Genomic DNA, 72,089 nt, shown 5'->3' with positions numbered 1-72,089 from the left:
ACACGTTTGATGAGATATTAGGGAGACAGTGAAATTACATTAAATGGTTGTGAGTCTTGGTGGGTATGGTGGCGTTTCTATAAAGGCGATAGGTTACTATAATGTGTGCCTGGACTTAGGTAACAAATTAATGGTGGGCAAAGTGTATGTGCCACTGAATGGGGATTATTTGGTTGGATGGCCTCATCAGAGTCTATAATGGGTCACATGAAATCCCAGCGCAAATCCACAATTTCAAATTTAGGAGGTTGAAGGGGATGTCTCTGACTTTCAACATGAATTCATAAATGTATTATGACTTGAACTGGGATGACGTTCGGGTTACAAACATTGAATAAGATAGAGAAAGGATGCAAAACATGTAGTGGCCAAAGTAAGAAGAATATCTTTAAGTAGATAAGTAAATGTACAGAAAGAATGAAAACAACTTAATGATATAGGTGTGATTGAACCTGTGGAAGCCATAGAGTGATAGTTCCCAGAGTCATGGCAAAGAAGATCAGTGGTGAAACACAACTATGTGTTGATTTCAGGGTGCTTAACAAAGAAGTTATAGTGGACAGGTTTTCTGTATCTAATACTGATGCCATTGTGACAGGTTTAACTGGTGCAAATTGTTTTACTACTCTTGATTTAGCATCTGCTTATCATCAAGTTTAATTAGGAAAGTTATTAGAGGATTTGACTGTTTTTATCGTACCAATGGGAGCTTATACAATTCTCAGAAGGATCTTGGTCTGATTTCAGAAGTCTCTGTTTTTCAAAGAATTATGTAATCAATTCTGGAGGCTTTGGCTGGTGTACAGTGTTATCAAGATTAATAACTTATTTCTGGACAAATAAAAAGCATGATACAAGAGTGTGTGTGGTTGTAGATAAACTGGTGAAAACAAATCTTGCCTTGTAAATTAATAAATGTGAATTTTGTGTACATGATGGGAATTACTTAGGGCATCTAATTTCTGGATTAGGCGTTGCACCAAAGAAAGAGTTAATAGATGCCACTGTAGGAATATAGGAGCCATGCAACATGGAGGAACTTGTGCCTTTTCTACGGATGGTAAAGTATTATAATACGTTTATCAAGGGCTATATCTGTAAATCTGTTCACTAAAGGAGTTTACTAGGTAAAAATTTTGAATTGGTGGATCAGTGACTGTCAGAGCAAATTTGATGCACTCCATGAGAATCTCAAAAGTGCTCCCAGTTCATAAGCATTTGTCCCTTGAGAGAAAATATAAATAACAGATACCAGTTCAAAATGGTTAGGGGTGGTTATTGTTAATAAAAGACATAGAGATGAACAACTGATTGCACATGTGTCACGTTATCTCTAAGTGGTGGGTTGAATTACTCAGTTATTGAAATTGCACTAGTGATTCATTGGGCTTTAGGTACATTTAGAAATCTGGTGTGGGGTACCACTTTTAAGGTGAGATCGGATCATACACCTTTGAGAGAGGTTCTTCTAAAGAAGTGGCTTGATTGTATCACTGCAAGATAACTGGAAAGTTGGAATTGTCAAGGATCCAGTGTTGTCTAGAGTGGTAACAATTGTTCTTTCAGATAATGAAATAGAATTGGATAAGCCATGGTCCAAGAGGAGTATTCAGTGTATAATAGGATTTTACTAAAAGGCACAAGGCTTGTATCTCATGAAGGTTTGTGAAGCAGGTTGCTAACGTTTGCTCATGAAGGCCACAGGTAAAGCCAAAACTAAGGAGAGATTATGTTTACATTTCTGGTGGCCAGATATTGATATTGAAGTGGAGTGTATGGTGAGAGATTGCAATAGCAGTGACATAGAATTACAGACAAGGCATATTCCCATGGTTTGTGGAGAACTTTGGACAAGATAGCCATACCCATTACATAGAGAACATCTTTCTTCTTTATCTCATAGTCTTGATAGGCTTATATTATTGATGGGTAGAGGCAGCATGTATACAATACATTTCTATGGTAGGTGTTATTAGGTTTCTAGAAGCAAAGTTTTGAAGGGAGAGTTATCGTAATTCAATTTTGTCAGATAATGGTCCTCACTTCTTTTCTAATGACATGGAAAATGATTTAAAAAAGTGTGGAATTCACCACAAAATGAGTTTTGTCTATCACCCAGAGACCAATGGTGCACTGGAAATGATGAATATGACCTTACAGGAAAGTATACAATTGGCTAGAGTGAACAAAATTGACTAGAAAATAGTTTTACAAGAAAGAGTCAAACAATTTGGATGTCTCCCCATATTTCAACTGGGAAAACTCCATTTGAACTTCTCAAAGATAGATCTGCTACAAGAAAATTATGACCAAGGTGGATGGTGTGGAATAAAATATAAAGTTCAATGGAGGAAAAGAGAACTGAGACTTCAGCCTATGGGAAAGAAATATTTTGACATCAGAAACTGTGTGAGAGGACAGTAAGATATTTGTTGGTGATTGTGTGAAAGTTAGGGCGCCTATTGGGGTGTCAACAATGGTCAAAGTATTTTAGGGAAAGAAAGTGAAGTTGTATTAAAATGCCATTGAACCAGATTATGATAATATCTGGAATAAGAACTGTGTGGTGATCTCTTTCACTCACATAGCATCCGTAATAGATTACTATTATTAACTAACAACGCCAGCTAAACCATGATTAGGTGTTACTGCCTTAAAAGTGCACTTGCTTTGTTAAGTTATATATACAGCTTCTAACCTATACTGCTAACTACATACAAAATAATAAAATTATTAAGGCAGGCTCACCGTCAGACACATAACAAGCCATTCATATATTCATGTACATTCAGAGACAGTAAGTATATATGCCGGAGGAAGAGATCAGTTTAGGAACTAATGAGGGATTGCAATATGTAGTTTTCTACACTGATAGTAGAGATTCTTATTTAGATAAAGTATCATTTAAATATGCTTTAGGCTAGTAATGATGACCCTAGCTATTCAGTTTTATTTTTAACTTGAGTATTAGAAAATATTTTTAAGGAGCATTATATACCCCATTCACCACAGGTAACTCAATCTTTAAGTAAGATACATGTAGGCTATAGAAGAAGTCTTTTCTTAATAAAATATGAAATGTGATTCTCAGTTTCACTGACTAAGATGTTAGCTTCCAGACTCCTATATCTACATATATGTGCACTCTAGTAGAGATATAGGCCCTCATTACAACCCTGGCAGAAATCCCGCTTTCCGCCGTGCTGAAGACCGCCAACATGCCGTTGCGGCGGCGGAATTCTGCTACAGGTATTACGACCCACATCTCGTAATCCGCCACAATAAAGACACTCACACAAGTCCGCCACACCAAAGGTCAGTGATAAACTGGCAATACCAAAACCGCCACCGTCACGCCAACAAGAATACTCCCACACTATCACGACCCACGAATCAACGCAGCGGTCTTTCAACTGCGGTAATCCATTGGCGGTGCACACCGCCGCGCTCAAAATACACACACACTTACAAAACACAACCACATTGGACAATTCAAAATACACACACCGGATACACATACACACACCACACCCACACACTCACAACACTATAAAACACACACCCACATTACCCATAAACCCTTACAACGTAAAATTTTGAAGAAGGCCAGAGAGAGAGAGATTAGCAAACACAACACCGGCATCCACAGACACACAAAACCATCACTTATACAAAATCCACGTACCTCAAACAACACACACCAACACATCCCCCCACACATCACAACAGACAGCACCTCACACATCACCCACACCACAATATGGCACCTCAAAGACACCCCAGGTTTTCAGAAGAGGAGCTCAGGGTCATGGTGGAGGAAATCATCCGGGTAGAACCACAGCTTTTCGGTTCACAGGTGCAGCACACCTCCATTGCGAGGAAGATGGAGCTATGGCGGAGAATCGTCGACAGGGTCAATGCCAGTGGGACAGCATCCAAGAACACGGGATGACATCAAAAAGAGGTGGAACAACCTACGGGGGAAGGTGCGTTCAGTGGTTTCAAGACACCAGATTGCTGTACAGAGGACAGGCGGTGGACCCCCACCTCCTCCCCCACAACTAACAACATGGGAGGAGCAAGTCTTGGCAATACTGCATCCTGAGGGCCTTGCAGGAGTAGCAGGAGGACTGGACTCTGGTAAGTCAACTCTTTACTACTTTCACTCCCCTACCTGCATGGCATCACATACCCCCACCCTTACCCTCACTCCCATCACTCCATCATCTCACTTATGTCTCACTATCACAACCCACACATCCCAATACCAAGGACCTGCATGCAACACCTATGCATGGACCACCGTCACCAAAGCATGTCCTGTACAGATACCCACACAGACCCCAAATCAACTACCACAAAAGGGCATACACAATGATGCAAGCACAGGAGTAGAGGGTACCTCACCCAATGCACAAGATGGCACACAGATACTAAAACTATGCATTTGCACCCCAACAGGACCCTTACCCAACGTCACCAGACTAGAGGTGCCAGACATGTCCAGTCCCCCCCCAGAAGAGGCCCACAGTGATGGCAGCAGCTCTGCACACCTGGATCAAGATGACCAGCCCGGCCCATCAGGGACCTCCGGACAGTCGGTTCCCCTGCCAATGTCACTAGCCACCATAGACCCTCCCCCCTCAGGATACACCAGCACAGCATCCACCCAGCGGGCCCATCCCTCTGTCCCCAGGACACATCAATTAGCAGTGTGTCCACCACTACAGGGAACCCAGGCAAACCCATCAACCCAAGACAATCAGGGACCTGAGGTCAGTGGCAGTGGGCACACGGTTCAGGGGACAGAGGCACAGGATAACAGGGAAGCTGGGAGGACTGCTGTACGACAGGGGGAGGACAGGCCCAGGGAACCGACACTCCACGAGGCACTCTCAAACATCATGGGAGCGTACCACCATTCCCAGGAGATCATGGGCACTGTACTGGCCAAGTTTTAGGAGACCCATCGGCTGTAGGAGGAACACTACCTGGGGATCAAGGAGGACTTGAAGTTCATTAACACCACCCTGGTCACCATTGCAGGGGTGCTGGCAGACCTTGTCAACACCATGAGGGACACAGTGGGACACAAACGGGCCCCTGACACTAGCCTGGACAATGAACAGCCGTCCACCTCCGCCGGTGCTAGTGGACAGGAGGCACCGCCACAGGACCAACAGGCCACCAGCACCCCACCCCCTGCAGAAGGAGAACCACCCCGCAAACGGTCCCTGAGATCCAGGAACAAGACAGAGAACATTGTCAAGAGCCCCGCCAGGAAATATGACCCTCCTGAATGTCACCCTTCTGTCCCACTTTGTCACCCTGTCCACCTAAAACTGCCATTGCTCCCCTTCCTATGCCCCATTGGACAATACACCTGTGAGACCAAGAGACCGGACTCTGCCATGGACATTCCTCCACCATCACCCCAGCTCATTTCACACCCCCATCCACTTATTAGCACAGAAATAAACACCCTTGAATCACCAACAAATCTGGAGTGAATCTATGCTTTCACAAATGTGTAATTGCAAAATCTCTGAAATATAGCAATGTCAATGTACTTGTTCACATACCAATGTTACACAGCTGTAGGCCAGGAGTAAACATAGCAGAGGGCACAAATTGGGACCCAGATCTGTGAAATGGAAAGTCTAAGTGACAAGTCAGGGTCCATACACAGAGGTAAAAAGGCAGACTTATGCTAGGTCCTACAATAGTATGTGATGTGGGAAGCAGTTCCATCTTCTTACCTGTGTCTCACTGGAAGTATTGCATAATGATGTTGTTTTGGTTGTCTACATCTTCTTCTTCTGCCTCCTCTTCTTCACTGTCCACAGGCTCCACAGCTGCCACAAGACCAGCATCAGGCCCATCCTCCTGCAGAAAAGGCACTTGCCGTCGCAAAGCCAGGTTGTGCATCATACAGCAGGCCACGATGATCTGGCACACCTCCTTCGGTGAGTAGTATGGGAATCTCCTGTCAAACGGAGGCACCGGAATCTGGCCTTCAGGAGGCCGATGGTGCGCTCGATTATCCTCCTAGTTCACCCCTGTGCCTCATTGTAGCGTTCCTCTGCCCTTGTCCTGGGATTCCTCACTGGGGTCAGTAACCATGACAGGTTGGGGTAACCAGAGTCACCTGCAAATATCGAGGGACAACTGTTAGACATCCTCCAAACATTAGGGAATGTCCCATACACAGACAGCAAATTAAACTGTGCGGGGACTTTAGGTTCACCTATTAGCCACACACGGTGCCTCTGGAGTTGCCCCATCACATAAGGGATGCTGCTATTCCTCAAAATGTAAGTGTCATGCACTGAGCCAGGATACTTGGCATTCACATGGGAGATGTACTGGTCTGCCAAACACACCTTCTGCACATTCATAGAATGATAGCTCTTCCGGTTTCTGTACACCTGTTCATTCCTGTGGGGAGGGGGGACAAATGGCACATGTGTACCATCAATGGCACCAATGATGTTGGGGATATGTCCCAGGGCATAGAAGTCACCTTTCACTGTGGGCAAATCCTCCACTTGAGGGAAAACAATGTAGCTGCACATGTGTTTCAGCAGGGCAGACGACACTCTGAACAAGACGTTAGAGAACATTGGCTGTGACATCCCTGATGCCATGGCTACTGTTGTTTGAAAACACCCACTGGCCAGGAAATGGATTACAGACATGACCTGCACTAGAGGGGGTATTCCTGTGGGATGGCGGATAGCTGACATCAGGTCAGGCTCCAACTGGGCACACAGTTCCTGGATTGTTGCACGATCAAGTCTGTAAGTGATAATGATGTGTCTGTCTTCCATTGTTGACAGGTCCACCAGGGGTCTGTACATCAGAGGATGCCGCCATCTCTTCACCTGCCCCAGCGGATGTGCCCTATGGAGGAGAACGGTGAGCAGAGGGTCATCCAACACTTAGGTATCACAAGGCTGTTTAGCAAAACCATTAAATTTTCTCTTTGTGCCTTTGTCTGTCTATTCCTGGCCTAAATAGGTGTGACGCAGTTATTTGGCCCTTCATGTGGCCCCCTGAAATGGCGGCTGTCTGACCTGTAAGGTGGGACAAGGGGAAATGAGGTAACTGCGCTGGCGTTGTACACCGTCGTGGTAGGAGGTCGAAGACCGCGGTGCAATTCAGCATTGGTTGACTTTGGGCCCTATCGGTTTCAGGAGCCAATGACAATGTACGCCGGTAGTGACAGTACGCACTGCCGCGGACGTGACCGCCATTTTCTGTCTGTTCCCTCACTTGATACCTGACCTTCAACAGGAGAGGACCTACACTGCAAGTGCTGCTGTGACCTGTGTCTGGAAGCGACAATGGCTACAGTGTATGGGGAAAGGGCCCCTGCCTTCACTTCGGAGGAGTTGGAGAAATGAGTGGATGGGTTCCTCCCCCAGTACACGCAACTGTACGGTCCTCCAGACAAACAGGTGAGTACACTGTGAGCATGGTGGATGGCACATGATTGTATGGAGTGTTGTGGATGGAAGAGGGGGGACAGGCCAGCATGTGAGGATAGTGTGTGAGTATGTATGTCTGGGCCAGGGTGGGAGGTTTATAGGCAATGTGTGAGAAGAACTGTACGGGAGATTAACATCCATTATAACTTCACTTTTCCTCTAGGTCAGCGCCCACCAGAAGAAGGGTGTTTGGCGTGCCATCGCCAAGGGAGTGCGGACCCTGGGCATCTACCATAGACGGAGCACCCACTGCCAGAAAAGATGGGAGGACCTGCGCCGCAGGAGCAAGAAGACGGCAGAGGCCCAACTGGGGATGGCCTCCCAACGTGGAAGGGGTGCCCGTCGCATCATGACCCCCCTGATGTACCGGATCCTGGCGGTGGCATATCTGGAGTAATGGATGGGCGCTTGAGGGCATCACAGCAGCCACAAGGGGGTGAGTACACTCTCATTCAGCTGACTCTGCACGCTTGACGAGGTGTGTGGGTGGGGGTGGTGGGCTGTGGGTTCCCCTAGGCCAAGGCAGAGGCCCAAAGGTAGATCCATTATTTTGCAAACACAGCGTTTTTCCCCTGCCTGCTCACCCAGGAGGGTGGGCATCTCCTTCGCCCCAGGCACCTCAGCCCCTGCCCCAGTGAGCCCTGCTGCCCTCAGTGAGGAGGCTATTGACCTCCTGAGATCCCTCACTGTTGGGCAATCTACCGTTTTGAAAGTCATCCAGGGTGTTGAGAGGCATTTGCAGCAAACAAATGCATACCTGGAGGGCATTCATTCTGGCCAGGCGGCCCAACAGAGAGCATTTCAGGTTCTGGCCTCAGCACTGATGGCAGCCATTGTCCCTGTGTCCAGCCTCCCCCCTCCAACTTCCTCCACCCAGACACAATCCCCTGTACCTCAGCCTATCCCAAGCACACCATCAGACCAGCATGCACACTCATCAACACACAAGAGTGGACATGGCAAACATAAGCACCACACATCCCACAGGCACTCACACAAGCACCATCCCCATGCAGACACAGCAACATCCACTGCCTCCACTGTGTCCCCCTCCTCCACGTCCTCCTCCCTATCCCTCTCTCATATCCACTCACACCTGCATGCACTACATCATCAGCAACTACCTCCATCACCAGCATGACCATCACCACACACCGCTCACGTGCAATCACCACCCCCACTACCATTCACACATCCCCTGTGTCCTCTCCCAGTGTGTCTGTGAGCCCTCCTCCCAAACTACACAAACGCAGGCACACACCCACTCAATAGCCATCCACCTCACAACAGCCTCCGGCCCATGCACCTTCACCCAAATTCAGCAAACGTACACCTCCTACAACCACTACCTCTTCTTCCACTCCCAAACCCCCTCCATCTTCCCGTCCCAGTGTGTCTAAGAAACTTTTCCTGGCTAACATTGACCTCTTCCCTACACCTCCCCCCCACCGTCCTTCCTCTAGGGCCAGGCTTTCCAGGTCCCAGCCCAGCACCTCAGCCACCAAATCCTCAAGCACAGTGGTCCCAGCAACTCCGTTTTCATCGCGGGCGCCACCCATCAGGGCTGCCAGTGTGCCACCTAGCGAGTCCAAGGAGCAGGCCATTCCGCCACCTGCTAAGGTGAAGAAGGTGCCCACATGCCGGACGGAGAAGCTGCACCTACCAGCAAGCAAGGGCTCCTCCAAACAAAAAGGGGACAGTGTGTCAAAGCCCAGCTCACCTGAGTCCTTGTTCAGTTCTGATGGAGGTTGAAGACAATCCGACCCCACCCTGAAACTGCTTGTTCCAGCACACTAGTTTTTAAAACAGTGCACTAAGAACAGAAGCTCAAGGGAAGGGGGGAAGTGGATAAAATAAAATAAAGAGACAACACCGTTCTTGCCTTTCCACTGTTGAAGTGCTGCACAAATCTGCGGCCCTCTCTGACTTCTGTAGAAACTAGTGCCTAATGAAACATAAACAAAGAACAGATAAGTACAACCTATTCCTAACTGGGTTCCTGACTATCCCTTTATTTATTAAACATTTTCTTCTAAAAGTACCTCTTGGATCCTGGTCTCTAGTTTCCAGGTTTGGAATGTGTTACTGCTCTGGGATGTGCTTTCTATTACTCTAAAGCTTCTAAAACATTAAACAAATACCGTTATCAGAATTACCAATATCAAACATTCATCTTAATATAACTAAAGCCTAAATTCCCAATAGCAGACTCACTTTTCCCATATTTCCAGAATCTTTTATAAAACAAATACTGTACTTTTACGTCAAAATACAGCATGTAATTTGTGCAAGTCCTTGATTTACTGTTTGCCTCACAAAGTTCTGCAAAGTATTCTTGTAACAAAGAGTTTGAATCACAATGTTCGTGGAAGGTATCTTGTTTCAAATTGTCTATACACGAATCCAGAAATTGTTGTCAAAGTTCTTTCAGGTAATAAAAGTTTTGCACTTACTTGTTGCTGGCAAGAGATACTGATCAGTCTAACCTTGTCTTCTTTCTCTTTTGCAGGTTGCTTGTAGGAGAGAGGCTGAGGCAAGGAGGAACCGGAAACCGGAAGAAGGAATAGCCAGCAGCTGCGCCCATTGAAGCCAATGAAAGTCTGTAGAGAGCAGGAGTGCCAGCGCCGAGGGATCTGTCCTCAGGTAAGCGGGAGGTAGACGAGCACAAGCCCTGGGTGAGGCTCGGGGGCTGCCTTTTATAGACAGGGCTGGGTGTGGTCCTCACATGCTGCACATGTTCTTGAAAGGTGTGCAGAGCTGGGTGTGGTTTGAAGAGCTGGGTGTGGTCCTCACATGCTGCACATGTTCTTGAAAGGTGTGCAGAGTTTCAGTTATTATGCAAATGAGTTAAATTAACACATGGCCTAGAGCGGAGTGTTTTAAAGAAGCCTTGGTAAAAGCAAGGCCCAATGTGTAAACAAAACAGCACATTAAACAACATACACAGAAGCCTTGGGGGGGGGGAAGGTGAGATAACAAGAAAGGCTTTCAATAGTAAGTTTAAAAGGGAGCTATTACAGAACCCACTAGTGCAGTGAGAGGGGACATGCTCTTTGCTGTGCACAAACCCTAACACAGTGGCAAGACACCAGCAGCAACATCAAAGGTGGTGAAGGGACACAAGCCGAAGAGCAGGCCAGGACAGGGCATGGTGGCTCCGGCTGAGGGACCAGAGTTGTAGGAGGCTGGCCTGGCTTATAGTGGGTACCCTGTGGTACTTACACCCTGTGCGAGGTCCAGTTATCCCTTATTAGTACAATAGAGGTGTTTGAGACCCGCACGGGTGAGTAGCGCGCTTTATAAATGTTAATGATTTGATTTGATTTGATTTCTAGCAGCTTAGGCTGATAAAAGGTAGCTATGGCAAAACAGCTTAGGCTGAACTAGGAGTCATGCAAAGCTCCTACCATACCACTTATATTACATGCACAATATCATAAGAAAACACAATACTCAGAGTTACTAAAAATAAAGGTACTTTATTTTTATGACAATATGCCACAAGTATCTCAGTGAGTACCCTCAGTAAGAAGGTAAGTAATATACACAAGTTATATGTACACAAACACAAAACAGGTAAGTAAGAGTAAGAAAAGTAATGCAAACAGTGTAGAATTACAATAGGTTGCAATAGGCAAACATAGGTCTAGGGGCAACACAAACCATATACTCCAAAAGTGGAATGCAAGTCACAAATGGACCCCAGACCTATGGGAGCTTGTAGAGGGTCGCTGGGACTGTAAGAAAACAGCCAGGGTGTCCAAGATACCCCACCCCAAGACCCTGAAAAGTATGAGTAAAGTACACCTATACCCCAAAAGGACACAATAGTCATGATAGGGGGATTCTGCAAGAACCACAAACACCAGCAAAGCACCGAAGATGGATTCCTGGACCTGAGGACCTGCAAGGCAAGGGGACCAAGTCCAAGAGTTGCGATAGTGTCCAGGGGGGGCAAGAGCCCAGAAAACCCCGGATGAAGGTGCAAGGAAGCTGCCTCTGAATGGAAGAAGCTTAGGATTCTGCAACAACGAAGAGAGCTAGGAACTTCTCCTTTGGATGGAAGATGTCCCACGGCGTGCTGAAGGTTGCAGAAGTGTTCCCACGCAGAAATACCACAAACAAGCCTTCCTAGCTGCAAGGGTCGCAGTAGAGGTTTTTGGGTGCTGCTGGGGACCAGGAAGGACCAGGATGTCGCCCCTTGGAGGAGGAGACAGAGGGTGCACTTAGCAACTCAGAGAGCCTCCACAGAAGCAGGCAGCACCTGCAGAAGTACCAGAGTAGGCACTTAGAAGATTTGTGAACCGGAGATGGCTCAGAGTCACAAAGGAGGGTCCCACGATGCTGGAGGCCAACTCAGAGGGTTGAGCACTGCAGGACGGAGGCTGTGCATGAAGGAAATCCTGGAAGAGTGCAGCAGCTGCAAATCACACAGTACACAGTTTTGCAGTCTAGCGTGGGGAGGCAAGGACTTACCTCCAGCAAACTTGGACTGAAGGATCACTGGACTGTGGGAGTCACTTGGATAGAGTTCCTGTGTTCCAGGGACCACACTCGTCAGGATGAGAGGGGACCCAGAGGACCAGTGATGCAGTCTTTTGATGCCTGTGTTAGCAGGGGGAAGATTTCGTCGACCCACAGGAGATTTCTTCTTGGCTTCCAGCTCAGGGTGAAGGCAGGTGACTCCCTAGAGCATGCACCACCAGGAAACAGTCGAGAAAGCCGGCAGGATGAGGCGCCACAATGTTGCTGGTAGTTGTCTTGCTACTTTGTAGCGGTTTTGCAGGCGTCCTGGAGCAGTCAGCGGTCGATCCTTGGCAGAAGTCGAAGAGGGAAGTGCAGAGGAACTCTGGTGAACTCTTGCATTCATTATCTGAAGAATTCCCCAAAATAGCCAGAAAAGGAGGTTTGGCTACCAAGAAAGGAGGATTGGCTACCAAGAGAGGTAAGAGCCTATCAGAGGGGGTCTCCAGGAGCAGTCCAGTGTGCCCCCAACACCTCTGTTTCCAAGATGGCAGAGGTCTGGGACACACTGGAGGAGCTCTGGGCACCTCCCCTGGGAGGTACTGGTCAGGGGAGTGATCACTCCCCTTTCCTTTGTCCAGTTTTGCGCCAGAGCAGGGCCGGGTGATCCCCGAACTGGTGTAGACTGGCTTATGCAGAGATGGGCACCATCTGTGCCCATCAAAGCATTTCCAGAGGCTGGGGGAGGCTACTCCTCCCCAGCCCTTCACACCTATTTCTAAAGGGAGAGGGTGTAACATCCTCTCTCAGAGGAAATCCTTTGTTCTGCCTTCCTGGGATGGGCCTGCCCGGACCCCAGGAGGGCAGAATCATGTCTGAGGGGTTGGCAGCAGTGGAAATCCCGTAAAGGCAGTTTGGCAGTACCCGGGTTCTGTGCTAGAGACACGGGGATCATGGAATTGACCCCCCAATACCAGAATGGTATTTGGGTGACAATTCCATGATCTTAGACATGTTACATGGCCATGTTTCTTCTCACTCTAGCACATGACATTCCTTTGGCTGGGCATTTGGGCCAGACGAAAACTTGGGAAAGACTTGTCCCCTTGTTTCACTGGCCTCATATGTCAGAGGACACCTAAGTCTTGTGTGACCTGCCAAGCCAGTGGTAAGACCGGTGGCACTCCAAAGGCCCCTCTAATTCCACTTCCAGTGGTTGGGGTGCCCTTTGAAACGGTAGGGGTTGACATAGTTGGCCCCCTTGACCCTCCTACTGCTTCAGGCAATAGATTTATCTTGGTGGTAGTGGACCATGCCACAATATATCCTGAAGCCATACCTTTAAGGACCACTACAACTCCTGCAGTGGCAAAGGCCCTACTGGGAATCTTTTCCAGGGTGGGCTTTCCTAAAGAGGTGGTATCAGACAGAGGTAGCAACTTCATGTCTGCATATCTGAAAGCAATGTGGCAGGAGTGTCTATATTCTACTAATAAGGGATAACTGAACCTGGCACAGGGTGTAAGTACCACAGGGTACCCACTATAAGCCAGGCCAGCCTCCTACATCCCCGCACTCACAACATTCTGGGAATTTGCCCTGAACGATGGGGAGGCACCTTGGCTAGTGCCAGGGTGCCCACACACTAAGTAACTAGGCACCCAACCTTCACCAGGTGAAGGTTAGACATATAGGTGACTTATAAGTTACTTATGTGCAGTGAAAAATGGCTGTGAAATAACGTGGACGTTATTTCACTCAGGCTGCAGTGGCAGGCCTGTGTAAGAATTGTCTGAGCTCCCTATGGGTGGCAAAAGAAATGCTGCAGCCCATAGGGATCTCCTGGAACCCCAATACCCTGGGTACCTAAGTACCATATACAAGGGAATTATATGGGTGTACCAGTGTGCCAATGAGAATTGGTAAACTTAGTCACTAGCCTGCAGTGACAAATTTAGAAAGCAGAGAGAGCACAAACACAGAGAGAGCATAAACACTGAGGTTCTGGTTAGCAGATCCTCAATGATACAGTTAGGCACCACACAGGGAACACATATAGGGCACATATTATGAGCACTGGGGTCCTGCCTAGCAGGATCCCAGTGACACAGGGGCTAAAATATACATACAGTGAAAATGGGGGTAACATGCCAGGCAAGATGGTACTTTCCTACAAGAGTCACCACTTCTGTCAACCATAACATCAACCTGTACGGCGGTGGACACCGCCACCTGCACCGCCACCACCACCTCCACCTACACGCCTGCTGCCTCAGCAACAGTCCCCAGCATCATCCCCAGTGGGCAGCCGTCCGAGGCTGTAGGAGACGTCCTGGTGTGTCCCTCAACAGGTGCAGACACATGCACCACCGCCAGCACCTCTGCCACAGACACCGCCGCAACCACCATCACCAGCCCAGCAACGTGCTCAGACAGTGCATCCCACAGCTGACATGGCAAACATCCCCAGTGGGCAGCCGTACGAGGCTGCAGAAGACGTCCTGGACCCTGCCCAGCGTCCATGATGCATGACTCCCAGCACTGTTTGTACCTGCAGGATGGCAGGCGAAGTCGCAGCAGGGTGGAGTGTGTCTCTGCCTCCATGGCGTATCATGCTACCTGTTCCCAGGCAATCTCGTGGCACACACACCCAGGTGGGGGAATGGGACCTGCCACACTGCATGTGAAGCACTCTGGGCACAAAGCCCCCTCCAGAGCCAGTGGAAAATGACATCCACTATCTCAGTCCTTGGCAGGATGAAGCACTCTGGGCACAAAAACCACTCGAGAGCCAGTGGAGACTGTTATCCACTACCTCAGTCCTTGGCATGATGAAGCACTCTGGGCACAAAGCCCCCTCCAGAACCAGTGGAGAATGACATCCACTACCTCAGACCTTGGCAGGATGAAGCACTCTGGGCACAAAGCCCCTTCCAGAACCAGTGGAGACTGTTATCCACTACCTCAGTCCTTGGCAGGATGAAGCACTCTGGGCACAAAGCCCCCTCCAGAACCAGTGGAGAATGACATCCACTACCTCAGTCCTTTGAAAGATGAAGCACTCTGGGCACAAAGCCCCCCTCCGGAACGAGTGGAGACGGTTATCCACTACCTCAGTCCTTGGCAGGATGAAGCACCATGGGCACAAAGTCCCCCCCCCATAACCAGTGGAGAATGACATCCACTACCTCAGTCCTTGGCAGGATGAAGCACTCTGGGCACCGGGCCCCCTTCAGAATCAGTGGAGAGATACATCCACTTGAGAGACTGTGGCTTTGCACTCCCCAGGATACAGCAGTGGGCAAACCACCCACTGGAAAGACGTGAGCGACTGTGGCTTTGCACTCCCCAGGATAGAGCAGTGGGCAAACCACCCACTGGAAAGACTTGAGAGACTGTGGCTTTGCACTCCTCAGGATACAGCAGTGGGCAAACCACCCACTGGAAAGACTTGAGAGACTGTGGCTTTGCACTCCCAAGGATACAGCAGTGGGCAAGATTGTACGATGGAACACCGACTTTAAAAACAACTACTGCCTTAACAACGAGGTCGGAACACCGACCTCGTTCTTACTACTAATGATCTTACCACGAATGCCTTAACAACGATATTTCATTGTAAAAGCATTCCTGATAAAATCATTACTAATAGGCACCATTCACCCTACATCCCTCACCCCACCCCCCCAACCCCACCCCAAAACCTAAAACCCCCTGACCTCCCACCCCCTCCCCAAAACCAAAAACGTCCCACCCCCCCAACCCCACCCCAAAACCTAAAACCCCCTAACCCCCACCACCTCCCCAAAACCAAAAACACCCCACCCCCCAACCCCACCCCAAAACCTAAAACACCCTGACCCCCCACCCCCTCCCCAAAACCAAAAACGTCCCACCCCCCAACCCCACCCCAAAACCTAAAACCCCCTGACCCCCACCCCCTCCCCAAAACCAAAAACGCCCCACCCCCCCAACCCCGCCCCAAAACCTAAAACCCCCTGACACCCCACCTCCTCCCCAAAACCAAAAACACCCTACCCCCCCCAACCCCGCCCCAAAACCTAAAACCCCCTAACCCCCCACCCCCTCCCCAAAAACGCCCCACCCCCCAACCCCGCCCAAAACCTAAAACCCCCTAACCCTCCACCCCTCCCCAAAACCAAAAACGCCCCACCCCCCCAACCCCACCCAAAAACCTAAAACCCCCTTACCCCCATCCCCTCCCCAAAACCTAAACCCACCACTTACCTTAGTCGACCCCTTGTCACCTGCGTCGTCCTCCTTTGCCAACTCCCTTCTTTGTACCTTAACTACGCATGTTCGTTGTACAGAACATACGTAGTTAAGGCACAAAATAACGGAGTCGTGGTTAAAAAAAGCGTTGTTGCGCTTTCGTTAACCACGACTTTCGTTAAAAAAAAGTTGTAATAAAGGATGTTTCCCAGTGGGCAAACCACCCACTGGAAAGACTTGAGAGACTGTGGCTTTGCACTCCCCAGGATAGAGCAGTGGGCAAACTACCCACTGGAAAGACTTGAGAGACTGTGGCTTTGCACTCCCCAGGACCAATCAGTGGGCATGGAGCCCCCTCGTGGAGCAGTGGCGCTGTCCGTTCATCCGGCTGAGGTTCCCCCCCTCCGACTCCCCCTGAGGTGCCTGATTATTTTCCCTCTGATGCCCCTGCAGTGTTCTATCCGTTTCAAGTCAGGTATCTTGTGTGGGCTTCGCCCATGCATTTTGGGACACTGATCCACGGACGATGATTTAATTAATATCCGGACTTGTGTACTTGGTGTACATATTTGTATATACTGATTTTTGAATTTGGACTATCTGATTTGTATTGATTACACATGTTACACTCATTTCCTTTTGTCCTTGCATTCTTCCAGGGGCGTACGGGGTCTATATGTAATGTTGCTGCATGTATTTGTGTGTATGGTGTTGTGGGTGAGGGTTGGGGGTGGGCGTGCTGCGTGTGTGTGTCACTCTTTTTTCCCTCCCTCCCTCCCCTGTGTGCTAGATGCAGTACTCACTGTGGTCGTCGCCGGCGTCTTTACTGCTCCTGATACAAGAGGAGGAAGACCAGCATGGGCAGGACCTGTAGTTTGGGCTCCATGGCGTCCTGGTTCCTCGTTGGGTGTCGAGAGGTGAGTGGTTTCCCTTCCAAGTCCTGTTTCCGCTGTGCTTTTGATAGCAATGATACCGCCCCGGAAAAGGTGGTGGATAGGCGTGTTGTAATACAGTGGACGGAATCTTGTTTTCCGCCTGTCTGTTGGCAGTTACTGATGCGGTGTTTGTTTCTACTGCCGTGCGGTCGGAGTGTTAAAGTGGCTGTCTATGTTGGCGGTTTCCGCCATGGTCGTGATTCAATTTTTTTTCCCGCCGGCCTGTTGGCGGGATTACCGCTGCTTTAACACCGACAGCCAGGGTTGTAATGAGGGCCATAGTATTCATACAGCTAACAAAATAATAGTCAGTCACATATCCAGTGAAACACTGAGTGAGTTACTTATGCATTCACCAATGCACACACTAGCACTCCCAGCCATACACCAAGTCTCACACTGATGGATACACTAACACAACCAAGCACACACTGATGCATATACTGACACACCTAGGCACACAATGACCCATACACTGATACACCCAGGCATATAATAATGAATACACCGACATACGCCAGAATACACTGTACCATGTACTTACACACCCAAGTGCACACGGATGCATTGACTGAGGTACCCAGGTGCCCACTAATGTACACACTGCAACACCCAGGTGACAGTGATCCATCAATGACACACCCAGGCACAAACTGAGATATACTCTGACACACTCAGGTACGCACTGATGCGTACACTGATAGACCCAGGCACATGCTGATATATACACTGTCACACCCTGACACACACTCATACATATACTGAGACACACAGGAACGTAATCATGCATGTACTGACACACTGGAGCATGCATTAACACACCCAGCTACACACTGATGCATTCATAGACACATTCTGGTGTACACTGATGCATACACTGAGACACCCAGGCACAGATGCATGCATATACTGACATATCTAGAGCCACACTGATGCATCCACTACCACACCCAGGCACAAGACGGACGATACATACACTAATACACCAAGGCATACACTTATATATACACTGACACACCCAGGCACACACTGATGCATACACTTATAGAGATAGGCACACATTGATGAATACACTGACAGAGCCAGGTACAGATTTATGCATACACTCACAGAGCTAGGTTTACAGTGATGCATACTGTGATACACCTAGGCACACACTCATTCACACAAGGACACACCCAGACACACACTGATGTACACACTATTCCACCCAGGCCCGCATAATCTGACACACCCACATGCACATTCATGGATACACTGAGAGACTAAGGTACACACACATGCATACAGTGACAAATCTGGGAGGACACTCATCCATACACTAGAACTCCACAGAACACACTGACACATACACTGACACACACAAGGTCACAGTCATGGATTTACTGACACAGCCAGAGGCACAGTTTATATAGACTTATACACCCAGGAGAAACTCATGCATTCACTGACACACTGGCATACACACTCATGCATACTTTGACAGACCCAGGCACATACTGATGTAGTGTACATTTGCATATTTATATCAATTGAACTTTGTATTAGAAAATGTTCTACTTAGGTTTTCTTTCTGTATGGCTGAATGCATTCTTTATTTTGTTTTCCAGATGTCTATTTCTAGCTAAATAAAAACATTCACAATGCCTAACAAAAGAGAAATAAGAAAACAACAGAAACAACTCTCCTACCTGTTTAAAACTGATAGTAAAAAAAAAAAAAGCTGGAACATGTCTAGGGAAAAAGACAATCACTGGTAAGAGTGTTAAGGATTAAATAAAATTCTGTAAAATGCAAAATGGGAGAAAGACATAAATAAAAAGTAGAAGTTTAAAATATAGTGATAAAGAGCAACAAATGGATGTTATAAGAATTAAAAAATCTAATAAGGAGCCACAGAGAGCAACACTTTAAGGAATTAAAAGTAAAAATGTTTCGAAATGGAATACTACAGAATTTGTGGAACAAGATGAAGAAGTGTAGTAGGAGAAGTGCTATTATAAAACAAAAGCATCTTATTGAGAATATAATTGACAAAGCATTTGTTACGAAGAGGAAACATTTTTTGTTTTAATAACGAACAGAATTAAGACACTAGGTAAAACAGTCATGTCCATGAGGAAAAGAACAATTAAGAAAGAGAGTTATTAACAAAAGTATTTTTTACAAAATTGTTAAATGTGAATTGGTTCACACTTCTAATACAGAACTGTTTTTGAATGAAGAGAGTTATTGCCAGGAGAATACATTAGTGCAGGCAGTTTACACAACTGGTCATTGTTATAAAGTAAAAGTAGGTAATCCTGTAGAAAAACAAGAGATTGTTGCTAGGAATGTAGAAGAAGTGATAACTGAAGAAGTACAAGGAAGGCGTAGACAGGTTCCTGTGTGCAAGTGGAAGTGTAGTAGTATTTGTAGTATCCGTCAGGAATCATTACTAAATTGGAAACTTTTTAAAGAGAATTTTCATGGAGAAGCCTGAAACAGAAAATTAAAATGCTTCAAGAATTAGATCCATACAGAGTTCGAAAATACACCAAAGTGTGTATAAGCACTTTTCATCACTTTAGAATGCTAGCTATCCATCATTCAAAAATGCTAAATTTGGTAATGAGACTTTATCATGTAAAAATCCCAGCTTTATGTTTAGGAGATTTGAATAGATTTTGTTTACATGGTACTGTGGCAGGGATTGATAAAGTTTCTGAAGACATTCAGTTTAATTTCTTTGGGCCTGAAGAAGAGAACAGGGAGAATGAGCTGGTAGTAACAGAAGATGTAGAGGCAGCAGAAATTAGTATTGAAAAATTTAGCAAATAAATAGACAAGTTCAATTCAGTGCCTTCTGAGAACTCAGATTATATTTGTGTTTCTTGTCGCCGTACTCACTATAAAAACCAAACTCGTAATGTAGTTGTGTTTTCTAAACCTGAAGAAGACAACAATGATGAGTTGCTGGAATTAGTTGCACATCTATTTGTAGAAAAACACTTCAATTTAGCCTCAAAGCAAATAATATCCAAGTATTGTGATGACAAATTGGAACATAATAAAATGCCAGCCAGAGCAATTCATAATAAATTAGAATTGGTACCCATGCCACATGAATTTAATGAATGAAATGTGTATGAATCAATCTTAATACAAACTCTACATCTGTTTCAAGCAATTGTTCGAATGGACCCAAAAACTGGTAAACTGGCACCAATAGAACAGCAAAAAGGACTAGAGGGAAGAGTTGTGTATTTACCTGTAGATTTAAAAACAAATTGATACTGTGGGTGTTGAAAAACATGTGAATGAACCACTGATTATTCTAGTAAATGGAGTTCCCACGAAAATCTGGCAAGAATTAGTAGATGTGACTGAAGTAAATAAAGCTACGATATATTTGAAAGTAAATAATGTTTTTTATAAAAATGTTGACATCATAGGAATTGTAAGCTGTGTTGAAAATGAAGTACTATAATCTAGTGGACACCTTGATAAAGTTGATAAGCAGAAGTCAGAAGAAATATATGAACACTAGGGTATTCATCGACTACATTCAAAAGATGTTGTTGGGAATGCTATTGATATGTTACAAAGAAAACAAGCTAGAAGAACTCCTTTGAGTGTCTAGTAAAAAAAGTTTAGACTCTCCCTGCTTTTCACACCTACTTCTCACAGGGGAAGGTGGTCATTATGTTGACTGACAGGTACAAATACCAGTAGCAGCTGAATACAGGTCAACAAGACTATATTTGGAGGACCCTAAGTTTCACCTGTGTATTCCTTATATATTCCATCTGTTATTCGAGAGTGACTTGTCAGGTTTCTCATATGCTGTTAACCAAATCATTAAAACAGGAGTTAATCTCCCAAATCTTTCTGCAAGAGATTTTGTTGATAAAATACAAGGTAACGATGAACATCTGGAGCACAACTTAATCAACTGGATGGCATGTCAATGTGGGACTAATGAATACTGGTACCGTTGTCATGGAGAACTTAAATGTATGCTCTGCAATTCAGATTCACCTACTTAGTTTGTAACACTTAGTTGTGCAGAGTAAGCATGGAGTGATTTTCTAGAATTTCTAAGAGAAGCGAACTCTAACATAAAGGATATCCATTTGAAGACAGCAGGAGAACTTTCCTGAGTAGATCATGCTAATGTATGTAGATATTTCAGTCACAAGTTTCAAGCTATGCTGGCTTTCATATGTAATAAAAAATCCTCTTCTTGGAGAAGTTACAGATTTTTTTGTAGAAAAGAATACCAGGCAAGAGGTGCTCCTCATATACACATGCTGTTATGGATAAAGGATGCACCGAAATTTGGAATTACATGCACCATCCCGGCTGACAATAACAACAAACCACTAAGACAGCAAGTTATATGTTTCCAAACACATAGATGTGGAAAGTACTGCTGCCGAAGATATAGATGCAAAGGAAATTTCTATACAAGTTATCGTTTTGGGTTTCCAAGGCCTATCTTCTCTAAGGGAAGAGTGAACAGATTTTTTATCTGCAGTGAGGCACACACTGACAAGAAAATCAGCAAAAAATACATAGAATCTCAAAAGATAAGAGGCTTCCAAATATATTAACAATTATAATCCTGTCATCCTGAAATTAAGGAATGCAAATATGGACATACAGTTTGTAATTGTTTGGGTTAGCCTAGGCTTTGCTAACACATGAAACACAGTCTTGAAATATTATCCAGAAATTCAGTACTTAGCAGAATTTGATTCTGAGAGTACAGATATTGTAAAAACAAATATGTTGGATACATATTATCCAAGAGGAAGTCCACACCTTGAAAATATGTGTCTTTACGAAATTCTGCAACACTACAGGTACAAAGGTAATGTCTCAGAAAACATTAATAAAGGCAAATATGGTGTAGCCGGTTGTGATGATTGTTTAGTCTGGAATGCAAAATGTAACTTAATCAACCATAGACAACTTCCTTGTCAAACTGCTGAAAAAAGAGAATTTGTCTACTTGGGACTTCTCCAGCTATTCTCACCTTGGCGATCAGAAACAGATTACTGGGACAGTTTGATTGCTATGAAGACTCTTTCAATGCCGCGACAGACACTATTGAGTGTCCAATATTTCCTAACTATATGAAAATGTTAAATGAGGAAATGATCAAGAAGAAACAATTGCTTCTGAGATTGCAAAGGAAAGTTTACAAAACACCTCTCAGTCAAGATCCTCTTGGACAACCAGTAATAGAAAATTAAGCTGCCATAGTGATGAATGGAGACAGAAATGCACGAAGAGAAGAAAATGTTACCTTCAAAGAGTTAGTAGAGCAACTCAATAATGAGCAGAAAGAAATATACATAGAAGTCAAAGAAAAAATAGAGCACAGATTCCTGCATGAAAACAATCAATGTACCTGTTTCAGTTTTAAGCCAATTCTTTTGTATGTCAGTGGACAAGCGGGCACTGGAAAAAGCTTTCTAGTAGAAGTTATAACTACATATCTGCAGAAGACTACAGACTCCATTTTGCTGTGTGCAGTAACAACCCCTAGTGGATTCGCTGCACACAATATCAAAGGAATTACTTTGCATTGCCCACCCTGTTGAACACAATATTAAACTGGGATACCAAAGGTTATCTGGTGAAGATTGCCATGAAGGTTCCAGAGTTTTGAAGAAATTAAAACTTTTAATTATTGATGACGAAAGCATGATCTCTAACTTAATGCTTGCCTTTGTGCATTTGAGAATGCAAAAAATATTGAAGACTGAGTATGATGTCCTTTTTGGAAGAAAGCATGTAATTGATTTTGGTGATTTACTACAACTTATCCCTGTAAAACGACAACCGATATTTAAGACCCTATTACATGAAGAAACTCACAATTTTTTAGGAAGCATTGGAAATGTAAACATCTGGGTAAATTTCCTGAAGGTTCATGGCCTGGTGTGTGGTGAATACCTATGGTAATATCACCTTATACCAGGTCCAGATATCCCCTTATTAGTGAAGTGTATGCAGTGTCTAGAAGCCAGGCTCCAAGGTTTTACTTGGAGAGATACAAAGATCATGCATTACCGCTGTAGTCACACAGCACTTACACACATGAAAGAACCACACAGTGTTACAAAAATAAAGGTACTTTATTTTAGTGACAAAAGTACTAAAATACTAGATAGGCAATTCTCCAATAGGAGACATAAAAAGTAATTGAAAACAGTAAAAAGCAATAGGCAATACTGAAGGCCTGGGGAGACAAAACTATATACTAAGAAAGTGGAATGCCAAGGTCGAGTCCCCACCCAAGTTGGGGAATCAGTAGAGGGGAGCTGGGGGCACTAGGAAACCCCAAAGGTAAGTACTAGAGTACCCCCCAGTGACCAGGAGGAAAGAGTTAAGTTACTGATCCTACCCAAACCAAACCAACCCACAGGACTTCAGAGAAGGATATTGCAAAACCCAGAAAAGACTGCAAGATACCAAAGGTGGATCCTAGAAGGGGAAGACCTGGAAAAGAAGGGGACCAAGTCCAGTTCCAGTTGGAGTGTCCGGTGGTGGCAGGAGCCACTACCCACCTGTCGGTAAGTGCAGGAGTTGGTCGACGGGGAGACGAAGAAGGTCAGGAATGAAGCACTGGAGTATATGAAAAGTTCCTGGGTGATGCAGTCAACATCCCATGCCGGATAAAGGATTGCAGTCAGTCTGTCGGGTGGAAAAACCACCAACAAGCCTTGGCAAAGGCAAATGTCATGGTTGGAGGAAATGTGGAGTAGCTGGGGACCAGCAAGGCCCAAGGGGGACTCAACCCACAAGGTAAGTCCTAGGTGACCCTTAGCAGCACAAAGAGTCCAACGAAGAGGAGGGAGCACCCACAGAGGACCCACAGGCCAGGAGTCGCTGACAGGCTCAGGTATCACACCTGAGGATAGGTCCCACGTGGCAGGAGAAGCATGCAGAGGGCTGTGCATCACAGGGAAGAGTGCTGGGGGCTGAGGCTACACAGTGCCTCAAGATCCCTTGGAGGAGATTCCAACAAGCCTTGGTAGCTGGAAGGGATGTGGTACATGGTGGTACTGTACTGCGTGGGAAGGGTAGGAATTACCTCCATGAAAGTTGGAAAGCTGGCAGAGAGGACCAAGGGGACCACTCCAAACCATGAACCAAGATGCAGGATCCACGCAGCTCAGGATGAGAGGAGATCCACTCAGCCGGTCATCGGTGCTGGTGGTTCCTGTGAATACAAGGGAGTGACTCCTTCACTCCAAGGTATATTCCTTCTTGCTTCTTGTGCAGGCTGAAGACTTGCTGCCCTCAGAGGATGCACAACTTGGGAAATATTGCAGTTTCTGGAAGGAGCCAAAGAAACAATGTTGCAGGGCGAAGTTGTTGCTGTTGCTGCAGATTTCAGGTTCCTCTGGAGTCCAGGTGGAGTTCCAGTGGCCAGAAGTCAAAGTAAACAGTGTAGAAAAGTCCTGTTGGAGTCTTGCCCATCCAATCTGAGGATCCTAAATAGTCCTGGAAGGGGGACTGGTCACTTAGCCAGGGGACCACCTATCAGGAGGGGGCTCTGACTTCCCCTGCCTGACCTGGCCACTCAGATGCTCCCTATGCCTCTGCCTACCTTGGATTCAAGATAGCAGAATCAAGGAGCCCTCTGGAGGAGCTCTAGGCACCTCCCTAGGTTGGTGATGGACAGGGGAGTGGTCACTCCCCTTTCCATTGTCCAGTTTCATGCCAGAGCAGGGACTGGAGGTCCCTGAACCGGTGCAGAATGGTTTGTGCAAGGAGGGCACCAAATGTACCCATCAAAGCATACTAGTGGCTTGGGGGGGCTTCTTCTCCCAAGCCATGTAACACCTATTTCCAAAGGGAGAGGGTGTTGCCTCCCTCTCCCAAAGGAATTCCTTTGTTCTGCCTTCCTGGGCTTGAGCTGTTCAAGCAGCAGGAATGCAGAAAGCCGTATGAGGGGTGGTAACAGCTTGAGGAAAACCCCAGAAAGCTGTGAGGAGCAATGCTGGGAGTCCTCTAAGGAGCCCCCAGAACACATGGAATCATACTTCCAATACTGGCAACAGTATTTGGGTATGATTCTGACATGTTTGATACCAAACATGCCCAGGTTCAGAGTTACCATTATGTAGATGGAGATAGGTAGTGACCTATGTCCAGTGCACATGTGAAATAGCGTCCCCGAACTCACGAAGTCCAAGAAAATGGAGCTGGAGTTTGTAGGGGTACCTCTGCTCTTGCAGGGGTGTCCTCACACACAGGTACCTGCACCCTGCCCTCTGCACTAGGAGGGCCTACCATAGGGGTGACTTACAGTGACCTGGTGCAGTGACCTGTGGTGAAAAGGGTGCATGCATCTTTCACACAAGCTTCAACGGCAGGCCTGCAGATACACTTTGCATCGGCTCCCCATGGGTGGCATAATACATGCTGCAGCCCATGGGGACCCTTGCTGCCCTAATGCCCTAGGTACCTGGGTGCCATGTACTAGGGACTTATAAGGGGGCACCAGTATGCCAAATGTAGGGTGTTTGTGGTCCAAGCAACCAAGTTTAAAGGGAGAGAGCACAGTCATTGATTACCAGGATCCCAGTGAACACACTCAAAGACATACTGACAACAGACAAAAAGTGGGGGTAACCATACCAGAAAGAGGGTACTTTCCTACATTTCCAATACAAGGAACCGATTACAAACATGCATCAAGCATCTGATATGCAATGTAGAAATATTCTGTAGGATATTAGAGTAGGAATACTGTCAAAAGAAGGAAAACGTTGTTTGGAAAGCCATCTTATAAAGAACATATTTCCTTCGAAAAAATCTTCAGCACAGCTAATGTTTGAATTTATTCAACAACAAAAGTCAATTGTGTGTCTAATGCCTACGATTCAAGAATGCACATCTTTTAATGAACAATTACTACTACTGCAGAAGGAGCAAATATTAGAATTGATATCAATTGATTAAATGGAACACCAAAGAGTAACGCTGCTATTGAATGAAAACTTACAATCAAAACTGGATTCTTTGGAAAAAGTATGTTTTCAAAACTGTGGGACTTAATGTGTCTACATGTTTGTAAGAATTGCAGGGTCATTTTCCAGCGTAATTTAAATGTTGAAGAAGGATTAGTTAATGGAGCTTTGGGAAAAATAATTGTTTTTATTCAGTATCTAAACAGAAATGAAGTTCAGTATCTAGCAATTAAATTTGATGATCTTGAAGGTGTAAAACAGATGACAAGATCTGCTGCAAGTTTCTTACCTGTGAAAGACCTTTATGTACATAGAAAGCTGTTTCCAATATCTCTAGCATATGCTGTAACAATACATTAGTCTCAAGGTTTAAGTGTCACAAATTAGAACTTTGTCTGTATCTGATAGAGTTTGATGAAAGTAAAGTAAATGCTGATTCCAGTTGTGTACAGGAGTACAACCGTTTGAGAAGCTTATATGCCCCACATCTAGGACTGTAACCAGTTTACAAAAAGCCTATTAAGTTACCAAACTAAAACATTTCAAAGCGTCTGAGTGATGTTCCTGAGAAAAAGATTTGAAAGAAAGGAAAGAAGTATCGAAGAAAAAGAATAGAAAAACTGATGGTGAGATAGTAGGTTACCAGTTATCAAATACATCTGAAGTAAACTGCTATGCTAGTGTAGTTCTCAATGCACTGTTCTATTTACCCACTCTGGTCCATGAACCTAAACATAAAAAGGAAAAACGATTATGCTTTAAACAGTTGAGTTTGTTATAACGCGTTTGCAGTGATAGAACACAAACATACTCTGCAACTTCTATAAGACATCTTGCAGATCTGTGCACTGGATCTGTACACTTCACACTAAGGCCCATATTCATACTCTCTTTGCACTGGAATTGCATCATTTTTTTATGGAAATCTGGCGCAAACTTAACACCGTATTTATATTTTGACGCTAGACCTGTCTAGCGTCAAAATATCCGAGTTTGCATCATTTTCTGGATGTGTGAAACCGCCTTGCATCAATGAGATGCAAGGTAGGCGTTCCCGTCCAAAAAATGACTCAAACACCCGTGCGCCATATTTATCCATCTGGGCAAAAGTGATGCATGGCTGGGAAGCGGACCCGAAAAATGACGCAAAGCCTGATTTGCATCAAATTTTAACGCCTGGGTCAGGGCAGGCGTTAAAATGGGGCAAACACACCACTACTTAAGGAAAACTCACACAAGCAACATTATTGTTCAAGAAGGATGACATGGAGGTGCTACTCGTGCAGCATGCCAGACAACGCAGAGCACAGGACCAACAGCAGCAGCTACCACCACACCAACCTGGACCCCAAAGGCAACAAAGAAGGCAGGAGAGGCTATTCAGGACCAGGACAACCCTCCTGGGCCTCAGGGAAAAGGATCTCATCCAGAGGTACAGACTCAACTGGCAAGCCATACAGCAGCTGCTGCGCCAAATTGAGCCACAGTTAACAGCCAGCCTGCAGACACCTCACAATATTCCACCGAAGACCCAGCTGCTAGCTGTCCTGTACATGTTGGCAAGTGGCTCATTCCAAACTACGGGTGCCCTGGTTGCTGGGGTATCACAGCCCTCATTCTCCGCCTTCCTTCCCAAGGTCCTTGATTCCATCAGCTCTCTCACACCCCGCCACATCAGCTTCCCCAAAACACTGCAGAAACAGCAGGAGACCAAACAGGGTTTTTTATCAAGTACATGGCTTCCTGCATGTGCTTGGTGCTATTGACTGCACCCATGTCCGGACTTTACCACCTGCTGCAACCGAGCACCAATACCGCAACAGAAAGCACACCCACTCCATAAATGTGCAGGCCATTGTTGACCACCAGGGATTGTTCACCAACATCTTGGCAAAGTATCCTGGGAGTGAACATGATTCCTCCATCTTCCGCCACAGCACCATCAATCGGCACTATCAGGATGGATGATACGGCAATGGCCTTCTAGTCGGTAAGTCCATAAACCTAATAATATACACGCGGCACAGCAACCCTGTAGGACACACAATACATACACCACTACATTGACACGTGGCCAGGAAGACACTGAGGTGTGACACAGGTAGTTATGTTTGACACCCTGACACAATGGGATACACATCTATGGACAAATGATGGCTACCAATAACAATAGATGCCACTCTGGAGCCACAAGGGACCAATTTAAAACCACACAGTGACAATGACATGTCCTGCACTGGCAGTACAACTTAGATTAACCATTCAACATTACATAAGGCCACATAGTCAATCTCACACCCTCCCAAACAATAAGTACTGTGGAAGGGGTGTGCAATGTGTGGTGCTGCAGGTCAAACACCAAGAGACACATAGCATGATGATGCTGACTCACATGTAGGTGACATGGTGTAGGAGGCTGGCCTGGCTTGTAGTGTGTACCAAGGGGTACTTACACTCTGTACCAGGTCCAGTTATCCCTTATTAGTGTAGAAGAGGTGTTTCTAGCAGCTTAGGCTGATAGAAGGTAGCTATAGCAGAGCAGCTTAGGCTGAACTAGGAGACATGCAAAGCTCCAACTATACGACTGGGTCATATGCACAATATCATAAGAAAACACAATACACAGATATACTAAAAATAAAGGTACTTTATTTTTATGACAATATGCCAAAAGTAGCTCAGTGAGTACCCTCAGTATGAGGATGCCAAATATACACAAGATATATGTACACAATACCAAAAATATGCAGTAATAGCAAAAGGAAGTAATGCAAGCAATGTAAAGTTACAGTAGATTGCAATAGGAGCACATAGGTATAGGGACAACACAAACCATATACTCCAAAAGTGGAATGTGACCCACGAATGGACCCCAAACCTATGTGAGCTTGTAGAGGGTCGCTGGGACTGTAAGAAAACAGTGAGGGTTAGAAACATAGCCCACCCCAAGACCCTGAAAAGTAGGTGTAAAGTGCACCTATAACCCCCAGAGAGCACAGAAGTCGTGATAGGGGGTTTCTGTAAGGAAGACCAACACCAGCAAAGCAACCAAAGTGGGTTTCTGGACCTGAGTACCTGTGGAACAAGGGGACCAAGTCCAAGAGTCGCGACAATGTCGAGAGTGGGCAGATGCCCAGGAAATGCCAGCTGAGGGTGCAAAGAAGCTGCCACCGGATGGTAGAAGCTGTGGATTCTTCAAGAACGAAGATGGCTAGAAACTTCCCCTTTGGAGGATGGATGTCCCACGTCGTTAAGAAGCTTGCAGAGGTGTTCCCACGCAGAAAGACTGCAGAGAAGCCTTGCTAGCTGCAAGGGTCGCGGTTAGGGTTTTTGGGTGCTGCTGTGGCCCAGGAGGGACCAGGATGTCGCCACTTGGATGAGGAGACAGGTGTCCTGAGCAGTCACCGGTCGATCCTTTGGCAGAAGGTGAAGAGAGAGATGCAGAGGAACTCTGGTGAGCTCTTGCATTCGGTATCTGAAGAATTCCCCAAAGCAGAGACCCTAAATAGCCAGAAAAGGAGGTTTGGCTACCTAGGAAGGAGGGTAGGCTAGCAACACAGGTAAGAGCCTATCAGAAGGAGTCTCTGACGTCACCTGATGGCACTGGCCACTCAGAGCAGTCCACTGTGCCAGCAACACCTCTGTTTCCAAGATGGCAGAGGTCTGGAGCACACTGGAGGAGCTCTGGGCACCTCCCCTGGGAGGTGCAAGTCAGGGGAGTGGTCACTGCCCTTTCCTTTGTCCAGTTTCGTGCCAGAGCAGGGCTGGGGGATCCCTGAACCGGTGTAGACTGGCTTATGCAGAGATGGGCACCATCTGTGCCCATCAAAGCATTTCCAGAGGCTGGGGGAGGCTACTCCTCCCCAGCCCTGACACCTTTTTCCAAAGGGAGAGGGTGTAACACCCTCTCTCTGATGAAGTCCTTTGTTCTGCCACCCTGGGCCAGGCCTGGCTGGACCCCAGGAAGGCAGAAACCTGTCTGAGGGGTTGGCAGCAGCAGCAGCTGCAGTGAATCCCCGGGAAAGGTAGTTTGGCAGTACCCGGGTCTGTGCTAGAGACTCGGGGATCATGGAATTGTCTCCAATTCCATGATCTTAGACATGTTACATGGCCATGTTCGGAGTTACCATTGTGACGCTATACATAGGTAGTGACCTATGTATAGTGCACGCCTGAAATGGTGTCCCAGCACTCACAGAGTCTGGGGAATTTGCCCTGAACAATGTGGGGGCACCTTGGCTAGTGCCAGGGTGCCCACACACTAAGTGACTTTGCACCCAACCTTCACCAGGTGAAGGTTAGACATATAGGTGACTTATAAGTTACTTAAGTGCAGTGGTAAATGGCTGTGAAATAACGTGGACGTTATTTCACTCAGGCTGCAGTGGCAGGCCTGTGTAAGAATTGTCAGAGCTCCCTATGGGTGGCAAAAGAAATGCTGCAGCCCATAGGGATCTCCTGGAACCCCAATACCCTGGGTACCTCCGTACCATATACTAGGGAATTATAAGGGAGTTCCAGTATGCCAATGTGAATTGGTGAAATTGGTCACTAGCCTGTTAGTGACAATTTGTAAAGCAGAGAGAGCATAACCACTGAGGTTCTGATTAGCAGAGCCTCAGTAAGACAGTTAGTCATCACACAGGGAACACATACAGGGCACACTTATGAGCACTGGGGCCCTGGCTGGCAGGGTCCCAGTGACACATACACTAAATCAACATATATACAGTGAAATATGGGGGTAACATGCCAGGCAAGATGGTACTTTCCTACACATGGAAATACTGAGGCAGTACCAACATCACACATCACTCCTGGGGTGACGTTGCCATCTAGCAATAAGGAAGTGGACTGTGCTATGAACACATACTGATGTGACACTAATGCAAATTTCACACTGCTGTACATACTGAAATAGCCAATTTTCCATCTAGATAACAGATGTACAGAGATGGTCCTTCCTGCACACATACATCCACCTCCACAAGCCAGTTGGCCAGCTCACCTGGAGCAAGTTAAGTAGTGTAGGTGCACGGTTGCACATGAGTCACTGGCAGAGTGAACCACAAAGGTCTACATAGAACCAAGTCATACATGGGACAATTGGGCATTGTCAATACTGAACACCTCCGTGCTGGCAACTTAGGGAGATGGGTTGGGCATTGCCACCAAGCCCAATCAAAGGCCTCACCTCTGATTTTCATCTGCAATAACATATGTCCAAGTGGATGGGATGTCCAGGGCATGTAGTGCAACCATGTTACCACCACATTGGAATTTATTGGGTGTGTGGAAGTATCATGTCTCCTCCAGTGAAAGCTAAACATCTTGCTCACTACATAACGCATGGGAGATACACACTGAACTGCAATTTGGAAACTAATCCATAGATATCAGGTCAATGAGCCAAACACAAGTTTTCAAGTCAAACAACCCAATGCATAAAGAACCTCACAGAAACCCAGGATCCCACACAATGCCACAAACACATATGAGTCACAGACAACACAAGATATCAACTGCCATGCTACATGACATTCCTGGTGCAAGCAACAAAAAAATACTTACTCCTATTTTCTCTTTCAGCTGATCAGGGTTACGGGATCCAGCCATGGATCATGACCCCATTCCCCAGCCCAAGCACAGCAGCAGAGCGTGCCAATAAAGAGGCACATTGGAGGACACGCACCATTTTTGAATGGACCTTTGGCATCCTGAAGTCCAGATTTAGGTGCCTGGACATCACCGGAGGCAGCATCCTATATTCCCCAGAAATGGTCTGCAAAATCATATTGACTTGTGCCATCCTGCACAACATTTGTGTTAGGAGGAACATCCCCCTATATGAACCTGAACAAGAACTGCCTGAAGAGGATAAGGAGGCGGATGGTGCCCAGGAAAATGAGGGGGAACACCCAAACACAGCTGCAGGAAAGCGTTGCAGACAGCAGATAGTTCAAAACTATTTTCAACAACAGTCACTATAACACATTGTTAGGATATGGAAGTAAACACCTCACTTTATCACTGAATCATGCTCTGGGTAATTATTTTTGCATTACATGTTCTTTAGGGATCTGAGTATTACCTCAGGGAGCATGTCACAAAGACAAATCTGACTACTTCTGATGCCACATCACATTTGATGGGTATGATTGTACAGCAAACATCACACAGTTTGTATGAAAACCATCTTTTCTATTTCACATTTGAAGGGCAAAATCATTGGATCACAGCTATGACAGACATCCATGTTTCCAACATGGTCTACTGTAGCACAGGACATCTTCAGTCATAAGGTAAATAACCGCATCATACATGAGGCAGTGGATGTGAAATTGCATTGGTAACAGGAATGTATGAACAGACCCTTGACATTAGTAAGTGTGACATTAGCTATCTCTGCAAGGAGCTTGTGTGACAAGAGGTACATCAATCCTGAAAATGGATAGCACGAGTGTCCTAGGTATGACAAGCAATGCTCACAAAACAGGTCCTGCGCAGTCCATCCCAGGTAATAAGCCCTGCCACAGCCATGTTTTAAGTGTCTGCTCTCCCTTCTCCTGGGGGGCGCTGTAAATGGACTATCTGTACCCTGGGAATCTTCACCACGCTCACCCAGACTCCCATTCTGACTCCTGTCAGCTTCCCTTTTCTTTATGGCATGCCATAGTACAACTACATTAGCCTGGATGGACTTCAGGTCCCATAATGCACTGCCTGGTAGTCGGTAGGACCTGTAACCTTCTATCCATTGCTTCCCATGTGAAAAGTCAGTTTGGCCCCTTATACTGGATTTTCTACTCCAGGACTTGTGAGAGACTGAAGCTGTACACACCTGTGAGCTCTCTCATGCAGCTCAGTCATTTGACTCTGCCCTGGCCTTGCTGCTGCATGGAACTGCTTAGAAGCTGCTATTCTCTGAAGCTCCTCGTCATGCATTGGAGTACAATTAATTTGTGTATAAGAGCCCTTGTTGGATTGTGTTACAATTCTGAGTAGCCCTGAAACTGCTCTCTGTTTCCACAGTGTTGTTCCTGCTTGTTCCAATCAGACTCTGCTCCCTGTTTTTCTGCCTTGTTCATATTTGTTCCTGACAGAGCCTGCTTCCTGTTAGCCAGACAGGTTCCAGTCTTTGCGTCAACCAGAGCTTGTTACCTGTGCTTGCATTTGCCTCCTAGTTGGTTTCCATTCCCTCCGTTTCAGTATACGATCAGTCCTCAACTGTATAGAATAGTTCAATTTTGTATTTGTACTGGCACATGTTTTCCAGGAGGCTCATCCAGCCCCCATTCTTTGTCTGGTTTTGTATGTATTCATTAGTGCCAAACAGTGACAGTGTGCCATGGCTGTATTCCTGGATTTGTTACTGTGCCTCCAGCCCAACAAACAAGGGCTGGTCTTGTCTATGTAAGGACAATCCATTTTTGTGCCCTGATGCTCCAGACACAGATTCACTTCTGCCGCCACCTTTCGATGGGGCTTGCATGGTAACTAGATGTGAGATTAATCTGCACAGAGGCACTGATGTTCCCTGTTGCTGTGGGAAGTTGAGAGCCCTACCCTGTGTACAAATGTAGTGATGAGCCCTGCATGTTTGTCCATTACTGATCCGTTACATATTTGTCCACGCCAAGTTTGCTCTGTCATCACTCTTCTGTATTTTCTGCCATACCATAGCTGCCCTATCCCCTTGTATACCGTAAGCGTATCTTTGGCTTTAGGTCAAATCTGCTTTGAAAGATACTGTGTGAACTCAAAGGTTGCCTCCACAGATTCCTGACTAGACCTGAACGAAACCATAACACCATGGAGGCCAATATTGACACAGGGTACACATGCCCACACACTTGAACTGGACACTTTTGTGCAATGCACCTCTGAAAATATGTGAACACATGCAGCCTGGGCTGCTGGTCCACCACAGCCACAGGAGGAACATAGATAAATTACATTAGTCAAACTGACGTGTGCATAACAATTTAATGATTGGAATTGAGGCTATGTGTCGCAAACACTGTACCTACTGTTGTGTATCCATTTTAGTTATAGCTCCATGCACGTTATTTTAACACACTAGGCCGCTGTGCACTTTAACCTAGATATATTTTATTCAGCTTCGCTTTATTATCATTACAATAACCATTTTTACAGTGTTTTTTATTTTCACCTATCTAACTGTTTTTGCCTAGGCCAGCACTCTGTTCTTAAACAAGACATTCTTGATCACTCTGTGCTTCATTCAAGGCTGCAGTTTGGTACATTGCTGGTGAACGTGGTGGAAGTTTAGTCTCCAACATTCGTAGAAAATACACATCCTTACGTAGGGACATTTTCTCAGAACATCAGCTGTGTTATTATATAAACACTTCCTTGTCCCTTACACGTTAGATGGAGATTCCAGCCAGGGAACCACAACTGTATGCTGATTGCTGAATGCTTCACTACAGATGCTAACGTAGACCACAGGCCTTTTCTCAGTTATGGGGGTTGATGTCTTCCCAGGGGAACCTGAAAGGCAGAATTAGAGCTTAACGTGCCTTGCTCAAATTATAACCTAGATAGGAAATAGTCCATTGATTATAGTGACAATATGATAGCGTTGTTTTTATGCTTCACTCTTCTCGTCACAATTCTAATACTGTCATGGTGTGTCGTCCTGGTTATTGCAGGCCACACTTTGCTATCTAAGATGCAGACATTTTATTCAACTCATTATTGAAACATATACTGCTTCTGTTGTCATTTATATATGAGACCAAGTTGTAAATGAGAGAACCGGATGCAACCTGAGTGACCACGACTTCCCTGAGAAGCTTAGTATGTCATGCGCTCGGCTGCTCAATCATCACTATCCTGTGGTAGAGATGAGGCACTGCTAGTTGGCCAGAGCAAAACCCAGATTAGAGCGACAGGTGTCACCCGCAGTGGGTTAGACTCAGTCTCCCACACCGCAGGCGATTCTGCTGCTCAAAATCCAGTGGTCTCATTAGAATAATGAGAGCCTATGCGACACTACCGAACATGTTCAAATACCCGACTTATAGGTGGTATACACACAAGTGACCATGAAGTGGTAGGCAACAATTAATGACATGTGAGGGGTAGCATATCCGACATAGCCCTCATCAGCCATCCTCGATCTTCCTTGTGTATTTGTCGTGGGAAATGTATTGTCCCCAAAGTCAAACAACTAGACACAGCAAATGAGTCAACACATATTACAAACACATATCATGACTGTTGTACCTCATTGATTGGCATCTGATGTTGATACCCATTTGTAACCCATTCATACATGAATATCAAGCATAATGTATTGCATGCCGTTCCAACAGAAGCACACAAATAGTTGTAACAGTCAAATCACATACAAAACACACAGGCCATGATTTATACTTTTGTAGCGTAGCTTTGCTGTTCTCTATTGATGCAACATCTGTGCAAACTTACAAATTCCATTTGTATTACCTAAGTGTGCACTGCTGTTGCGTCAGTAAAAAAAAGCAAATCCTGCACAAAGATATTAGAAATTTGGGCCGCAGTTGCATGGTCTACCACATGCGGCCAAAAACTAGAACACACACTGCAGGCCATACCATCGTATCTTTGTCTAGATATAGGCTGCATGCATGTTAAATAAAGAAAAATGACACAAACACATTTTGAGTCAGAAAGTTTGATGCAAATGCGTTGAAAAATGACGCAAATGCACACCAGATATCAATGGGTCCTTAGCGTTAATTCCACCAGCGCACCCCAGGCATGCGGATATCCATAGAAATTTTATTTTTCCGTGAATGCGTGAGAATTTGACGCTTATGTAGCTTATGCGTCAAAAATATTCACGCTAACTATTAAGCGTCAAAAATGTACATGCAAGACAGAAAACGGGGTGCAAAGAGGACAGGAAATGATATAATAGGATGTCCTGTATGGAGCAGTGGGTGTACTTTCACTTTCACTTTCACTTTGCAGTCTGTGATTTTTCTAGACTGTGTGGCTGTGTGTTGGTCTTGCTCTCTTGTAGATTGTGTATATTGTCTCTTGTGTGGTCTATCTTTTGTCTTTTGGTGTTACCTAAATTCTATTTTGTACCTGTTGTACTGCCATTTGTTAAATTTTGTTTTGACCAATGACTTTGTGTTTCACCACTGCGCATATTAGTTGCTCAATGTTCACCAGTAGCACATGGTATGTTTTGTTCAGTTTAGCCGCCTATGGGCTTTGACATTGCATTAGTCATTACATTCTGTATTCTGCCTATTGGCTTTGACATGGCATTAGCCATTACTTTCTGTATTCAGTTGAGCCGCCTATGGGCTTTGACATTGCATTAGCCATTACATTCTGTATTCTGCCTATTGGCTTTGACATGCTGTATCCAGTCTAGCCGCCTATTGGCTTTGACATTGCATTCCTATTGGCTTTGACATGATGTATTCAGTTTAGCTGCCTATTGACTTTGATATGCTATTAGATATTCTGCCTATTGGCTTTGACATGATATTATATATTGCATTTTATATTCAGCTCAGCTGCCTATTGGCTTTGACATGATATTATACATTGCATTTTGTATTCAGCTCAGCTGCCTATGGGCTTTGACATGATATAAGACATTGCATTTTGTATTCAGCTTAGATGCTTATTGGCTTTGACATGACACTAGACATTGCATTTGATATTTAGGTTAGCTGCCCATTGCCTTTAACGTGGAGTTAGACATTGCAGTTGAGAATCCAAGCTGTATTTTTCCAAGCTGTGTTTTTGCACCAGAGAACCAAGATGTTTTTCTCACAGTAGACTAGACCTGATAAGAGAGGGTACATGGGTGTTGTTTTTCTTCGCTTGAGCTTGGGAACAGGAGTAGTCTTGGAGACCTGGCCAGTCTCCAAAAGGCTTGCTCAGTTTCCCAGGTCTGAGAGGAGGGGGCACACCTTTGTAACGAATGTAACAGGCTGCAGAGAGTCAGATTCGAATCTGCCGGACCTCGTGCTGGAGCTTGGCGCCAGCTACCAGCAATCCCGTGTGGGTAGATGAATCTCTTTCTCGCGGCTGACAGGGGGTCATCAGCTTGCAGACCATAGAAAGATGAAGCTGTAAATAGTTTCCCACACGGTAAAGTATTTGTTTTGCTTTGCATTCAATATCTTATAAATATAACCTGCTGTGTATATTGCAATTGTTTGATTAACGCGGGCTTGAAAGCTACTAATTCGTCATACATAAAAATTGTGGTTGGTGAAGAATTAACAACAATAAAAGTCTTCTTTGAACTCAGAAGTGCATTTCTGGTGGTTTATGTTAGTGCTTAGAAACTAGATAAGAGGGAAGCACTACAATTGGTACCAGAAGTGGGGTCGGTCATTAAGAGGTGATTAAGGGGTATTGACGAATTGGTAGATTTCTAAGTGCACACTTTAAAAGTGTAATTGTCTCTGTTGTTTGGAGAATTACAGAAATTGTTTTTTGTTTGGAGAATCACAGTAGCACGGCAGACCATGTCTGGGAATGCATGTGTTGTTAAACTGCCCGATGGTGCTAAGAAAAACTGTGAATTGTTTGTTGTTTGGAGAATCACAGTAGCACGGCAGACCATGTCTGGGAATGCATGTGTTGTTAAACTGCCCGATGGTGCTAAGAAAAACTGTGAATTGTTTTCTGTTTGGGGAATTACAGAAGCACGACAGACCATGTATGAAAATGCATGTGTAGCTAAAAGGCCTGATATTGCTTTGAGAAATAATTTCTGTTGTACATATGTAGAAAAAGTGTCTTTTGGAAGTAATGATGACAGAAAGGTCTGGATACCTTTATCTTCTTACAGAGAAATGCAGGAGAAATGTAGGAAGTTGGAACATGAAAATAGGAATTTACGTGAGCAAATTAGCCCGACTGAAAGTTATAAAAAGGCTGTTTTAGAAGAATCTTTCTTGTCCCATTCCAGTAATGAGGGGGTTAAGACAGCTCCGAGCTGCACTGAGTTTTCGTGTGAGCCAGGGTTTTTGGCAGCCAAAATGCATTCCTTAACTGATAACACGGACGAGAGAGACCAGAATGTGATTTACGAGTTACCGTTGCAAAATGCACAAGTAAAACGAAGGATTTTAGAGCAAGACACCCCGAGTTTCATTAGCTTGTTTGATTTTTGGAAAAAGAATAGCCCTCATTTGAGAGAAATCCTAACACTTTTGTATATGGTCACTGTGAAAAATTATATGCAGTTGCGCGCTTGTGATTTGGCAAATGAAATAATGCAGACTTTAGGTTTCTGCGCAGTGCAAGAAGGAAATACTTATGTACATGTAACTCAAGAACAAGGAAAGAAAATAGTGCCCCTAGCTAGAATCATACAATGGATCTGGTACTTGCAAGACAGGGCTAGAGTACCACAGGTAAAAGAGTTATCCATGAAGTTGTGTGCACCATTTGAATTCGTGTCTACTGAAGATAAAAAGCATATTTGTTTTACTAATGATTCATTGATTGAAATGTTGTTTTCTGGCACAGTAGAAGGAACAGCGTTGTATAATGTGTGTCAGATTTTAAAGCAAGAGCTACGTGAGATGTGTCCTTGCAGATGTTAATGAGAAAAATTCAGAGAGAGAAGTGTACACCCAGAATTCTGCCTTAGTGGGGATGGCTAAGTGGGTGCCCCAGAAATGTGAACAGCTGAGAGAAAAGGCCACTTACAGGTGGGCAGAGATGAGAGAGATGCACATTCCCCTAGATTTGATAAAAACTGTGCAGCACGCACAAAAGCAATCTGTCATGCAAGCAGTCACAGAGCAGTTGGGGAGAGGAAAGTTACCAGGACAGAAATGGCAAATTGATCAGGTTTTAGGGAGAGTGATTGCTGCAAATTACCAAGGAAAAATCGAAATTATGCTGGTACCTAGAAAAGCATCTGATTCATTCATACAAATTGGAGACAGAATGGCCCAAATTGGCAAAAATGCAATAAATTGAGGTTTGGTAAAGAAGGAGTCTGCCCCAGCCCTTCTGACAGTGCAAGAAAAGGGAAGCTGTGGTGCAGCAGATAAAAACCTCAGTGCTGATGTGTGGGCTGAAGCCCCAAGTGATCCTCCAGAACCTGCAGTGAATATAACAAAGGGCCCCAAAAACGTCCTGCTGATTATAAAACAGGGAAAGAAAGAGGAAGGGTGCAGGTTAAATGAAAAATGTTATTTGCAAGAAAAGTCATACTTGTTTCTTTTGCAGATCCTACCACGTTTCGCCACTGTCCCTGAGTGTGCTGTGTGGTCCCCCTTCCGGTGTGTGCGTGTGGGGTCGGGGAAGGGACCGAATCCCCAACCTGAACCTGGCTGAGTAAAGTGCCAGCACCATGGATCCATTTTGCGCAAACTGCGCCTTCAGTTCAAGTTCAACTTGTTTGATTGCATTCTTCCACTGGAACTAAGCTGTGTGTGTTTTTTTTTTTTTCCCTCTCGTATGGAACTCTGACTTTTGCTTACCTTCCAGAAAACCTTTCAGGTGGACCGTGCACCTTTACATGAGTAGAACTCATGCCACATCAAATTGCTAACACTGTTGAATTAGAGACTCATTCAGAGTACAAATTGCTCAGTCTTTTCTGTGTAGATGTATCTGATGTGAAAGGTTATGAGATCAATGTGTTAATTCACTTCTATTGCTTTACAGGGATTGCTTTGATCATTCAAATCTGACTTGCTGATAATGTTTTTTTTTTTTGTGCTGATGTTTTTTTTTGTTTTTGTTTGAAACAAGAGATATGTGAAACAAAAATTCATTGGTCAAAGGGCGGAATGTACTGCCATTTGTTAAATTTTGTTTTGACCAATGACTTTGTGTTTCACCACTGCGCATATTAGTTGCTCAATGTTCACCAGTAGCACATGGTATGTTTTGTTCAGTTTAGCCGCCTATGGGCTTTGACATTGCATTAGTCATTACATTCTGTATTCTGCCTATTGGCTTTGACATGGCATTAGCCATTACTTTCTGTATTCAGTTGAGCCGCCTATGGGCTTTGACATTGCATTAGCCATTACATTCTGTATTCTGCCTATTGGCTTTGACATGCTGTATCCAGTCTAGCCGCCTATTGGCTTTGACATTGCATTCCTATTGGCTTTGACATGATGTATTCAGTTTAGCTGCCTATTGACTTTGACATGCTATTAGATATTCTGCCTATTGGCTTTTACATGATATTATATATTGCATTTTATATTCAGCTCAGCTGCCTATTGGCTTTGACATGATATTATACATTGCATTTTGTATTCAGCTCAGCTGCCTATGGGCTTTGACATGATATAAGACATTGCATTTTGTATTCAGCTTAGATGCTTATTGGCTTTGACATGACACTAGACATTGCATTTGATATTTAGGTTAGCTGCCCATTGCCTTTAACGTGGAGTTAGACATTGCAGTTGAGAATCCAAGCTGTATTTTTCCAAGCTGTGTTTTTGCACCAGAGAACCAAGATGTTTTTCTCACAGTAGACTAGACCTGATAAGAGAGGGTACATGGGTGTTGTTTTTCTTCGCTTGAGCTTGGGAACAGGAGTAGTCTTGGAGACCTGGCCAGTCTCCAAAAGGCTTGCTCAGTTTCCCAGGTCTGAGAGGAGGGGGCACACCTTTGTAACGAATGTAACAGGCTGCAGAGAGTCAGATTCGAATCTGCCGGACCTCGTGCTGGAGCTTGGCGCCAGCTGCCAGCAATCCCGTGTGGGTAGATGAATCTCTTTCTCGCGGCTGACAGGGGGTCATCAGCTTGCAGACCTTAGAAAGATGAAGCTGTAAATAGTTTCCCACACGGTAAAGTATTTGTTTTGCTTTGCATTCAATATCTTATAAATATAACCTGCTGTGTATATTGCAATTGTTTGATTAACGCGGGCTTGAAAGCTACTAATTCGTCATACATAAAAATTGTGGTTGGTGAAGAATTAACAACAATAAAAGTCTTCTTTGAACTCAGAAGTGCATTTCTGGTGGTTTATGTTAGTGCTTAGAAACTAGATAAGAGGGAAGCACTACACCTGTGTAAGTGTTTTTTGTGTATTTTATTGTTGTCAGAATTGTATTTGGACTGTCTGGGGTCTGTTTGTGGGTAAGATTAGTTGGGGTAGTTTGGGTCTGTCATTGGAGTTTGTAAGTTTCCTTTTTTCTACTTTCTTTTCCTTTATTTCTCATTGTACTGTAATACATTTTGTACTGTACCATGTCAGAAAGGGCGAGGCTGGGGCGCAATGGTGAGGAGGAGCTTGTGGCATTCGTGTGGCTGGTGTGCCACTTCCTTCCTATGATGCTGGAGGCAAGGGGCCGTGTCATACTGGGGTATCACACAGAGGCAAGACGGCTGCATTGGGCAAAGGTGCTCTTCCACCTAAGAAGAATATTCAACACCTCGCGGAACAAGCACCAGCTCAAGCATCGCTGGGCTGACCTGGTGGCCCGAGAGCAGGACCTCCTGGACCACCTTGGTGTTGTGATTGGTGGCCCTGTTGGTGAGTATCACATTGACAAATGTGTACAGTTGAATGCTCCTGAGTGACAGTAGCACTTGTTGTGATATGCTGCATGCAATGTTTGTGGCATGTGGAATGCAAGTTGAACAAACTGTTAGTGTACCAGTTATGTGATGTATTACACATGTTAATACATGGTAACAATGCAGTCCAGAGTTTCGCTGAGCCGTGCCCGACTATTATTCAGGGCCATGTGTACCAAGCTCTTGATAACTTTCACCAATGGCTAAGTTTACTGAATTTTTGTGTTAATGTCAGGACAAATTTTCATTCAAATGGACAAACCTAAATGTCCCATTCTGCTATCAGATTGCACAATCACCAAACAGGGTCTTCTAGTGGCATTTAGGATTAGGCATTCAAATCATATCATTGAGTCGCAGGCGCCTATTTCTTTTTTTCTTGGGTACAATTGCCGGGACTGAGCTATTGCAGTTACCATCTGTTTCAAATTGGTGCTAACTGTAGGAGGCTGGCCTGGTTTGTAGTGGGTACCTTGGGTACATACACCTTATACCAGGTCCAGTTATCCCTTATTAGTGAAATGTAGTAGTGTTCTAGCAGCTGAGGCTGATAGAGGTAGCTATAGCAGAGCAGCTTAGGCTGAACTAGGAGACATGCAAAGCTAATGCAATACCACCTATAGTTACACAATACTTATACACAAGTAAAGACAATACTCAGTGTTACCAAAAATAAAGATATTTATTTGGGTGAACCAGTACCAAAAATATCTTAGAGACAATACTCCTTCTGGAGGTAAGTATTATACACAATATATACACTAGACACCAAAATTAGACAAGGAAATACTCATAGAACAATGCAAACAATAGGAAATCCCATAGAATGTAATGGGAGAAAATAAGTTTAGGGGCAACACAAACAGTATACTAAGAAAGTGGAATGTGAATCACAAACTCCCCCCTAGACAAGTGTAGTGTGTGCAGAATCGCTAGGAGAGTTAGAATGCAGTAAAGGTAAGTAAATTACCCCACCCCAGAGCCCAGAAAAGCAGGAGTAATGTACTGCAAGTTTCCTTAGGACACACTACACCTCGTTTGTGGGATTGTGCAGCAGCCAACCAAGTCTACAAAGAACAACTGCTGGATTATTGGACCTGAAGACCTGCAAAGGAAGGGGGCCAAGTCCAGAAGTTGAAAGAGGTTCCAGGAAAGACAGGAGCCCCTGCCAACCCAGAAGAGGGTGCAAAAGAAGAGTCCCTGGTTAGTCGAAGACTGCAGGAATGCACCCTAGGAAGATGCCAGCAAGTTTCTGCATGGTGCAAAAGATGTCCCACGGCATGAAGATTGAAATGAGATTTTGTGTTGGAAGTTGCCAACAAGCCTTGGCTACGACAAAAGTGCGTTTTGCATTACAATGGTGCTGGATGGACCCAGGAGGGACCTGGGGGCCTCTACTCTGTGTGAGGAGGAAGAGGGGGCTCTCAGCACTTTTGAGAGCCCTCAGGATGCCAGCCAGCACCCCCGGCAGTCGCAGGATCCGGGTTCAAAGAAGGTGCAAAATGCAGTTGATGCAGCACAACAAAAGAAGGTCCCGCACCGCCGGAGAACAACTCAGCAAGTTGAGCGTCGCAGGATGGAGTGCTGGGGACCTGAGCCAGGCTGTGCATGAAGGAATTTTGCAAAGAGTGCACAGAGACCTCAGGAGGCGAAGAAGACGCAGTACAGAGGGGTGCCGTCAACCTTGGGGAAGGCAAGGTCTTACCTCCTCCAAATTGCATCAGCAGGACCTGAGGACAGTCTATGTCGATGGTGTCCACCCTCTGTGTCCTTAGGAGCACACTCATTGCTGTGAGAGGAGTCCCAGGGGACCGGTCATTGTCTTCGAAGGTGCCTCCTTGGAGCAGGGAAGTGACTCTGTCACTCCACGGGAGATTTCTTCGGTCCTTCTGGTGCAGGATGAAGACAGGGAGTTGCCAGAGCGTGCACATCGTGAAAACTGTTGCAGTTGCTGACTTGGAGCTGAGGTTGCAGAAGAAAAGTGTCTCTTGTAGACACTTTGTTGCAGTTACAGCGTTACTTGGAGCAGGCTGCGGTTGATCTGAGTATGAAGTTGTTGCAGAGGATTCCTGAAGGAAACTTGCAAGCAGAATCTGAAGAGAACCAACAGGAGAGACCCTAAATAGCCCTGAGAGGGGGATTGGCTACCTTATCTGGTATGGAACTATCAGGAGGAGTCTCTGACGTCACCTGCTGGCACTGGCCACTCAGAGCAGTCCAGTGTGCCAGCAGCACCTCTGTTTCCAAGATGGCAGAGGTCTGGAGCACACTGGAGGAGCTCTGGACACCTCCCAGGGGAGGTGCAGGTCAGGGGAGTGGTCACTCCCCTTTCCTTTGTCCAGTTTCGCGCCAGAGCAGGGCTAAGGGGTCCCCTGAACCGGTGTAGACTGGCTTATGCAGAATTGGGCACCTCTGTGCCCAACAAAGCATTTCCAGAGGCTGGGGGAGGCTACTCCTCCCCTGCCTTCACACCATTTTCCAAAGGGAGAGGGTGTAACACCCTCTCTCAGAGGAAGTCCTTTGTTCTGCCATCCTGGGCCATGCCTGGCTGGACCCCAGGAGGGCAGATGCCTGTCTGAGGGGTTGGCAGCAGCAGCAGCTGCAGTGAAACCCCAGGAAGGGCAGTTTGGCAGTACCAGGGTCTGTGCTACAGACCACTGGGATCATGGGATTGTGCCCACTATGCCAGGATGGTATAGAGGGGGCAATTCCATGATCATAGACATGTTACATGGCCATATTCGGAGTTACCATTGTGAAGCTACATATAGGTAGTGACCTATATGTAGTGCACGCGTGTAATGGTGTCCCCGCACTCACAAAGTTCAGGGAATTGGCTCTGAACAGTGTGGGGGCACCTTGGCTAGTGCCAGGGTGCCCTCACACTAAGTAACTTTGCACCTAACCTTTACCAGGTAAAGGTTAGACATATAGGTGACTTATAAGTTACTTAAGTGCAGTGAAAAATGGCTGTGAAATAACGTGGACGTTATTTCACTCAGGCTGCAGTGGCAGGTCTGTGTAAGAATTGTCAGAGCTCCCTATGGGTGGCAAAAGAAATGCTGCAGCCCATAGGGATCTCCTGGAACCCCAATACCCTGGGTACCTCGGTACCATATACTAGGGAATTATAAGGGTGTTCCAGTAAGCCAATGTAAATTGGTAAAAATGGTCACTAGCCTGTTAGTGACAATTTGGAAAGAAATGAGAGAGCATAACCACTGAGGTTCTGATTAGCAGAGCCTCAGTGAGACAGTTAGTCACTACACAGAGTGCCCCCACACCTTGCAAAGCAAGATGGCTGAAGTCTGGGACACACTGGGGGAGCTCTGGACACCACCGCTGGGGTGGTGATGGACAGGGGAGTGGTCACTCCCCGTTCCTTTGTCTAGTTTCGTGCCAGAGAAGGGGTCCCTGAAATGGTGTAGACTGGTTTATACAAGGAGGGCACCATCTGTGCCCTTCAAAGCACTTCCAGAGGCTAGGGGAGCCTACCCCTCCCCAGCCTGTAACACCTATTTCCAAAGGGAGAGGGTGTAACACCCTGCTCTCAGAGAAAATGCTTTGTTCTGCCTTCCTGGGACTGGGCTGCCCAGACCCCAGGAGGGCAGAACCCTGTCTGTGTCTGTGAGGTGGCAGCAGCTGTAGCTGCAGTGCAAGCCTCAGAGATCTGGTTTGGCAGTACTGGGGGTCCATGGTGGAGCCCCCAGGATGCATGGAATTGGCTACCAATACCAGATTTGGAATGGGGGGACAAATCCATGATCTTAGACATGTTACATGGCCATATTCGGGGTTACCATTGTGAAGCTACATATACGTATTGACCTATATGTAGTGCACACGTGAAATGGCATCCCTGCACTCACAAAGTCCGGCGAAATGGCCCTGAACTATGTGGGGGCAGCTTTGCTAGTGCAAGGGTGCCCTCACACTTAGTAACTTTGCACCTAACCTTCAGCCAGTGAAGGTTAGACATATAGGTGACTTATACGTCACTTAAATGCAGTGAAAATGGCTGTGAAATAGTGTGTGCACTAATTCACGCAGGCTGCAATGGCAATCCTGTGTAAGGGGTTGTCTGGGCTCCTTATGGGTGGCAAAAGAAATGCTGTAGCCCATATGGATCTCCTGGAACCATAATGCCCTGGGTACCTCAGTACCATATACTAGGGAGGCGGTCAAGTATGCCAATTGAAATTGGTAAATGAAGTGACTGGCCTACAGTGACACATTTAAAAGCAGAGAGAGCATACACACTGAGGTTCTGGTTAGCCGAGCCTCAGTGACACAGTTAGGCACTACACAGGCATACACATTAGGCCATAAATTATGAGCACTGGGGTCCTGACCAGCAGGATCCCAGTGAGACAGGCAAAAACATACTGACATACTGACATACTGACATACATGTGAAAAATGTGGGTAACACGCCAAGGAAGATGGTACTTTCCTACATTAAACAATTTTTAAAAGGGGAAATGTCACCATGGGATCCCTTCCTCTTTCTGAATGCATGGCCACAAAGTTTTTTTCTGAGCATGAAGTTGTGCAAGGGACCACTGACTGCTTCCAAAAATCTCTTTTAGTAATGAAATAGGTTGGTACAATACTTTCTGACACCCCTGCTGAAATATTGCTGCATTTCAACAAATAATAACACCTCAATATGAAAGCAGTCGCAGACATTGTAGTCTGCTGATTTCAACAGACCAGCATCCCTGTGAGTGCCGCCATTCCCAAGGGGTTTGCAAAATGAGACCTACCTCATCATGATTGAAGAGGTAGGTCATTTGTTACCCCATTTTTTATTTGCAAACAGTGTCATTTCGAAGGTTCTACCTCTGGTCATCCAACTTGCTAATTGCTAGTCGCTGAGTCTCACAATGTGTGAATCACAATACCTGATATAGGTACATATGTCTCTGAGTGACACATTTCAGGTGTAATGACTACACCTGTGCCCATGCATTCTGTCAACAATGATCAGCTAAGGCACTGTCAGCATACATTATTTTGCAGTTTTGGAACAGCAAAGTGGGCAAACCATGTTTAGTGCTACATTCTCATTGTTACACACACACACAATCCCTGCCATCATGTTGTCACAGGGGGCATTTAAGGCGTAGGGGACACTGCCAAAGGGGCATATGTTACCTACATACAACACTGGCACACCTATTATGGACCACTGAAAGCATGATAATTCCTGAATGAAAATCGACCCACATGTCCATCACACAGTCATTGTCACTTGATGAACAAGCCACAATACCTGAGTCACTTGTATTGCAGGGCACCAGGAAAGTGCCATTGTAATTGTCACCCAATAACAAATAATGAAATGGAGTACCATCTGAAATGGATTAGCCACAAAAGTGTGTAGTCAGGTTTAGCACCACATAATTGTTAGGGCCAGTGCATGTGTGCATATGTGTGTCTATCACTCACTGGAGTGACAGTGTAAATGCAAGTTTGCAGTGGTATGTCTGTTTGAGTGTCTACATGCTTGATGTGCAGCTCTATCATGTAAAATGTCACACGCTGTGATATATTGTTTCCACTTTTGTACAGTGATCAGACATTGAGCAAATATCTCCCTTACATGTTTTACAGGTGGACCGGCCCCCTATACCATTGGAGAAGTGGCTCGATTCGAGGACCCAGGCGTATCCAGTAAGTGCGAAGATGTCTTTCCTGTGTTGTGATTGCAGCTGTTGTGTGATTGACTCTTGTGTGTTGGACTTATTGCAAGATATGATGAGCTGGCACGTGATCTGATATATGACTTGACTGGAGGTTGACATAGTGTTCCATGCAAGAGTTAGACATGCAGTGGCTGAGTCAGATCTTGGGAGTCTATTGCTGCGCAATAGGTAGGAGCAGGTGAACAAGGTGATTGGTAGCCACATGTAGGCCCACATTTGAGTTGGAGGTCGTCCAGTGTCAGAATATTGTCAGCAGGTCATACCCTAATTTACACAACACAGTTATGCATCAGTTTTCCACACAAAATTGTGCATCCCTGTATTGTAATAAACATGCAGGGTTGTATGGGTGACTGTCCCCCAGCATCTAGCCCCACATGATGTACTCCATTTACATGGCACTAAAGTGGTATGTTATAGGCGTCCATGCAGGTCAAGGTCAGATGTGTGCTTGCATCAATGTGGGTGATTTAGGAAATGTGTCAGTGAGATCTGATGTTGACGGTTGTCCACAAATGAAAACATGAATGTAAATGTGATTGACCAATGGTTGACTCACTCCTAGTTGGCAGGACACCTTACATGTTTTCCACTCACTAAATCCATGTACAGCTGGACAAGGCTTTGTGGTTGTCCTTGACGGTTGAGAAGATGTATTGCATGCCCATCTCCCCTGAGGCACAGGGGTAGGGGGAGAAAATATATGTAGCTAGGTGTGATGGTCACAGTGAAGATAACAGACATCTAATTCAAGCATGCATGTGTCCCAAACAACACTGACCCCTTATGATTAGCAACTGCATACCATCCTGCAATTTCCATATACAAATCACAGGTCTTGTGTGCCTTGAAGTTGATCCAGATGATAGGGATTAGTCAGCCTGGCACATGTTGAGTACTTGCTGCTTTTGCATTGTGACACATTGCACTACATAAATGCACAGATCAGTTAATTTGGTACACACTGTAGGAGGCTGGACTGGCTTGTAGTGAGTACCAAGGGGGTACTTGCACCTTGCACCAGGCCCAGTTATCCCTTATTAGTGTATAGGGTGTCTAGCAGCTTAGGCTGATAGATAATGGTAGCTTAGCAGAGCAGCTTAGGCTGAACTAGGAGACGTGTGAAGCTACTACAGTACCACTTAGTGTCATATGCACAATATCATAAGAAAACACAATACACAGTTATACTAAAAATAAAGGTACTTTATTTTTATGACAATATGCCAAAGTATCTTAGGGTGTACCCTCAGTGAGAGGATAGGAAATATACACAAGATATATATACACAATAGCAAAAATATGCAGTATAGTCTTAGAAAACAGTGCAAACAATGTATAGTTACAATAGGATGCAATGGGGAAACATAGGGATAGGGGCAACACAAACCATATACTCCAGAAGTGGAATGCGAACCACGAATGGACCCCAAACCTATGTGACCTTGTAGAGGGTCGCTGGGACTATTAGAAAATAGTGAGAGTTAGCAAAATAACTCTCCCCAAGACCCTGAAAAGTGAGTGCAAAGTGCACTAAAGTTCCCCTAAGGACAAAAGAGTCGTGTTAGAGGAATAATGCAGGAAAGACACAAACCAGCAATGCAACAACTGTGGATTTCCAATCTAGGGTACCTGTGGAACAAGGGGACCAAGTCCAAAAGTCACAAGCAAGTCGGAGATGGGCAGATGCCCAGGAAATGCCAGCTGCGGGTGCAAAGAAGCTTCGACTGGACAGAAGAAGCTGAGGTTTCTGCAGGAACGAAAAGGGCTAGAGACTTCCCCTTTGGTGGACGGATCCCTCTCGCCTTGGAGAGTCATGCAGAAGTGTTTTCCCGCCGGAAGGACGCCAACAAGCCTTGCTACACGCAAATCGTGCGTTTGGCGTTTTTGGACGCTGCTGGGGCCCAGGAGGGACCAGGAGGTCTCAAATTGGACCTGCAGAGAGAAGAAACGTCGAGCAAGACAAAGAGCCCTCACTGAAGCAGGTAGCACCCGGAGAAGTGCCAGAAACAGGCACTACAAGGATGCGTGAAACGGTGCTCGCCGAAGTTGCACAAAGGAGTCCCACGTCGCCGGAGACCAACTTAGAAAGTCGTGCAATGCAGGTTAGAGTGCCGTGGACCCAGGCTTGGCTGTGCACGAAGGATTTCTGCCGGAAGTGCACAGGGGCCGGAGTAGCTGCAAAGTCGCGGTTCCCAGCAATGCAGCCCAGCGAGGTGAGGCAAGGACTTACCTCCACCAAACTTGGGCTGAAGAGTCACTGGACTATGGGGGTCACTTGGACAGCGTCGCTGGATTCGAGGGACCTCGCTCGTCGTGCTGAGAGGAGACCCAAGGGACCGGTAATGCAGCTTTTTGGTGCCTGCGGTTGCAGGGGGAAGATTCCGTCGACCCACGGGAGATTTCTTCGGAGCTTCTGGTGCAGAGAGGAGGCAGACTACCCCCACAGCATGCACAAGCAGGAAAACAGTCGAGAAGGCGGCAGGATCAGCGTTACAGAGTTGCAGTAGTCGTCTTTGCTACTATGTTGCAGGTTTGCAGGCTTCCAGCGCGGTCAGCGGTCGATTCCTTATCAGAAGGTGAAGAGGGAGATGCAGAGGAACTCGGCTGAGCTCATGCATTCGTTATCTAAAGTTTCCCCAGAGACAGAGACCCTAAATAGCCAGAAAAGAGGGTTTGGCTACCTAGGAGAGAGGAAAGGCTACTAACACCTGAAGGAGCCTATCAGCAGGAGTCTCTGACGTCACCTGGTGGCACTGGCCACTCAGAGCAGTCCAGTGTGCCAGCAGCACCTCTGTTTCCAAGATGGCAGAGGTCTGGAGCACACTGGAGGAGCTCTGGACACCTCCCAGGGGAGGTGCAGGTCAGGGGAGTGGTCACTCCCCTTTCCTTTGTCCAGTTTCGCGCCAGAGCAGGGGCTAAGGGGTCCCTGAACTGGTGTAGACTGGCTTATGCAGAATTGGGCACATCTGTGCCCAACAAAGCATTTCCAGAGGCTGGGGGAGGCTACTCCTCCCCTGCCTTCACACCATTTTCCAAAGGGAGAGGGTGTCACACCCTCTCTCAGAGGAAGTTCTTTGTTCTGCCATCCTGGGCCAGGCCTGGCTGGACCCCAGGAGGGCAGCTGCCTGTCTGAGGGGTTGGCAGCAGCAGCAGCTGCAGTGAAACCCCAGGAAGGGCAGTCTGGCAGTACCAGGGTCTGTGCTACAGACCACTGGGATCATGGAATTGTACCAACAATGCCAGGATGGCATAGAGGGGGCAATTCCATGATCATAGACATGTTACATGGCCATATTCGGAGTTACCATGGTGAAGCTACATATAGGTAGTGACCTATATGTAGTGCACGCGTGTAATGGTGTTCCCGCACTCACAAAGTTCAGTGAATTGGCTCTGAACAATGTGGGGGCACCTTGGCTAGTGCCAGGGTGCCCTCACACTAAGTAACTTAGCACCTAACCTTTACCAGGTAAAGGTTAGACATATAGGTGACTTATAAGTTACTTAAGTGCAGTGTAAAATGGCTGTGAAATAACGTGGACGTTATTTCACTCAGGCTGCAGTGGCAGGCCTGTGTAAGAATTGTCAGAGCTCCCTATGGGTGGCAAAAGAAATGCTGCAGCCCATAGGGATCTCCTGGAACCCCAATACCCTGGGTACCTCAGTACCATATACTAGGGAATTATAAGGGTGTTCCAGTAAGCCAATGTAAATTGGTAAAAATGGTCACTAGCCTGTCAGTGACAATTTGGAAAGAAATGAGAGAGCATAACCACTGAGGTTCTGATTAGCAGAGCCTCAGTGAGACAGTTAGTCACTACACAGGTAACACATTCAGGCACACTTATGAGCACTGGGGCCCTGGGTTACCAGGGTCCCAGTGACACATACAACTAAAACAACATATATACAGTGAAAAATGGGGGTAACATGCCAGGCAAGATGGTACTTTCCTACACAACCCCCCCCCAAACGAAGGACAATAAGACTAGCCATTACCTGATGAGTCTTCATTGTCTAAGTGGAAATATCTGGAGAGTCCATCTGCATTGGAGTGGCTACTCCCAGGTCTATGTTCCACTGTATAGTCCATTCCCTGTAGGGATATGGACCACCTTAACAATTTAGGATTTTCACCTTTCATTTGTTTTAGCCAAAGTAGAGGTTTGTGGTCTGTCTGAACAATGAAGTGAGTGCCAAACAGGTATGGCCTCAACTTCTTCAGAGCCCAGACCACAGCAAAGGCCTCCCTCTCAATGGCAGACCAACGCTTTTCTCTAGGGGTCAACCTCCTACTAATAAAAGCAACAGGTTGATCCTGGCCCTCAGAATTAAGTTGTGATAGGACTGCCCCTACTCCTAATTCAGATGCATCAGTTTGGACATAGAATTTTTTAGAGTAACAAGGGCTTTTCAGGACAGGTGCAGAGCACATGGCCTGCTTCAGCTCCTCAAAAGCTTTCTGACAGCTTGCTGTCCACAATACCTTTTTAGGCATTTTCTTGGATGTGAGGTCATTAAGAGGGGCTGCAATGGAGCCATAGTTCTTAATGAACCTCCTGTAATACCCAGTGAGGCCTAGGAAGGCTCTCACCTGAGTCTGAGTGGTAGGGGGAACCCAATCAATAATAGTTTGGATTTTCCCCTGAAGTGGTGCAATCTGTTCCCCACCAACAAGGTGTCCCAGATAAACCACCTTACCCTGCCCTATCTGGCACTTTGAAGCCTTGATAGTGAGGCCTGCCTTTTGCAGAGCCTCCAAAACTTTCCATAGGTGGACCAGGTGATCATCCCAGCTGGAGCTAAAGACAGCTATATCGTCCAAATATGCTGCACTGAAAGCTTCCAGCCCTTGCAGGACTGTGTTCACCAACCTCTGAAAAGTGGCAGGTGCATTTTTCAAACCAAAAGGCATTACAGTAAACTGGTAATGTCCTCCAATGGTAGAAAATGCAGTCTTAGGTTTAGCATCTTCTGACAATTTGATCTGCCAATACCCTGCAGTCAAATCAAAAGTGCTTAGATACTTGGCAGATGCCAGTGTATCTATGAGCTCATCTGCCCTGGGTATAGGGTGAGCATCAGTTTTGGTTACCAAGTTGAGACCTCTATAGTCTACACAAAACCTCATTTCCTTCTTTCCATCTTTAGAATTGGGTTTTGGTACCAGTACCACAGGAGAAGCCCATGGACTGTCAGAGTGCTCAACCACTCCTAGTTCCAACATTTTCTGAACTTCTTGCTTTATGCAGTCTCTGACATGGTCAGGCTGCCTATAGATCTTACTTTTGACAGGTAAACTGTCTCCAGTATCTATAGTGTGCTCACACCAAGAAGTGGTGCCTGGCACAGTAGAGAAGAGTTCTGAAAATTGTCCTAGGAGATTTATGCAATTATCTTTCTGCTCAGCAGTAAGACAATCAGCCAAAACTACACCTTCCACAAGAGCATCTTGTTCTGTGGAAGAGAAGAGATCAGGTAGAGGATCACTGTCTTCTTCCTGTCCCTCATCTGTTGCCATGAGCAGGGTGAGATCAGCCCTGTCATAGTAGGGTTTCAGGCGGTTGACATGGAGCACCCTAAGGGGACTCCTGGCAGTGCCTAAGTCAACCAAGTAGGTGACTTCACCCTTCTTTTCAACAATTGTGTGTGGTCCACTCCATTTATCTTGGAGTGCTCTTGGGGCCACAGGCTCCAAGACCCACACTTTCTGCCCTGGTTGGTACTGAACCAAAACAGCCTTCTGATCATGCCATTGCTTTTGGAGCTCTTGGCTGGCCTGAAGGTTTTTACTGGCCTTTTTCGTGTACTCAGCCATCCTTGATCTGAGGCCAAGTACATAATCCACAATATCCTGCTTAGGAGCTTTTAAAGGTTGTTCCCAACCCTCCTTTACAAGTGTGAGTGGACCCCTAACAGGGTGTCCAAAAAGAAGTTCAAAGGGGCTGAAGCCCACTCCTTTCTGGGGTACCTCCCTGTAGGCAAAAAGGAGGCATGGTAGAAGGATATCCCATCTCCTGCGGAGTTTTTCAGGGACTCCCATAATCATGCCTTTGAGAGTTTTATTAAATCTCTCCACCAGTCCATTTGTTTGTGGATGATAGGGTGTTGTGAACTTGTAGGTTACACCACACTCCTTCCACATGGCCTTTAAGTATGCAGACATGAAATTGCTTCCTCTGTCTGATACTACTTCCTTTGGGAAGCCCACCCTGGAAAATATTCCCAGGAGGGCCTTTGCCACTGCAGGAGCTGTAGTGGTCCTTAAAGGAATAGCTTCAGGATATCTTGTGGCATGGTCCACTACCACTAAGATAAACCTATTGCCTGAAGCAGTAGGAGGGTCAAGGGGGCCAACTATGTCAACCCCTACCCTTTCAAAGGGAACCCCAACCACAGGCAGTGGGATAAGGGGTGCCTTTGGAGTGCCACCTGTCTTGCCACTGGCTTGACAGGTTTCACAGGACTTACAAAATTCTTTTGTGTCCTCAGACATCCTAGGCCAATGAAACAATGGAACCAATCTGTCCCAAGTTTTCATTTGACCAAGGTGCCCAGCTAGGGGAATGTCATGTGCCAGTGTTAGGAGGAACTTTCTGTACTCCTGAGGGATCACTAATCTCCTGGCAGCTCCAGGTTTAGGATCCCTATGCTCAGTGTACAAGAGGTTGTCCTCCCAGTAAACTCTGTGAGAGTCACTGACATCCCCATTAGCTTGTTTGACAGCTTGCTGTCTGAGACCCTCTAATGTGGGACAGGTTTGCTGTGCCACACTCAGCTCCTCTCTGGCAGGCCCCCCTTCACCCAAAAGCTCAGCAGTGTCTGCTTCCAGCTCCTCTGGTGTAGGTTCTGCACAGGGAGGGAATTCTTCTTCCTCAGAAGTAGAATCCACTGTAGAGGGAGGGATAGTAGGAAGTGGTTTGCTTCTACTAGCCCTAGCTTTAGGGAGCACTTGGTCCATTGTTCCAGGATCCAAGCGTCCCTGTCCTTTTTGCTTTTTGGCCTGAGCCCTTGTCAAAGCAAAAATATGCCCTGGGATGCCCAGCATTGCTGCATGGGCCTCCAACTCCACATCTGACCAAGCTGATGTCTCCAAATCATTCCCTAATAGACAGTCTACAGGTAAATCTGAAGCTACCACAACTTTCTTTGGACCAGTTACCCCCCCCCAGTTGAGATTTACAACAGCCATGGGGTGGCTTTGTGTTATGTTGTGAGCATCGGTTACTTGGTACTGGTGTCCAAGTATGTGTTGTTCAGGGTGCACCAGTTTCTCAATCACCATTGTGACACTGGCACCTGTGTCCCTGTAGGCCTGGACCTCAACACCATTTATTAGGGTTAGTTGCTTGTACTTCTCCAAGTTATGGGGGCAAGCAACCAAAGTGGCTAAATCCATAGCCCCTTCAGAGACTAAAGTAGCCTCTGTGGTCTCCCTAATCAGACCAACCCCAACTAAATTACCAAAAGTGAGCCCAGCTACTCCCTTGGATTGGCTATTAGTAGGTTTGCTCCCACCACCACTGCTATTAGTAGGGACACTAGGTGTAGCAGTAGGGGTTGTAGTGGTAGAAGCTGTGGTGCCTTTCTTTGGACAACTGGGATCTGTTGTCCAATGGCCTTTTATTTTACATAAATAGCACCATGGTTTCTTTTCCTTGTTCTGATTAAAGTAGGATTTGGACCCACCACCCCCACCAGAGTGTTTTTGTGGGCCTGATGAAGACTCATTTTTAGATTTGTCCCCACCCTTGTCAGAAGACTTACCATCCTTCTTTTTGTTGCCATCTTTGTCACCCCCTGTATGAACTTTTCTGTTCACTCTTGTTCTGACCCATTTGTCTGCCTTCTTTCCCAATTCTTGGGGAGAGGTCAGATCAGAGTCCACCAAGTACTGGTGCAACAAATCCGACACACAATTATTAAGAATATGCTCTCTCAGGATTAAGTTATACAGGCTGTCATAATCAGTAACTTTGCTGCCATGTAACCACCCCTCCAAGGCCTTCACTGCCTGGTCAATGAAATCAACCCAGTCTTGTGAAGACTCCTTTTTGGTCTCTCTGAACTTTATCCTGTACTGTTCAGTGGTTAAGCCATAACCATCCAGGAGTGCATTCTTAAGAACTTGGAAATTATTGGCATCATTTTCTTTCACTGTAAGGAGCCTATCCCTACCTTTTCCACTAAATGATAGCCATAGGATAGCAGCCCACTGCTTTTGAGGGACATCCTGTACAGCACAGGCCCTCTCAAGTGCAGCAAACCACTTGTTAATGTCATCCCCCTCCTTATAAGGGGGAACTATCTTGTGCAGATTCCTGGAATCATGCTCTTTTGCAGGATGACTATGGGGAATACTGCTGCTGCCACCATGGGTATCTAAACCCAACTTTGTCTTTCCCTCTCTATTTCTAAAGACTGTCTATCCAAATCCAGCTGTTGCTTCTTGAGCTTCAGTCTGGTTTGTTCCACTCTCAATCTATTGAGCTCCCTTTCTAACAATCTGTCATCAGGGTGGGTGGGAGGGACATTTCTAGATACAGAGGTATGATGGGAATGAACAGAAGGAGACCTGTCCCTTACAGAGGGCACCCTAACAGCTTGGCTACCAGCATAATGTGAGAGCACACCATCAGTATGGTGTGATTCAACCTCTGTACCAACTATGCTAGACTGTCTAGTAATGGGCAGGCTGAGAAGTTTCTTTCCTGAACCTTTTCCTGGGGGAGTCCCTGGATCAGATTGAGAACCATTAGCTACTTTTTCTACAGATTGGGCAGTTATGGCCTTATCCTGTACTCTAAGCATATTAATTAACAGTTCTAAGGAAGGATTCTTCCCTACACTCAAACCTCTCTCTATGCAGAGACTCCTTGCTCCTTTCCAGCTAAGGTGATCATATGCAAGTTTGGACAGTTCAACATTTTTTCCTGTGCCAGACATTTTTTAGAGAGAGTTAAAGTGATAGAAAAAGAGAAAAAAGTTTTCAGAACTTTTTGGAAAGACAGAAAAAACTTTTAAAAACTTTTAAGAACTTTTTGAAAGTTTAGAAGTACTTTTCAGCACTTAGAAAAGAGTGAAAAGAGGAAATGCAAAACTTTTTGGCTATGTGTATATACACTGACCTTGTTTTGTATATTTTTCTCTTATGAAAAGTACAATGACAAGAGTGGTAAGTAGTCTCAAGCACTTATCCCACCACTGCACAACCAATGTAGGAGGCTGGACTGGCTTGTAGTGAGTACCAAGGGGGTACTTGCACCTTGCACCAGGCCCAGTTATCCCTTATTAGAGTATAGGGTGTCTAGCAGCTTAGGCTGATAGATAATGGTAGCTTAGCAGAGCAGCTTAGGCTGAACTAGGAGACGTGTGAAGCTACTACAGTACCACTTAGTGTCATATGCACAATATCATAAGAAAACACAATACACAGTTATACTAAAAATAAAGGTACTTTATTTTTATGACAATATGCCAAAGTATCTTAGGGTGTACCCTCAGTGAGAGGATAGGAAATATACACAAGATATATATACACAATAGCAAAAATATGCAGTATAGTCTTAGAAAACAGTGCAAACAATGTATAGTTACAATAGGATGCAATGGGGAAACATAGGGATAGGGGCAACACAAACCATATACTCCAGAAGTGGAATGCGAACCACGAATGGACCCCAAACCTATGTGACCTTGTAGAGGGTCGCTGGGACTATTAGAAAATAGTGAGAGTTAGGAAAATAACCCTCCCCAAGACCCTGAAAAGTGAGTGCAAAGTGCACTAAAGTTCCCCTAAGGACAAAAGAGTCGTGTTAGAGGAATAATGCAGGAAAGACACAAACCAGCAATGCAACAACTGTGGATTTCCAATCTAGGGTACCTGTGGAACAAGGGGACCAAGTCCAAAAGTCACAAGCAAGTCGGAGATGGGCAGATGCCCAGGAAATGCCAGCTGCGGGTGCAAAGAAGCTTTGACTGGACAGAAGAAGCTGAGGTTTCTGCAGGAACGAAAAGGGCTAGAGACTTCCCCTTTGGTGGACGGATCCCTCTCGCCTTGGAGAGTCGTGCAGAAGTGTTTTCCCGCCGGAAGGACGCCAACAAGCCTTGCTACACGCAAATCGTGCGTTTGGCGTTTTTGGACGCTGCTGGGGCCCAGGAGAGACCAGGAGGTCGCAAATTGAACCTGCAGAGAGAAGGGACGTCGAGCAAGACAAAGAGCCCTCACTGAAGCAGGTAGTACCCGGAGAAGTGCCAGAAACAGGCACTACGAGGATGCGTGAAACGGTGCTCGCCGAAGTTGCACAAAGGAGTCCCACGTCGCCGGAGACCAACTTAGAAAGTCGTGCAATGCAGGTTAGAGTGCCGTGGACCCAGGCTTGGCTGTGCATGAAGGATTTCCGCCGGAAGTGCACAGGGGCCGGAGTAGCTGCAAAGTCGCGGTTCCCAGCAATGCAGCCCAGCGAGGTGAGGCAAGGACTTACCTCCACCAAACTTGGGCTGAAGAGTCACTGGACTGTGGGGGTCACTTGGACAGCGTCGCTGGATTCGAGGGACCTCGCTCGTCGTGCTGAGAGGAGACCCAAGGGACCGGTAATGCAGCTTTTTGGTGCCTGCGGTTGCAGGGGGAAGATTCCGTCGACCCACGGGAGATTTCTTCGGAGCTTCTGGTGCAGAGAGGAGGCAGACTACCCCCACAGCATGCACAAGCAGGAAAACAGTCGAGAAGGCGGCAGGATCAGCGTTACAGAGTTGCAGTAGTCGTCTTTGCTACTATGTTGCAGGTTTGCAGGCTTCCAGCGCGGTCAGCGGTCGATTCCTTATCAGAAGGTGAAGAGGGAGATGCAGAGGAACTCGGCTGAGCTCATGCACTCGTTATCTAAAGTTTCCCCAGAGACAGAGACCCTAAATAGCCAGAAAAGAGGGTTTGGCTACCTAGGAGAGAGGAAAGGCTACTAACACCTGAAGGAGCCTATCAGCAGGAGTCTCTGACGTCACCTGGTGGCACTGGCCACTCAGAGCAGTCCAGTGTGCCAGCAGCACCTCTGTTTCCAAGATGGCAGAGGTCTGGAGCACACTGGAGGAGCTCTGGACACCTCCCAGGGGAGGTGCAGGTCAGGGGAGTGGTCACTCCCCTTTCCTTTGTCCAGTTTCACGCCAGAGCAGGGGCTAAGGGGTCCCTGAACCGGTGTAGACTGGCTTATGCAGAATTGGGCACATCTGTGCCCAACAAAGCATTTCCAGAGGCTGGGGGAGGCTACTCCTCCCCTGCCTTCACACCATTTTCCAAAGGGAGAGGGTGTCACACCCTCTCTCAGAGGAAGTTCTTTGTTCTGCCATCCTGGGCCAGGCCTGGCTGGACCCCAGGAGGGCAGCTGCCTGTCTGAGGGGTTGGCAGCAGCAGCAGCTGCAGAGAAACCCCAGGAAGGGCAGTCTGGCAGTACCAGGGTCTGTGCTACAGACCACTGGGATCATGGAATTGTACCAACAATGCCAGGATGGCATAGAGGGGGCAATTCCATGATCATAGACATGTTACATGGCCATATTCGGAGTTACCATGGTGAAGCTACATATAGGTAGTGACCTATATGTAGTGCACGCGTGTAATGGTGTCCCCGCACTCACAAAGTTCAGTGAATTGGCTCTGAACAATGTGGGGGCACCTTGGCTAGTGCCAGGGTGCCCTCACACTAAGTAACTTTGCACCTAACCTTTACCAGGTAAAGGTTAGACATATAGGTGACTTATAAGTTACTTAAGTGCAGTGTAAAATGGCTGTGAAATAACGTGGACGTTATTTCACTCAGGCTGCAGTGGCAGGCCTGTGTAAGAATTGTCAGAGCTCCCTATGGGTGGCAAAAGAAATGCTGCAGCCCATAGGGATCTCCTGGAACCCCAATACCCTGGGTACCTCAGTACCATATACTAGGGAATTATAAGGGTGTTCCAGTAAGCCAATGTAAATTGGTAAAAATGGTCACTAGCCTGTCAGTGACAATTTGGAAAGAAATGAGAGAGCATAACCACTGAGGTTCTGATTAGCAGAGCCTCAGTGAGACAGTTAGTCACTACACAGGTAACACATTCAGGCACACTTATGAGCACTGGGGCCCTGGGTTACCAGGGTCCCAGTGACACATACAACTAAAACAACATATATACAGTGAAAAATGGGGGTAACATGCCAGGCAAGATGGTACTTTCCTACACACACCTTGTTGCGCTGTGCTGTTAAATAGTTCATGGGTAGGGTGCGTTGCCATGTCATTCCTCAGGGACAATCTATCATCTGTATTGTGATTTGGACTACATGTGCAATTTGAGGGAGAGTGTTAGATTAACACCTGTACATGCATCACACAATGATGACACTAATGTTTGCCTGTCTCTTTTTTACAGCTGCCAACATGAATGCCACACAAATTAGAGAGTTTCAGAGGCGGGTAGTGCGATACAGGTGCATCCTGGATGTGGAGGCTGGGTTTAGAATGATGACAAGACGCTATAGTGGGGAGAAAGCCATTGGAGCATGGTGGGCTTTTAGCCAAGGGGGCCGGGCATTGGCCACAAGATGTGCCGCCACCACCCCGACTGCAGGTAGTGGCACAGTGGGCACCAGTATCTCCGCCACATCTACTGCACCCTCAACCTCTGGAGCTACAACCACAACACCTGCTGCACCATCTATTCCACCACCCCCGACCACGGCATCTGCTACTGCAGTTGCTACTTCTTCAGGAAAACAAACCACCACAACAGCTGGTACGGACATGGCCGCATTCAGGCAGCTTCAGAGGGACATGCGTAAGGTCCTAAAGAGAATGGACAGTCTCCAGCGTGACGTTACTCGCAATAGCCGGAGACTGAAATCTATCCAGAAAACTCTGAGGAGGGCAAACCTCGAAGTCCTGCATTGCCTCACCCCTAATTCTGTCCCCTCCCTCCTCCTTCCTTCTACTATTTTTTAGCGGATTTAGTGATAGGTTAGAGTAGGCTATTAGTTTAGATAGGATAAGTAGGTTGAGGAGTGGGGGGAGTTATTTTATTACATTTTAGTTTGTGGGTGGGGGTTGATGTTGGGGTTTTTGTGTTTTCTTTCATTAAAAAAACTAATTACAAAAATATATATATAAAAAAATGTATATTTATATATATTTGTTTAGTATTAGTTAGTATCTGTTTAGGTTAGTATATATGGTCCTACATGTATCCCGTCATGTAAGAGGGGTGGGGGGGTTAATGTTTAGAGTGTTTAGTTACATGTGGTAAGTAAGTTTAGCATACGATAGTTAGGGCCAGTTGTGGGTAATGTATAGTTAGGATAGTTTAGGTTAGTATAAGTGTGTGACATAATTTTAAGTTTTCTTTTATACATAGTTAATAACGTTTTAGATACTCCTTTACGGTATGTGTCATATGCTTGGGGATCTGGGCCTTTGCATGAGTGTACAGTGGCAAATTTGTGTATGCCTGTGTATTCCGTCCTGCATCCACATCCCATTTTTGACATGTTTATTCCCACTTCCAAATGAGCTGTCACATTGGCAGCTACAACAAAGCTACTTCTCTATGCATCTGCCATCCATTGTACCCACCTCTCAAGGTGACTATGGTTCCCATGTATTGGACAGGTAGGTGTGCTTTTTAAGCTGTCATTGTTTGGTTCCTGTGTTGGAATCTTGGGCACTGTGGGACGTCTGCCTGCAGCCTCATGTTAATGTAAACCCTGATAAACTGAGTGGTCTCAAATTCTTATGAGGTTAAGTATACAAAATTCACACCTATGAGTTTAGATTGTACTCCCAGGTGACGTTATTGTCCAAAGACTCTTACACAGCCATTCCTGCTGTATGTTGTGGTTGTGGCATTTATGTTTAGAGTCAAAATGTCACATACACAATGATTGTCTTGTAGGGGATGTAGCCAGCATTGAGTATAATCTTGTAGATACCTTGGGCCTGACATATACAATTTTTACACAGCCTTTGATTGTTAATGGTGCTTTTACTTCAGAAATGAGCCACAAGCAACATGGATGATTTTAAAATCCAGACCCTTGTGCATAGATATCAGCCCACATTATTTCTACCCTCTTGTATTGACATTCTGTGACCATTGACATGTTACATGCATCACAAATCTCCAGCATATTAGATGTGTCACATCACACAGAGACAAAATAGTTGTGTAGGTGCTGTTTATTTAAAAGTGCTGTAGTGCAATATTTATATAGTCCAGGTTTGTAAGTCCATTAGTGTGCCACATTCTATTGTGACGCAACACAAGTGCAATGTTGAGGGACATGTCATTGGACATGCTGTGATGGAGTGTCATTCAGTGCAGAGGAACATGAATTGCCAATTGGGTAGTGAGAGACAATTGCAGTCCATAGTGGTAAGGTTAATAGTGTGTCAGAGAAGAGTGCATGTCACCAACTCTAGCAAGACTGGCATGTTGCCAAGCACAGGGCAAAGGAAAAACAGTGCCCATGTGGCATGGGCTGGTGCTACCAGGTACTCCTAAGGGTGAAGGTGATCTGTTCCACGTCTTCATCCTCTGATGTGTGTGTCGTCTCCTCTGCCCTTGATGGTCATGGGTTTGAGGGGGCAACACACACTTCAGTGTTTGGAGAAGTGGACTCTGAATTCCCGGTAGCTGCCAACTGTGGAACTATTAAGAGCATAACTGCAGCAAGGAGGAGCCGCTGGTTATTGAGTATGGCAGCAGCATCACTGTGGTAGGCAGCCATGTCTGCCCTAAGGGAGTCTTGATTGTTGTCATGCATGCAGTGAAAAGTTTGGGAGGCCAGGTGTTGTGGCAACTCCCTCATTGCAGTGGTGAGGTCCCTCACACACTGTTGGAGTCCTTGCAGTGGTGATTGTTGGAATTCCATGGCTGCTGACATGTGCATCCCCTCAAGACTGGCTGCCATATTTTGCATCCCCACTCGCACCTCTTTGGCCAGCTCCCACTGTACTCCCACAATTGTCCTCTCAAAGGTGGTCCCAGTGTCATCAGAGTCCTCAGCTGTGATCGAGCTGGCAGGTCGTACTACTGGGATGGTAGGTGGCTCCTCTGGGATGGCTGCTACATGTGTGCTCTTCCTTGCGACTGGAGGTGGTGTCTGGAGGGTTCCCAGGACATCTTGGAGGGTTTCCTGGCTGATGGTTGTCAGCTCGTCATCCATGTCATCAGGGTAGTCCAGGACAGGCAGATCCACAGGAGAGCCATTGTCCTCTGCAATGAGATACAATTAGTGTGTCTTTGTTGTGGCAGTTGTAATGTGACGCCACTGACTTCCTATTAGTGGAACATTGTAATCTGGGTTTCCGTTCATTGTTCCTGTCATTAATATTTGCATTCTCACAGGCCTATGCCTCAACTGCATGTCACATGTTGTATGGGCAGCTTGGGGAATTGTCTGCGTCACATCCTCTAGGTGTAGGTTCTGTCCAAGTTGTGTCTTGCCACCTTCTTGTCCTACTCAACCCTCCCTCTGCTACCATTAGCATGGTGAGGCCTTGCAATGCTTGTTGGTGTACTGATGCCACATGCACCACACATAACAATATGCCCCTGACCCAGTCTATGATATTTCACATACACCTATACGTTGCTGAGACCTATCACTATACCATGTATTGCTCTGGCATGACACAATACAGGTGTCAGCATTGGTAGTTTGTCATGTTGATGTTTGCGTATGTGTGCTACATTGCATTGCACTGGTGGGCCTGGAAGAGTTCCATTTCCTCTTCTGACTGTGCGGGTGTGTTTCACTAGCTACACACATATGTCCTCCCCCTCAATGCTGTTTTCTTAGCAGTATGACATTTGAGAAGTTGCAAGGTGGCATTGCAGCCACTGTAACACAGGCACGGAGTAGACCCTGGAATGTGCAGCATGGGTATGAGATTACTGCTGTGTACTTCATAATGCAAGTGACAGTGCCTGGGGTTTATTGAGTCTATGGACAGGAGCAGTTGACAAGAGTCGCACTTGGATAGGAATTGAAGGGGATTGATCACATGGACATCCTGAACCCTCATTTTGAGTGTGTTTGTGCCATGCGCACCTAACTGCCATTTCCTAATTGACCAGCACACACAGTACAGGTAGTAGTGGCAAATGTTGTCAGTGGTAAATGCTGCTTGAGGCAATGGCCTAAGACTGGGCATTGTCCCCTAGTTCACATTCTGACAACACCAGCTATCCTGTGACAGCAGTCCAGTTTTACGTTCTATCCTACCCTCCTGGACTGCTTTTGCCTTGCCAGGAGCCTTGGATTGGCGGTGTACCCCCATGCAAAGGTTGTTAGTGTTGTGCTGTGGCCGTGGATGCCCCTGCACAGCCCATGCACCCATGCCGTGCCCCTTTGCCCTTTCCACTGCCTGATTTCCATGGCTGACCTGCATTGTGTAGTAGGTTTGTACCTCCCCCTTCTTGCACTTGACATTTAGGCATTTTTCCCCATGCAACTTACCCTGCATATGTGGTGTTTACTGAAACTCTGCACTGTCCTGTCCTGCAATTCCTGGGACGATCTCCTCCTGGATGGCAGCTGCAACCATCTCCTCCACCTCGTCCAGGGCCTCCTGCAGTGCTGGACTCCCACCTCCAGTCTACAGTGCTGCCTTCCTGTTCCTTGACATTTTCTCCTTTGTCCTGTGCTTGCAGTCATGCCAGCATTTCTTACACTCAGTGACAGTTCTCCTGTCCTCTGCCACACTGTTTATCTTGTCCACAATGTGTTGCCAAATTGCCTCTCTCCTCCCAATTGGCAATTTAGAGGTGATGAAGAGTTGATGCTGGTGCTTCGTCACATCTCTGACTAGTATTTCATGCCCCTCTGCGCTGAAACGACAGTTCCTTTTCTTCTTGTCTCTCCCCTGGGTCTTGTCTGTGTCCTCCTGGCTGGTTCCTGGGCGATTGAGGTCTCCCTGGAGTCTCTCCTGGCTTCTGGGATCCATTTTGTGGCTCCTTAGCACTGTTTGCTGCGCTTGCATCATTTTTTGATGCTATTATGGGGAAAAATGGCGCATATCCGGTTTGCGACATTTTCCGTGTCGCAAACCGGATTAGAGTAATTTTTTCTGCATTAACGTCATTTTGCTTTACGACCGGGGCAATGGTTAGCGTAAAAAAAAATGACTCTAACCTGTTCTTAGCGCCACAGTGCGTGAAAGTATAAATTTTATGCATGGGTGGTGCTAAGAAATGGCATTAGCCCGCATTAACATTTTTGACGCAAAACTGCATTAGCACAGTTTTGCGTAAAAAATATAAATATGGCCCAAAATACTCAAGAAGATGCCCACGAAATTTTGGTGGTTTTACTAGGTATTTTAGAAGAAGAGATGGTACCTATTGATGACCTATTTGGACTAACTTACTCATGGCAGCATGACTGTGAAAATTGTTCCTTTTCTTCAAAAACTGAAAAAGATTCAGAACAATTTATCTACCTTACTCTACCAATTTCTAAAACTGTCAGTTCAGAAAAATTGTTTGAAGACGCTTCACAAAATAATACATGTGCAAAACGCAACTGAGACCTCCTTTCAAGTTTGAACATAAGAAAAACTGGCAAGTATATAATCTTAATGCTACAGCGATGTAATACAGATGAAACTTAATTGGAAACTCAGATTACAAATTTTAAAGCAGGACAAATTTCAGTTTGTGGTAAAACGTATATCTGCACAGCCATCATTTTCCATGAAGGAGTAAGTGTTACATCTGGTCATTACATCATCTACATAAAGCATACAACTGGATGGATAGGGTGTAATGATTGTAAACTTATAATTAAACAGATATTACCCTGTAAAGCACCAACTTCTTACCTTCTGTTTCTTGAACTAATGTTTTGAGGAGGATTACTACTGGAGAAATGCAATAATACACGTGGGATTTTTAATAGAATAATATAAGGCATCATAAAGCCTAACAAGGGTGATGTCTTTCTAAGGGATTGTAAATATTTAAATCTTCTAACTCTTGGATGGAAACCGTATAGTACTAAATTAGAAATGGAGATTGGAAACTTTGAACTACAACATAACATCTAGAGAAGATAGAAAGAAAGACTGGTAAACTTTTGTTTCTAGAACATGTGATACTATACTCTTCAATGCATTTCTGTACTTTATGACATCATACAGCCTACCAAGAGTGATGTCTTTAAACACTTTTTTAACTAGTACTGTGATTCATACACATTAATTGTATTATGAAGCTGTAATAATAGAATTATTGTGTATAGGTAAAGCAGTTTGGTTAATATTGGTAGCGAGTACCACACTGTAGATGGGTCTCTTCGACCGCGTCTTCCAGCTCTTCAGACTCGCGCCTTTCGCGCACCTCACCTGGAACACTCGCGCGTTCCCTTGGTGACGTGCGAACGCCTTCGGACACTTCGGAACCGGATATCCGGGTTCCGGTTTCAAAACTGAGGACGGACGACAGACAGGAGGAGGAGGAGTTCCCTGGAAACGCGAGACTACCGACGGAAGACGAAGAGTCGCCACGAACGGAGGAAACAGGAGCCGGAGCAGAGGAGATTCCTGCCTCCCGCAGAGACAACGAGCCGGGAAGCCAGGATTCGGACGAGAGCATTCTCCGCCACAAACCTGGAGGGTCGTGGCTTAACAAGGTATGGTCCTTGTTACAAGGACTGCGGCACCATAAAACTACTATTGGGCACCAGGGAGGAGGTAGACAAGAGAAGAGGGTGGGGGTTGGAAAAGAGGGAGCTACGGGGAGCAAAATCACAACGGGGAATACCTTGGGCAGAGCACAAAAAGAGAGAATTAACACAAGTACCTAAAACCCTTCACCCCTCACTATCGGGCATACCTCTATACCTCTCCTCCTCTATCTCACTAGTCCCCTCCCCCTGCATGTTCTCACACTAGAACAGCGTCAGAACGCCACAAACCCACTTACCTTTTGTTTTGCTCCTGTGTTTTGTTTTTCGGTTCCACCAGGGAAGTCACGCGAACCAACACCTCAAGACACCTAAAAGGGGAAGAAAGAACAGAGACGTTAAGAAAGGAAGAACTCAGCTGGAACTGTTGCCATCATCATGGCTAATAACCAGTTGGTACATGAGACTGCGCTCCAGAAATTAACGGACACCATTGCAGCCAGAAAAGTACACCCTAATGTTCCGAGCTCAGTACTGCAAAAGTTTCAAGAAGGGGAGGACCCTGACTCCTTCTTCACAAATTTCGAACGGGTGGCCTCCTCAGCTCAATGGCCTGAAGAACGATGGGGCCAGTATATCGCACCCCTCCTAACTGGCACCCTTCAAACAGCCTATCAGGCCGCTAATCCCGGCGGTACTACCCCTTACAAAGATATTAAGAGGAGTATCCTGAAAAGGGTGGGTCATGACACAGAGTATTATAGGATGAAGTTTAGAAAGGTGAAATGGGGACAGAGCGAGGATCCCCGTACTTTCTATTTCAGGGTTAAGGACTTGGGGCTGAAATGGTTGGGGCCGCTAGGAACCGACCGAGAAGATATCATTAAAGCAGTTATCTTAGAACAGTACCTGGAGTCTCTCCCAGGCAGTACCAGGAACTGGATAAGACAGCATCCCAAGATTGATACGGAACTGGCTGTTGATCTGGCCTGTGCTTACCACCAGTTTGTTGATGTTAAGACCTTAGGCCCCAGGGCCACAGGAAAACCTCCTGTGGGACCACTCAAATATCCTCCCCGACGGCCCCCAGAGGAACCAGGATCCAATAGATCCCATAGATCCGGAGAGTCTAACACCATGCAACAACCCCAGTGTTTTAGTTGTGGGGAGTGGGGACACATTGCAAGAGGGTGTCCCAGGAAAAGTGAAGGGGTAGAGCCTATGGAGATTGGGGTCACCCGGGGTAGAGTGTTGTGTATTGGCAGAGGGAACCGTACATTCAAACAGATCATAAAAGTAAACGGAACTCCAATAGAAGCACTGATCGACTTGGGCTGTAGTCAGTCAGTAATCCGCAGAGACTTGTTAAGCCAAATGAGCCAGACCCTGAGCCAGTGGGTTACTATCTGTTGCATTCATGGAGACAAAAAGAACTATCCTCTGGAGCTGGTCAGAGTAGAATGGGGAGATGTGAGAAGGTAGCCTCTTTCTAGCCTTGTTACCCCCACTTTTGGCCTGTTTGTGAGTGTATGTCAGGGTGTTTGTCACTGTTTTCACTGTCTCACTGGGATCCTGATAGCCAGGCCTCAGTGCTCATAGTGAAAACACTATGTTTTCAGTATGTTTGTTATGTGTCACTGGGATCCTGTTAGTCAGGACCCCAGTGCTCATAAGGTTGTGGCCTATATGTATGTGTCACTGGGACCCTGTCACACAGGACCCCAGTGCTCATAGGTGTGCATGTATGTGTTCCCTGTGTGGTGCCTAACTGTCTCACTGAGGCTCTGCTAACCAGAACCTCAGTGGTTATGCTCTCTCATTACTTTTAAATTGTCACTAACAGGCTAGTGACCATTTTTACCAATTTACATTGGCTTACTGAAACACCCTTATAATTCCCTAGTATATGGTACTGAGGTACCCAGGGTATTGGGGTTCCAGGAGATCCCTATGGGCTGCAGCATTTCTTTTGCCACCCATAGGGAACTCTGACAATTCTTACACAGGCCTGCCACTGCAGCCTGAGTGAAATAACGTCCACATTATTTCACAGCCATTTTACACTGCACTTAAGTAACTTATAAGTCACCTATATGTCTAACCTTTACCTGGTAAAGGTTAGGTGCAAAGTTACTTAGTGTGAGGGCACCCTGGCACTAGCCAAGGTGCCCCCACATTGTTCAGAGCCAATTCACTGAACTTTGTGAGTGCGGGGACACCATTACACGCGTGCACTACATATAGGTCACTACCTATATGTAGCTTCACCATGGTAACTCCGAATATGGCCATGTAACATGTCTATGATCATGGAATTGCCCCCTCTATGCCATCCTGGCATTGTTGGTACAATTCCATGATCCCAGTGGTCTGTAGCACAGACCCTGGTACTGCCAGACTGCCCTTCCTGGGGTTTCTCTGCAGCTGCTGCTGCTGCCAACCCCTCAGACAGGCATCTGCCCTCCTGGGGTCCAGCCAGGCCTGGCCCAGGATGACAGAACAAAGAACTTCCTCTGAGAGAGGGTGTGACACCCTCTCCCTTTGGAAAATGGTGTGAAGGCAGGGGAGGAGTAGCCTCCCCCAGCCTCTGGAAATGCTTTGTTGGGCACAGAGGTGCCCAATTCTGCATAAGCCAGTCTACACCGGTTCAGGGACCCCTTAGCCCCTGCTCTGGCACGAAACTGGACAAAGGAAAGGGGAGTGACCACTCCCCTGACCTGCACCTCCCCTGGGAGGTGTCCAGAGCTCCTCCAGTGTGCTCCAGACCTCTGCCATCTTGGAAACAGAGGTGCTGCTGGCACACTGGACTGCTCTGAGTGGCCAGTGCCACCAGGTGACGTCAGAGACTCCTTGTGATAGGCTCCTTCAGGTGTTAGTAGCCTTTCCTCTCTCCTAGGTAGCCAAACCCTCTTTTCTGGCTATTTAGGGTCTCTGTCTCTGGGGAAACTTTAGATAACGAATGCATGAGCTCAGCCGAGTTCCTCTGCATCTCCCTCTTCACCTTCTGATAAGGAATCGACCGCTGACCGCGCTGGAAGCCTGCAAACCTGCAACATAGTAGCAAAGACGACTACTGCAACTCTGTAACGCTGATCCTGCCGCCTTCTCGACTGTTTTCCTGCTTGTGCATGCTGTGGGGGTAGTCTGCCTCCTCTCTGCACCAGAAGCTCCGAAGAAATCTCCCGTGGGTCGACGGAATCTTCCCCCTGCAACCGCAGGCACCAAAAAGCTGCATCTCCGGTCCCTTGGGTCTCCTCTCAGCACGACGAGCGAGGTCCCTCGAATCCAGCGACACCGTCCAAGTGACCCCCACAGTCCAGTGACTCTTCAGCCCAAGTTTGGTGGAGGTAAGTCCTTGCCTCACCTCGCTGGGCTGCATTGCTGGGAACCGCGACTTTGCAAGCTTCTCCGGCCCCTGTGCACTTCCGGCGGAAATCCTGTGTGCACAGCCAAGCCTGGGTCCACGGCACTCTAACCTGCATTGCACGACTTTCTAAGTTGGTCTCCGGCGACGTGGGACTCCTTTGTGCAACTTCGGCGAGCACCGTTTCACGCATCCTCGTAGTGCCTGTTTCTGGCACTTCTCCGGGTGCTACCTGCTTCAGTGAGGGCTCTTTGTCTTGCTCGACGTCCCCTCTCTCTGCAGGTCCAATTTGCGACCTCCTGGTCCCTCCTGGGCCCCAGCAGCGTCCAAAAACGCCAAACGCACGATTTGCGTGTAGCAAGGCTTGTTGGCGTCCATCCGGCGGGAAAACACTTCTGCACGACTCTCCAAGGCGTGGGGGATCCATCCTCCAAAGGGGAAGTCTCTAGCCCTTGTCGTTCCTGCAGTATTCACAGTTCTTCAGCCTAGTAAGAGCTTCTTTGCACCAACCGCTGGCATTTCTTGGGCATCTGCCCATCTCCGAGCTGCTTGTGACTTTTGGACTTGGTCCCCTTGTTCCACAGGTACCTTCAGACAGGAATCCATCGTTGTTGCATTGCTGATTTGTGTTTTCCTTGCATTCTCCCTCTAACACGACTATTTTGTCCTTAGGGGAACTTTAGTGCACTTTGCACTCACTTTTCAGGGTCTTGGGGAGGGTTATTTTTCTAACTCTCACTATTTTCTAATAGTCCCAGCGACCCTCTACAAGGTCCCATAGGTTTGGGGTCCATTCGTGGTTCGCATTCCACTTCTGGAGTATATGGTTTGTGTTGCCCCTATCCCTATGTTTCCCCATTGCATCCTATTGTAACTCTACATTGTTTGCACTGTTTTCTAAGACTATACTGCATATTTTTGCTATTGTGTATATATATCTTGTGTATATTTCCTATCCTCTCACTGAGGGTACACTCTAAGATACTTTGGCATATTGTCATAAAAATAAAGTACCTTTATTTTTAGTATAACTGTGTATTGTGTTTTCTTATGATATTGTGCATATGACACTAAGTGGTACTGTAGTAGCTTCACACGTCTCCTAGTTCAGCCTGAGCTGCTTTGCTAAGCTACCATTATCTATCAGCCTAAGCTGCTAGACACCCTATACACTAATAAGGGATAACTGGGCCTGGTGCAAGGTGCAAGTACCCCTTGGTACTCACTACAAGCCAGTCCAGCCTCCTACATTGGTTGTGCAGTGGTGGGATAAGTGCTTGAGACTACTTACCACTCTTGTCATTGTACTTTTCATAAGAGAAAAATATACAAAACAAGGTCAGTGTATATACACATAGCCAAAAAGTTTTGCATTTCCTCTTTTCACTCTTTTCTAAGTGCTGAAAAGTACTTCTAAACTTTCAAAAAGTTCTTAAAAGTTTAAAAAGTTTTTTCTGTCTTTCCAAAAAGTTTTGAAAACTTTTTTCTCTTTGTCTATCACTTTAACTCTCTCTAAAAATGTCTGGCACAGGCCAAAAAGTTGAACTGTCCAAACTTGCATATGATCACCTTAGCTGGAAAGGAGCAAGGAGTCTCTGCATAGAGAGAGGTTTGAGTGTAGGGAAGAATCCTTCCTTAGAACTGTTAATTAATATGCTTAGAGTACAGGATAAGGCCATAAGTGCCCAATCTGTAGAAAAAGTAGCTAATGGTTCTCAATCTGATCCAGGGACTCCCCCAGGAAAAGGTTCAGGAAAGAAACTTCTCAGCCTGCCCATTACTAGACAGTCTAGCATAGTTGGTACAGAGGTTGAATCACACCATACTGATGGTGTGCTCTCACATTATGCTGGTAGCCAAGCTGTTAGGGTGCCCTCTGTAAGGGACAGGTCTCCTTCTGTTCATTCCCATCATACCTCTGTATCTAGAAATGTCCCTCCCACCCACCCTGATGACAGATTGTTAGAAAGGGAGCTCAATAGATTGAGAGTGGAACAAACCAGACTGAAGCTCAAGAAGCAACAGCTGGATTTGGATAGACAGTCTTTAGAAATAGAGAGGGAAAGACAGAAGTTGGGTTTAGATACCCATGGTGGCAGCAGCAGTATTCCCCATAGTCATCCTGCAAAAGAGCATGATTCCAGGAATCTGCACAAGATAGTTCCCCCTTATAAGGAGGGGGATGACATTAACAAGTGGTTTGCTGCACTTGAGAGGGCCTGTGCTGTACAGGATGTCCCTCAAAAGCAGTGGGCTGCTATCCTATGGCTATCATTTACTGGAAAAGGTAGGGATAGGCTCCTTACTGTAAAAGAAAATGATGCTAACAATTTCCAAGTTCTTAAGAATGCACTCCTGGATGGTTATGGCTTAACCACTGAACAGTACAGGATAAAGTTCAGAGAGACCAAAAAGGAGTCTTCACAAGACTGGGTTGATTTCATTGACCAGGCAGTGAAGGCCTTGGAGGGGTGGTTACATGGCAGTAAAGTTACTGATTATGAAAGCCTGTATAACACAATCCTGAGAGAGCATATACTTAATAATTGTGTGTCTGATTTGTTGCACCAGTACCTGGTAGACTCTGATCTGACCTCTCCCCAAGAATTGGGAAAGAAGGCAGACAAATGGGTCAGAACAAGGGTGAACAGAAAAGTTCATACAGGGGGTGACAAAGATGGCAATAAGAAGAAAGATGGTGAAAAATCTCAAGATAAGC

Source organism: Pleurodeles waltl, chromosome 7, assembly GCF_031143425.1.
Source record: "Pleurodeles waltl isolate 20211129_DDA chromosome 7, aPleWal1.hap1.20221129, whole genome shotgun sequence".
Classification (NCBI taxonomy): Eukaryota; Metazoa; Chordata; class Amphibia; order Caudata; family Salamandridae; genus Pleurodeles; species Pleurodeles waltl.
This window is presented reverse-complemented; position numbering follows the sequence as displayed.